General features: G+C 34.5%; 4 protein-coding genes across 8 annotated transcripts; 2 read left to right on the top strand and 2 right to left on the bottom strand.

Annotated features, from left to right (window-relative positions):
- Positions 1 to 18,275: 18,275 nt before the first annotated feature.
- On the bottom strand, positions 18,276 to 27,581 carry LOC140983113 (conserved oligomeric Golgi complex subunit 6-like). 2 transcript variants are annotated; one of them, XR_012176387.1, is made up of 12 exons: positions 27,186 to 27,581; positions 26,698 to 26,750; positions 25,350 to 25,497; positions 25,135 to 25,242; positions 24,883 to 24,950; positions 24,317 to 24,440; positions 24,089 to 24,235; positions 23,272 to 23,535; positions 22,907 to 23,194; positions 22,306 to 22,452; positions 21,401 to 22,096; positions 18,276 to 18,366 (listed from the first exon to the last, which is right to left on the bottom strand). XR_012176387.1 is itself a non-coding variant. In XM_073450027.1 (11 exons), the coding sequence occupies exons 1-11, from the start codon at positions 27,405 to 27,407 to the stop codon at positions 21,569 to 21,571; spliced, it is 2,097 nt and encodes a 698-aa protein (XP_073306128.1). In that variant the 5' UTR covers positions 27,408 to 27,581; the 3' UTR covers positions 21,388 to 21,568. The 2 variants fall into 2 exon arrangements, 1 of the variants encoding a protein (XP_073306128.1); XM_073450027.1 differs by lacking the exon at positions 18,276 to 18,366 and having other exon boundaries at positions 21,388 to 22,096.
- A 1,645-nt stretch (positions 27,582 to 29,226) lies between these two features.
- On the top strand, positions 29,227 to 34,279 carry LOC140983465 (F-box protein SKIP31-like). Of its 2 annotated transcripts, none has more exons than XM_073450528.1 (10): positions 29,227 to 29,354; positions 29,481 to 29,567; positions 30,637 to 31,032; positions 31,142 to 31,215; positions 31,665 to 31,737; positions 31,989 to 32,099; positions 32,656 to 32,830; positions 32,965 to 33,083; positions 33,565 to 33,625; positions 33,988 to 34,279. In XM_073450528.1, exons 1-10 carry the CDS (start codon positions 29,346 to 29,348, stop codon positions 34,056 to 34,058), a joined length of 1,176 nt encoding a protein of 391 aa, XP_073306629.1. In that variant the 5' UTR covers positions 29,227 to 29,345; the 3' UTR covers positions 34,059 to 34,279. The 2 variants fall into 2 exon arrangements, with proteins under 2 accessions (XP_073306629.1, XP_073306630.1); XM_073450529.1 differs by having other exon boundaries at positions 29,256 to 29,418.
- Positions 34,280 to 36,663: 2,384 nt separating this feature from the next.
- On the top strand, positions 36,664 to 37,882 carry LOC140983378 (uncharacterized). 2 transcript variants are annotated; one of them, XM_073450416.1, is made up of 2 exons: positions 36,664 to 36,940; positions 37,417 to 37,882. In XM_073450416.1, the coding sequence occupies exons 1-2, from the start codon at positions 36,664 to 36,666 to the stop codon at positions 37,659 to 37,661; spliced, it is 522 nt and encodes a 173-aa protein (XP_073306517.1). In that variant the 3' UTR covers positions 37,662 to 37,882. The 2 variants fall into 2 exon arrangements, with proteins under 2 accessions (XP_073306517.1, XP_073306516.1); XM_073450415.1 differs by having other exon boundaries at positions 36,664 to 36,955.
- Positions 37,883 to 43,150: 5,268 nt separating this feature from the next.
- On the bottom strand, positions 43,151 to 50,890 carry LOC140982828 (arabinosyltransferase XEG113-like). 2 transcript variants are annotated; one of them, XM_073449573.1, is made up of 13 exons: positions 50,447 to 50,890; positions 48,641 to 48,919; positions 48,354 to 48,559; positions 47,552 to 47,657; positions 47,030 to 47,283; positions 46,718 to 46,853; positions 46,085 to 46,179; positions 45,947 to 46,000; positions 44,611 to 44,724; positions 43,992 to 44,090; positions 43,789 to 43,908; positions 43,553 to 43,639; positions 43,151 to 43,469 (listed from the first exon to the last, which is right to left on the bottom strand). In XM_073449573.1, the coding sequence occupies exons 1-13, from the start codon at positions 50,622 to 50,624 to the stop codon at positions 43,302 to 43,304; spliced, it is 1,896 nt and encodes a 631-aa protein (XP_073305674.1). In that variant the 5' UTR covers positions 50,625 to 50,890; the 3' UTR covers positions 43,151 to 43,301. The 2 variants fall into 2 exon arrangements, with proteins under 2 accessions (XP_073305674.1, XP_073305675.1); XM_073449574.1 differs by having other exon boundaries at positions 48,641 to 48,912; positions 50,447 to 50,564.
- Positions 50,891 to 72,089: the final 21,199 nt, after the last annotated feature.

Below are 72,089 nucleotides of genomic sequence, written 5' to 3'. Positions count from 1 at the left end.
ACATGATGGATTGATTCTGGTTCTACAATCCATGTTACAAATACCTTGCGGGTTATGCAAAACCTAAGAAAACCTCTAGGAAATGATCGGAGCATTTATTCAGGAAATAAGATGTCTTCGCATGTAGCCTATTGAGACTTACTATTTAGTGTTGAATAATGATTTTATTTTAAAGTTGGAAAATACCATTTATGTTCTTAGTTTTTCTCGGAATTTAATTTCAGTTTCAAATCTTGTACTTCTTGGTTATTCTTTTCAGTTTTTGGACAAATCGATAATTTATTTTATAAACAAATCTTGTTGAAAATTGTACAACGATTGATGGTATTTTCTCCATTTCTATATAAAATAATAATAATAACATCATTAGGCATGTTAGATGATGTATTAAAATATGTGTTATAAATTATGATTCTTCTATATTGTGGCATCATAGATTGAGACACATCTTCATAGAGAGAATTAAAAGATTAGTGAATGATTGAGTACTTAATACTTTATATTTTAGTAATTTTAAGACTTACGTAGACTTCATTAAGTGAAAATATACCAATAAGTCTAAAAAAAGTGACAAGAGGAGTACCATAATATTAGAAATCATACATTCAAATATTGGTTGTTTGGACATGGAGATGCAGAGTCCGAAATAATCCATCTCCTTCATTGATTATTATTCATGATACATGTTTATCTACTTGCGTCATAACAAAAACGAAGCACTTGAAGCCGTTAAGGTTTTCAATGCTGAAGTGAATAAGCAACGTGAAAAACAAATTAAGATCATGAGAACCGATAGAGGTAGAGAATAAAACGGTAGATACACTGAGAATGGACAAGCACCAAGTCCGTTTGCGAAGTTTCACCAAGAGCATGAGATTGTTGCCCAATATACTATGTCCGGTTCTCCAGACCAAAATGACGTAGCTAAGAGGAGAAACCGAACATTAGTAAACATAGTGTGGAACATGTTTAGTAGCTCCAAAATTCCTAAATAATTGTGGACTAAATATCTTACGACATATGTGTATATATTAAACCAAGCTCCAACCAAGGCTGTCCCAAAGACGCCATTTGAATTTTTTTAAAGGTTGGAAACCGAGTTTGCAACATATACACGTTTGAGTTTATCCTTCAGAAATAAGATTTTATAATCAACATGAAAAGAAACTGGACCCAAGAATTGTTAGTGGATATTTCATCGGATATGCCGAAAAATTCAAAGGGTAAAAATTCTATTATCCATCTCACAACACTATAATTGGGAAGAAATGAAAAATTTCTTGAGAATGACTTGACTAGTGGGAGTAATCATTTCAATGACATATTTTTTTCACACCCCTCGGGCCAAACAGGTGTTAGACAACCGTTACCGAAGTTTCACAAATCACTGATGAAAATGCAGTAGATCAAGTTGTTAATGAGGAACAACATGAAATTGTTGATTAACCAAACAATCTAAGGAGATCTACTAGAATAAGAATATCAGCGATTTCTAGTGAATATATTGTGTATTTACAAGAATCGAACTTTAACACTGGAGCCAAAAATGAGCCTGAAACGTTTGTACAAGCCATTTGTTATAATGAATCAAACTATGGTTTAATATTATGAAAGAAGAGATTAATTTTATGGAATTTAATGGTGTTTGAGATCTTGTTCAGTTGTCTGATTATGTAAAAGCCATTGGACGTAAATGGATCTTCAAAACAAATAAAGACTCATAAGCAACATTGAAATATATAAACCAAGACTCGTCGTTAAAGAATTCACTTAGCAGGAAGGAATCAGCTATAAGGAGACTTTTTCTCCTGTATCTAAGTAAGATTCTGTTTATATCATTAGCATTAGTTGCACATTTTGACTTAGAATTACAACAAATGAATGTATTTCTTAAAATGTTTCCCTCGGGCTTTCAGATTATCTTTCTTTCCACTGCTGCTACCGCCACTATCAAATCTGAGAGGGGGTTGCTGGAACTGAGCTGGAGGTTGTTGCTGTCTCTGTGTCTGAGCAACATACGAAGTTCTTCGCTGTTTGATCAAGCATGCTTCAGCTCCCTTTGCTCTGTTCAAGGAATCAACAAAATTATTTGGTCGTCCCGTATTCACTAGTGTAAAAATATCATAATTCAATTCATTGATGAACTGATAAGCCCTATGAATGTTTGTTTTTGAAAAACCATACGAAACCCAATCAAATATATTTTGATTGTCAAAATAAAATAAAAATTTTAAAACTTCTGCTGCGTTTGTAGAAAACCGAGATTCTACAGTGGTATCAGCGGACGTAGCTCTTGTTATAAATCCCTACGAACGTTCTTCGATTTCTGAATCAGGTCCACGACCGGATTATTTGTTCCTCTTCTAATTTGCACTAGAAAATTAGAAGATGTTTTGCGTAGAGATAGAACACGAAAGAAATCGACTCAGTACTATAAGCCGAATTTTTCTTGAAAATGAAAAGGGATTTTGAGAGCGTCTTTTGAAATTGAGAAGAAGCCGAAAAATTGAAATTCACTTCTCAACTTTTCGGATGCCACTCAGTTAATAAAAAAAATCCTTATTATTATTTCTAATCATTACTTTACTTAATTAATCAAATTAATTAAGTTAATTAATGATTCCATAAAATTGCATCCCATTACAGCTTCATCATTCTCGGCCACATGAGGAGCAAAACGGAGCAAGGTAGAGAATTTGGCCACATATTCTTCAATGTTCAGATGACCCTGTTTCAAGTTAGCAAACTCTGCACCCTTGTCCTTTCGGTACGATACTGGGAAAAATCGTTGATAAAATTCAGCTTTGAAGATCTTCCACGTAATCATCGTACCTCGCTGTTCCAAAGCTCTCTTTGTTGTGAGCCACCAACTCTTCGCAACCTCGTGTAACTGGTGCCCAATCAGCTTAACTCTCCGCTCATCTGTATAATCAAGCGAATCAAACAACATCTCAATATCATCAAGCCAGCTCTCGCAGTCGATAGAACTCTCAGTGCCTTTCAAAGTCGGCGGTTTGAATGACTGAAATCTCTTCAACAGTGTTTCCATAGGTGTCGCTGTAACATCCATCGGATTATTTGACGTACTACCCTGTTCTGGGGCTCTTCGAGGAGGCATATCTGATTATCAAAATGATTAGTACTCCAAGATAACAATCTATCTCAGTCCTCCTCTGATCATACCGCTGATCAAGAATCGGTTCTGATTCATTCTCCAATAGTACACGTTTCCAATCAAATCATATAATCAGGTAAACATGTATTTTCTAAAGCAATAAAACATTCTTTCATACTAACACATAAAGTATGCAAATCAACATTACTATATATCGTATGCTAGCACTCTAGAAGCAAGAAAAAAGACTCAATCTACCCCGCTCACTCGCTTCTATTCCAGTCTAAGGGACCTACAGCTCTGATACCACGTGTTGTGGGGACCCGGACGCTAACTCATTCTTTTCAATCATCATGGGATTAAGTGGATCAATTATATAATCTAGGTCGAAAATTTTTTTAAAAAGGAGAGCACAGCATACACAAGTGTTGAAAAAGCTACAACACATTATATTCTAATTTAATTAATACAAGATCAAGTGCAATATCTAAAACAAGATCCAACGATACAAGTTTGTTCCAACTAAAGTCATACAACTAGTGTTTATTAGTTACAACTACATTTCTAGTAGTAAACAACCAGTTTTTCTTCCAATCAAGCCCGGATCACCAATCTAAGTTCACTCGTTCAAGCTCTTCTCGACCCTGATCCCGTCCCACCTGTTGTCATGTACACATACAAACACAACAACAGCCGGATAATTCCGGTGAGAAACATATTTCCCAGTATAAACAGTGTATACATGCATTACATATAATCATATACAAAGATATAACATTTACAAAGCATCGTAATCTACAAAAACATAAATCAATAACAATCTGTAAGTCAAAATCTTTAACTCTTACTCTTTGAATCGACTATTATCTATTCTAGGGATCTCGGTTTGAATAAGAACGTAACAATTCTCTCACCTACTCTCCCATTCAAGGTGGCGGTACGTTCCTATTCCCAGACTTTGGTCCACTATATCGAGTCTCTACAATAGGAGTCGATCTTCTCCTAAGCGCATCGATATAAACCAAACGTCCAGTGACTTGGTACCTCTGCCAAAGACTCTTTTACGCTATCTATCTCTTGTTCTATGCTTTTCTATAAATCAATAGAATAAACACATTAATTCAAAGAATGCAAATATGTCAAACAATAAAAAGTAAGTATGTGATTTTGGGAAACTCAAGGTACATCTCACTCGAGTTATCAATCTTGGTTTAACATTGATTTATACATTTCTGTTCTCGGATGGCCGGATCTTGCACAATCAAATTTCTAAGATGTAAAGAAGTTTGAAGCTCTCTACCATGGAGCTCTCTCGGTTCTTGCTGCTAAAGTCTGAAGTAAATGGAGAAGGGTTACATGGTTAAATGCATGGCAAGACATGTGTCAACTTCTTATTTTTTTTAATTCTGCACTGCTCGCGCATATGCGCATCTAACACCAGCGCATATGCGCGAGACTCTCTGTCTCGGCACATAAGGTTTTCACCAGCTCGCGCATATGCGCGCCCTGTCCGCGCGCATATGCGCGAGGTCTTCTGCCTCGGCAATGGTTACTCGCACATATGCGCGCCTCCTCTCCGCGCATATGCGCGAGGCCTTCTGTCGTCACACATAATTCCATGCCTTCTCTTGTCTCCCTCGGCCTTTTACTTCCATAATCACGTCAAGTCGTCAATTAATTAATCTCGATTTATAATGATAAAATTTCAGGCCTTACAGTAGATATCTTGCAAGTCAACTGTTGGCTAGGGAATTTATTGACTCAAGTGAAATAAACAATCTTTATTTTAATATAATTCATTATTTCATGGTTTGTTATTTCTTTATCTGTATACCCATGTGAAAAACATAGATAAAGACCTTGATTGTACTTTAATATAAATGAATCGTAATTCGATGTTGAAACTCATTTGTAAACACTGTATGATCTAAATTCGTTCCTAATCGATTCAGCCGCCTAAAATATGGATAAAGGTCGCTTGAGCTCGAGACTAGCATCTGTGATGTTGTGTACCACGTTTCTTGGTAAGGGCATAGAGATGTCCAAACATGCAGATGGGTAGTCATATGATGATTATACCGAACAACCCTATCTCGGACTTTCCAAGTGGTTAGCATTCATCGAGAGGATAAGTCCATGGAACCATCAGCCCTGTATTTAATAGTAAATACCCACTTCCATGCAACTGGTACCTTTTCCTTGGGTTCATGAACAATTTCCCAAGTTCCATTTGTTTCAAGTGCCTTCATCTATTCTAGGAGAGCTTTTTTCCATTTGGGATCAGTCCGAGCTTCCTGTACTGTAGTTGGGACTTGAGTACCTGTTAGATTTGGGATGAGTGCCTTAACAGAAGCTGATAGATGTCTGTATGCCACATACCTGGCCACTAAATGTTTTGTACGCGACCTGGTCCCCTTTCGTAATGCAATAGGCACATCAATGTCCCGAGGAGTATTATTATGCAGCACATCTATATCATCACGAGGCTCGGAATCCGAGTTGGAGAAGTGGCTGTCGAGGAGCACTGGTTCTATTTCATTGTTTAAATGTTTCTTTCATGAGAAATGCTTGGGATACGGCTGTACTAAGTCTCCCCCTGCCATGGACTGTCCGAAAGTATGGAAGTGAGGAATTTTAGGCTGACAAAGAGGCTGACTTGTAATGTGAGTACTAGGTTCCAAGACTTTTTTTTTTTTTTTCAGAATGTTAATAACAAGGGGGAAGATCCCAGTTGTATTCTCAGGTTCTGGGAAGAACCAAGCTCGGAAGAGGTCTCCCCCCTTTATCATGAGAAATCGAAGACTGCTTTGGGTAAAAAGGCTTGGATTAGAAGAAGGTGACATCCCTAGATTTAAAGGTTTTTTTTTTGTCAATAGAATAAACATATACCTTTTCTGAGTTGAAAAGTAACCCCAAAAAATACATTTATGTGATCGAGGATCCAATCTACCACGATTTTGATCATGAACATGATCAAACGCAGAGCAACCGAATATTTTAAGCTCTAAGTTCAAGGATAACATGTTAGTCGGAAAAAATCGATGAAGGCGTTCAGAGGAGATTGGAAATTGAGGACACAGACATCCGATTTATCAAGTAGCATGAGTGAAGATTGCATTGCATCCCCCAAGGAACTCTTGGGAAATTGGAAGTAAACGAGAGAGAGCTTGCTACTTCTAAAACATGTCGATTTTTTTCGTTCGGAAATCCCATTTTGTTGTGGTGAATTACGAGCTTTCATGATGAATGAGGCCATTATCTTTTAAAAAATCATGAGGGAGGTTAAAGAATTATGTGCATTATCAATACATAATATTGGCATTGAATTGTGTTTATTTCAGTTACGAAACACTTGCCCAACTTCTGATTTTTCTTTTAAAAAATAAACCCAACAATCGAGAGTGTGATAATCAATAAATGTGACAAATCAACGATTATTACCACTGCCAACCATCTTCCCCCCTGAAAAATGCAAATGGATGGTGTAAAATAAACTAAACACTCCAAATCCCTTGTGGTTGCATCTCCTTCCGGTCGCTTTCTTGAACTTGTTGGGAACCCAATTTGTTGGTTTCCCATGGATTTTCTAGCAAGTATGCCTTCTGGATTGCGGTGTTCTCTGGGCCAGGTAACGCATCAGGAAGCATGACCCTTTTTCGACTTTCCTCCCTTCACACTTCTTCAAAGACTTCAACTATGGAGGGCAGTGGTTTCAAACCAAGAATTCGGCCAGAGACTTCATCCATAAGGCCTGCTAAAAATTTGTAAACATGTCCCTTAGCAAGCATCTTGCGATACAGAATTCCATCTTCCTCATCTGGATCCTTCCATTCACAAATTGTGAATAAATCTAATTCTTGCCAGAGGCTCTTGAGGGTACTGAAATATTGCGTAACTGTATTATACCCTTGCTTCAGGTTTCGTGTTTGATTATGGAGTTCAACTCATAGTACAACCTTATCCTACTATGGTCATTGAATTAAATTAATGTTTTGTTGCCTTTTGGGATCTGTTACGTGACTCTCATAGATCGACGCATGGGGTACTGATGGAGAAATTCTGCTCTCAATGCATTCAGAAACTGAATTGTCTGACATCCAGTGAAAAACGCTCCAAATTTCGAATAGGTGACTGATCTATTCGTTCTTTTGTCTTAAGTTCTCGTGTTTTGGTCCAACTGTTGTCTCTATTCTTGATTTCCTGTCATTTTTTTTATAGAAATTTATTGTGTATTTCTTTGTCTGACGTCTTTTCTCTGACAAGATAAGGTACGAATGAGGGACCCCATATATTGAAATCTGGATATCTCAATCTGAAGGAGCTAGATACCTCCTTTTATACAAATATAGAACTCACATTGATTTTGCATCTGGTTTCAGAAAATGCTATGCTTATTCCAGTATCTGATAGTGCATCTCATGGAAAGGGAACGGAACTTTCCTGAGCTCCTGTGGAAACGAAATGCGGGGAGTGGTTTTTAAAGGTGGTACCATGGATTGGCGGTAGAATTATTTCCATGGAGCATCTTCCATCAGGTAATCTAATGCCTATAATCTCTGTATTTCTTAAGCATCTTCATGGTAGGCTTCTGGTTTTATTTGAATTCGACTTCCCGAGTCTTTTATATTTTATTTTGCATTTCTATTTGGTTTTGTGACAGGAGGAATTCAGTGGCTTCACAGTCGAGTTGAAATTAACGGGTATGAAGAATATACTGGATTGGAGTACAGATCTTCTGGTTGCTCTGAAGAGTATTCTGTCATTATGTACGAGAAAACTTCATTTTATGTCATGTCATTTTAACAAGTATCAGTGTCACTTTTTTGTAAGAATGGGATGAAATGTGATGTGACAATGAACAGATTCTAAACCATCATACGAAATGCAATTCCTCTCCAGTACACACAGATCAATGCAACCCAGTCGAAATATCGATTTTCTTGAATTCATAAGTTCATAAGTATTGACATAAACAAATCCAGTTACAACTAAATATGAAGAACAGTATATTTTGCTGACATGGGCTTAAACTCGATATTAACATGATGTTGTATATTGTGAAAAATTATGTTAATTAATGCCAAAAGAAGTCATGGTTTACCTGTCATACACTGATATTCTTGCTACACAGAGAGGGACTTGAGCAGGCCGGAGAATCAAAGAAGCTGAACTTAGAAGGTGATATTGGAGGTGGACGGACTGATTCTCCAACGACATTTATTTCTTGAAAGACAAACCAAAATTTTTTGGAATCAATTCTGCCATTGTTGCTCGGTATGTTGGTGCTGGTTCTGGAGGATTTTCGAGGTTGGACATTCAAGCTTCCAGTTCTGTGAGATCTTGATGGTAATTTTTGTTCTTTGGACAAAATTGACTATAGAAATCTGCTTTCTTAATGAACATGGAGCCTAATTTAATATGAACATGCGCAATTTTTTTCACGTGTCAACTAAGTAATCGCTAATTTAGCTGGCATAGGAGTGCATGTATGGGTCGAGTTAGAGCAATCTTATGTTCTGATCGAATCTATTACTTATCTGATTGCTCGAAATCGAGTTTGTTCCATGCGTTTGTAGGGATTATTGAGCTTGAGCAACAGAAGCTCGACATTAGTAGGGAAAATAGAAGTCCACTAAACTGATTGGTCTCTAAAAATTAACCGTCAATGCATGGTGAACGGGCACTCAAGCTCGGAGCTTGAGCTTGACTTGAAGAATAGCTTGAGTAGCTCGAGTTCCATTTGAGCTTAGTTTTGGCCAAGCCCGAGACGAGTTTCAATAAAACCACTCAGAAGATCTCTTTCGCTCTAGCGAGCGTATGGCTTATGTTTAATTTCTACCTTAATGTTTTACATTATCAAGATGTAAAGATACATGAGAGATATTTTCTTGTTCTCCTCAACCATGATGAAAAAGCATTGTCTTTTCGATGCATAATTCATCTTTAAACGTTTATAAGTAGCATGTTTTTCTGTTTTCAGGCTTGTGTGCTTGCAAGTGCATTCGACATTCAATTTGCCATACCCCCACCGAATCATACGTTTCATTCACTGCCATTGATGGGTCGAACCATGAAATTTGACCAGATGCCGGTGAACAGTTCTTTGAAGGCGATTTCCGGCCAGATGGTGAGATCTATCTGGTCTCTTAGATTTCCACCATTCTGATAAAAGACATCATCCGCGGGCCCTAAAAATAAAGGTAGATCATGTTAGTGTTTTTCTCAAAAATCATGTTTTTATGCATCGATAAACATGATAAACTAATATGCAAAAGCAAATTGAGTATTACTTCTAGCAACTGAATGATTTTTAAATATTAAGTTTTCCTCTGATTAAAGCCTTCTAAACACTACAACTCTCTCCGTAGATTGTATATTTTTGTTCTTATGAGGTGTGTGTTCAGGACCTCAATCGCTAGTATTTATAGATATCTCATACCATCAATGAGTGATTGTGGAAGATCGAGAGTAAAAAAGAATAGGCGTATATGTTTCTCAAATTTCTAAAATTGTGACGGCATATGCACGGTTTGTCAAAAGATATAGGCTATGGTCGTTGTCGCTGCCGACACAATTGATTTCCCCTTCTTTTATTATGGTACGAGTCACAATTTGATTTGTCGAAATTTGAAGTATTTCTTACATTCTGCCTCTTGGCCCATACACATCTTTTTCATCATATGATAAAACAAAATGCATGAATCATGACAATAAGTTCTCTAAAAACGAGTATTATCTTCCATGTATCATAATACATTATGTATCAATGTTTTTCATTTGTTCCCACTCTTGACCATTCTTTGGGCATTGGCTCAAATTGAACTTATCTCATTTCACAATAGGAGCTATACTTCTTTCATCACATATCTCTCTAAAATCTTGTTGATATAGGTTTCTTGAGACAAATCTAGAATACCTCGAATTCAGTCTCTATTATCTTAATACCAATGACATAAGATGCATCACTCATATCCTTCATATCAAAGTTTTACAGAGTAATTGTTTCACCTCATATAACAAGCTCTTGTCATTGGTTGCAAGTAATCATCCACATATAGAATAAGGAAACAAATCTTACTTTCATTGACCTTCTGATATATGCATTGATCCATGATATTCTCTACGAATCCGAATAAAGATATTACATCTTGAAATTTCAAATACCATTGACGAGAAGCTTGTTTCAGTCTATATATTGATTTCTTAAGCTTACATACCAATATTGACGTAGAGGAGAATTCTTCATTTTGTTTTATGTAAACCTTATCCTTTAGAACTTTATTGAAAAAACCATTTCCTGCCGTACTAGGAATAGATTAATTTCGAACTCAACCTCGTGGTTCGGGACTATCCCTGGAAGTTCTTCTGGAAAAACATCCGGGAACTCAAGTACTATCGAGATGTCTTCTAGCATCAGTTCGACTTCTCCCTGCACTTCGCTGACCATTGCTAGGTAGATATATTCTCCGGATTTCATGGCCTTCCATGCTTGGGAAGCGGAAAGGAGTGACTTCCGTTCCTTGGATTTACCATGATACACGATCTCTAGCTCCAGTGGCTCCAGACAGACTGGTTCGGGTCAGACTTATACAGGGGTCTATTGCAGAACATGTGGAGGAAGACATCCAACAGAGCAATGCCAAGGAGTTCTTGGTAATTGCAACATCTGTTGACAGCCGGGACACGTTGCCAGAGTTTGTCCACAACGAGGTTCTCAAAGATCCCAGGGAGCAGAATCATCTGGATCAGTGGCTCAGGCTGATAGACGATCATTTGCGGTTCACTCTTTCCAGCCACCATCTACCCAGTCACAGCCGAGGCCAGGAGGAAGCCAGACTGTTAGCCAACCTCCGAGACAGCAGGCCAGAGTGTTTGCATTGACTGAGGAACAAGCCCAGGAAGCACCTGATGATGTGGTTGAAGGTAACTGTTCTCTTTGTGGTTATCATGCTTATGTGTTAATAGATACTGGTGCATCCCATACATTTATCTCTGAACGATTTGCATTGATGCATGCTTTGCCTGTTGAGTCTTTATCTGCTGTAGTATCTATCTCTTCTCCTTTGGGGAGAGGTCTTATATCAGTGAACTCTGTTAGACATTGTATGCTGCAGTATGATGGTAATGAGATAGAGTTAGATTGTATTGTACTTGGTTTGTCTGATTTCGACTGCATTATTGGTATCGATATGCTGACCAAGTACAGAGCTATCGTAGATTGTTTCCAGAAAATTGTAAGATTCAGACCAGAGATGGCTGATGAATTGAAATTTTATGGTAAGGGTTCTAGAGCTCGAATTCTTTTAGTTTCTGCTGTGTCTATGACTCGATTATTACAGAAAAAAGCAGAGGGATTCCTGGTGTATTCAGTAGATGTACTGAAGGGCTCGACTTCATTGGCAGATTTGCCAGTGGTATGTGAGTTTGCTGACGTCTTTCCAGATGAAATTCCAGGTTTACCTCCAGTCCGAGAAATAGATTTCAACATTGACCTAATACCAGGTACAGTACTTATTTCTAAACCTCCATACAGAATGGCATCAAATGAACTAAAAGAATTGAAATATCAATTAGAAGATTTACTAGCCAAGGGTTACATCAGACCGAGTGTTTCTCCTTGGGGCGCTCCAGTACTGTTTGCCAGAAAGAAAGACGGTTCAATGAGACTCTGCATTGATTATCGGCAATTGAATAAGCGACGGTAAAGAATAAATACCCTTTGCCTCATATTGATTATTTATTTGATCAGTTGCAGGGTTCTTCTGTTTATTCCAAGATCGATCTGAGATCTGGATATCATCAGTTGAGAGTCAAAGATTCTGATATATCGAAAATAGCTTTCAGAACCAGGTATGACCACTATGAGTTTATCGTCATGCCGTTTGAGCTAACGAATGCTCCAGCTGTATTTATGGGTTTGATGAACCGTATATTTCAGAAATATCTGGATGATTTTGTGATTATCTTTATTGATGATATTCTGATTTATTCAAAGAATCTGACTGATCATGCTGAGCATCTGAGAACTTTATTGAGAACTCTGAGAACTGAGAAATTGTATGCAAAGCTATCAAAATGTGAGTTTTGGCTGAAACAAATTGTATTTCTGGGACACATTGTATCGAGAGATGGTATTTCTGTTGATCCTAGCAAAGTTGAGGCTGTGATCCATTGGCCTACACCGACATCAGTGCCAGAGATACGCAGTTTTATGGGTTTAGCGGGCTATTATCGTCGATTCATCAAAGATTTCTCCAGTATTGCTAAGCCGATTACTTAGCTAACCCAGAAGAATGCTCTTTTTGTTTGGTCAGAGGCGTGTGAATCCAGTTTTCTGGAGTTGAAAAAGAGATTAACTAGTGCTTCGGTTTTGACTATTCCATCAGGTACTGGTGATTTTGTTGTTTATTGTGATGCTTCTCATAGGGGATTATGTTGTGTGTTGATGCAGCGAGGACATGTGATTGCTTATGCCTCGAGACAATTAAAGTCACATTAGACTCGCTACCCGATTCATGATCTTGAATTGGCTGTCATCGTGTTTGCATTGAAGATCTGGCGACACTATCTATATGGTGAGAAATTTGAGATTTATTCTGATCACAAGAGCTTGAAATATTTATTTTCACAGTCAGAACTGAATATGAGACAACGAAGATGGCTTGATTTGCTGAAAGATTTTGATTGTGAAATCAAATATTATCCGGGGAAATCAAATGCTGCAGCTGATGCACTAAGTCGAAAAGTATGTTCTTTATCCTTATCGACGATTGGTGTTTCGAATTTGATTGAAGATTGCTGTCTTTCTGGTTTAGTATCTGAGACAGATTATAAACCGCTGAGACTTTATGCTATTCAAGTTGAACCAGAGCTGATTGTAAGCATGAAAGAAGCACAGAAAGTTGATCAGAATATTCAGAATTCGATTTTGATGGTCAGATCAGGGTATCAATCAGAGTATCAGGTTCGTGATAATATGTTATATGTGAATCATCATCTTGTTTTTGCCCGATGTTTCAGAGTTGAGACAATAGATTTTGACAGAAGCACACTGTAGTCGTTTTAGTATTCATCCTGGTGACAGAAAGATGTACAATGATCTGAAGAAACAGTTTTGGTGGAAACAGATGAAATCAGATATTGCAGAATTTGTGTCCAAATGTTTGAATTAACAGGTGAAGGCAGAAAGGAAGAAATCAGGAGGTCTACTGCATAGCTTATCTGTTCCAGAATAGAAATAGGATCATATTTCCATGGATTTTGTGACAAAGCTACCACGGTCCTCCCGAGGTTGTGATGCGATTTGGGTCGTTATTGACAGATTGACCAAATCAGCGTGTTTTATTCCTTATCGAATGACGTACAAACATGATCAGATGACAGAGATTTATGTCAGAGAAGTGGTGAGATTGCATGGTGTGCCAAAGTCCATTGTATCATATCGTGATCCTCGATTTACTTCACACTTTTGGCATAGTTTGCAACAAGCTCTAGGTACGAAATTACATCTGAGTACTGCATATCATCCTCAGACAGACGGACAATCAGAAAGAACTATCCAGACATTAGAGGATATGCGTAGAGCTGTAGTGCTAGACTTTGGCACTAGTTGGCAAGATTCATTACCACTTTGTGAGTTCTCCTACAACAACAACTATCAGACGAGTATAGAGATGGCTCCGTTTGAAGCGTTGTACGGTAAGTAATGCAGATCTCCTCTTTATTGGGACGATATCTCCGAGGTACCTGAGATTGGGCCTGACATGATTCGAATGACCGAGAAAGTAAAGCTGATTCAGCAGAGAATGACGACAGCTCAGGATAGACAAGCCAAATATGCAAATGTGAGACGTCGACCGTTAGAATTTGAGCAATGAGACAGAGTATTTCTGAAAATTTCTCCTTTCAGAGGCGTTGTCAGATTTGGCAAAAGAGGAAAGTTGTCTCCACGTTATATCGGTCCGTATGAGATTCTTGAAAAGATCGGTAATCGTGCATATCGACTTGCTCTTCCTCCGTCTCTATCTGGAATACATGATGTCTTTCATGTATCCATGTTACGGAAATATCTTCATGATGTTTCTCATGTTCTTCAGCCTTATGAGGCCGAACTCGATGAAACTCTGAGTTATTTTGAAAAGCCACTTCAGATTCTAGATCGTAAAGAAAAACAGCTCAGAACGAAGACTATTCCGCTTGTGAAAGTTCAGTGGAGTCTTCATGGCATCGAAGAAGCTACTTGGGAGACTGAAGTAAATATGAGATAGAAATTTCCAGAGTTTTTTCAATGATGTGAGTTCTTATTTAGCTTCTGTTATGTCTTTGTATCTTATATGATTTGATTGCCTGTGATTTCGGGGACGAAATCGTGTCTTAGAGGGGGAGAATTGTAAGGCCTGAAATTTTATCATTATAAATCGAGATTAATTAATTGACGACTTGACATGATTATGGAATTAAAAGGCCGAGGGAGACACGAGAAGGCATGGAATTATGTGTGAGAACAGAAGGCCTTGTGCATATGCGCGGAGAGGCGCATATGCCCGAGTAGCCATTGCCGAGGCAGAAGACCTCGCGCATATGCGCGAGGACGGGGCGCGCATATGCGCGAGCTGGTGAAAACCTTATGTGCCGAGACAGAGAGTCTCGCGCATATGCGCCGGTGTTGGACGCGCATATGCGCGAGCAGTGCAGAATAAAAAAAAAAAAAAAAAAAAAAAAAAGTTGACACATGTCTTACCATGCATTTAACCATGTAACCCTTCTCCATTTACTTCATACTTTAGTAGCAAGAACCGAGATAGCTCCATGGTAGAGAGCTTCAAACTTCTTTACATCTTAGAAAGTTGATTGTGCAAGATCCGGCCATCCGATTTTCGATCCGAGTTTAGTTCCGTGCTCCTCTCGTCAAAGGCTTCGAAAAGATGTAAGTTTTGTTAATTTTCAGCATGGTTTGAAATTCAGATGTTGGAGGAATCATGATATGATTGGTATTATGTGTTCTTGAGCTTATGGTCATCGTAGAATTGAAACCGGATTGAAGAACGGATCATGTATGATATTGTTATCATTTTTCCAGATTATGGTTGCATGAGTTTGTGCAGATTTTGGAGTATGGTTTATGATTATTGATGTTAAGAATTGTCTAGTGTTGTTGAGTTGCCGAGTATCTCGAGATTGCGCCGTTGTGCCATTGAGATTTAGCTAAATTGAGTATTAATCATACCATGTCTTGCTTTGAGTTGTATATTGATATTGTACATCTCAAAAATGTTATTCCAGATCGGTATCGACGGTGTTGAACTTGAAAACTCAACATTGAAATCGATAGAAGAACGAGCGAGGGTTCTAAGCAGTTATACGTTGAAGAACGGAAGGTTATCAAGTAAGAGTGAACTTGATTTCATCTAACCGAACACCGAGAACATAAATGTATAAATCAATGTTAAACCGGGATTGATAACTCGAGTGAGATGTACCTTGAGTTTCCCAAAATCACATACTTACTTGTTATTGTTTGACATATTTGCATTCTTTGAATGAAGGTGTTTATTCTACTGATTTATAGAAAAGCATAGAACAAGAGATAGATATCGTAAAAGAGTCTTTGGCAGAGGTGTCAAGTCACTGGACGTTTGGTTTATATCGATGCGCTTAGGAGAAGGTCGACTCCTATTGTAGAGACTCGATATAGTGGACCAAAGTCTAGGAATAGGAACGTACCGCCACCTCGAATGGGAGAGTAGGTGGGAGACTTGTTACGTTCTTATTCAAACCGAGATCCCTAGAATAGATAAGAGTCAATTTAAAGAGTAAGAGTTAAAGAGTTTGACTTACATATTGGTATTGATTTATGTTTTTGTAGATTACGATGCTTTGTATATGATTATATGTAATGCATGTATACACTGTTTATACTGGGAAATATGTTTCTTACCTGAGTTATCCGGCTGTTGTTGTATTTGTATGTGTACATGACAACAGGTGGGATGAGATCAGGGTCGAGAAGAGCTTGAACGAGTGAACTTAGAGTGGTGATCCGGGCTTGATTGGAAGAAAAACTGGTTGTTTACTACTAGAAATGTAGTTGTGACTAATAAACACTAGTTGTATGACTTTAGTTGGAACAAACTTGTATCGTTGGATCTTGTTGTAGATATTGCACTTGATCTTGTATTAATTAAATTAGAATATAATGTGTGAAAGCTTTTTCAACACTTGTGTATGCTGTGCTCGCCTTTTAAAAAAAATTCGACCTAGATTATATAATTGATCCACTTAATCCCAATGATGATTGAAAAGAATGAGTTAGCGTCCGGGTCCTCACATCTACTCTAACATAAACGATATAAAACAAGATTGATTGCAAAAAGATATACACAAACCTATGTGGTGGATTATCAAGAAACCTTTGCACCAGTTGCCAAGAACAATACGGTAAGAGTGTTGTTGTTCTTAGCAGCAAATCTAGATTGGCCACTGTATCAATTCGATCTGAAGAATGCGATTTTAAATGGGGATCTTGAGGAGGAGGAGGTATACATGGAATTGCCACCAGGTTTCGATGAGGAAAAGAAGAAAAGTAAGGTGTGTAAATTGAAAAAGTCATTGTATGGATGAAAACAATCTCCACAAGCCTGGTTTGACTTGCTGTTCGTGATGAATTAGTGTTGCGTACTGGTTCTATCCATACCACTGTTAGTCTCCTTTCTAAGTGGTACTCTTCTCGGGCTCTAATAAAGCCTATTCTTTTCTATGCACCCCAGTTCCATCACCTCCTTTGTTGTGTATCCCTTGCCAATGCATGCCTTCATTTTGTGGCTTTGTGCAAAAGAAAAGCTTCTCACTAGAGACCGTCTCTCTTTCCTTGCTGACAAGAATTGTGCTCTGGGCACTTGAAGTCTATTGATTCTCTCTTCTTCGAGTGTCATTTTTCTAAACAGATTTGGATCAAGATTAAGGATTGGCTTCACATCCATTATTCTATGTCTATCATTCAAGCGTGCCCACAACAAGTACTCTTCTCCTATTAATATAGCTTGTTTGCTCGCCTTCTCATCACCGTTTGTGCTATTTGGAAAGCCAGGAATGCTATGATACTTGATAGTGAAGTCCTCTCAGTGGATGCTTTATTTTTCAAGATCAAAGTGAAATATATATCCGGAAGGCAAAAACAATATCCCACAATATAAATGTATTATTTTAATTTTCAAATCAGTTATATAATTTATTTATCTTTGGTATTTAATTCATTATAAAAATTATTTAATATAAATGAGATAAAATTAAACTATTTTATTAATTACTTAAATTTATTTATTTATTTATTTAATTTTTATTTTTAATTCATAAAGATAAATTTAATAAAGAATTATTTTCATTAAACTTATTTGAATTATTTATTTTATTAGATTAAATTAAATTCTAATTACTTGTTCCTAAGAATAAATTTTTTTTATTAAAATTTAAGTGTAAGATTTTCTTCTATTTAATTAATTTAAAAATAAATAATTTATAGAATTAAAAATTTTATTGTAAATAAAATAATATGAAATATTTTAAGAATACTTTTTTGGCAAAAACTTGTATGAGACGGTCTCACGGGTCGTATTTTATGAGACGGATCTCTTATTTGGGTCATCCATGAAAAAATATTTATTTTTATGCTAAGAGTATTATTTTTTTATTGTGAATATCGGTAGGATTGACTCGTCTCACAAATAAAGATTCGTGAGACCGTCTCACAAGAGACCTACTCACTCTTTATAGAGTTGCGTTTAGAATCGATGGGTCGAAGAATTTTGAACTAAAAACTGGTGCAGTTAGAGATAACATTAGAATATGTTTTTCAAACGTGTTACACTGTTTCTCCACCGAAACATAAAATTTTCAATTGGATAATACGTAATATTTGTACAGATAATATTTTTAAATAATTTAACAGTAATTTTGAAGGCATAAATTTTTGAAAAATTAAAGACAAAAACTTGTGTGAGACAGTCTCACGGGTCGTATTTGTGAGACGGATCTCTTATTTGGGTCATCCATGAAAAAGTATTACTTTTTATGCTAATAGTATTACTTTTTATTATGAATATGGGTAGGGTTGACCCGTCTAACAGATTAAGATCCGTGAGACGGTCTCACATGAGACCTACTCAAAATTAAAAACCCAAAATAATTTTATTACCATAATGTCAGATAAGGGAGGGACAACGGCCACCATAAAGCCATGAGCCAACATAGAGGTTCTCATGCACACAAACAACTCATGCCTCCGGTCACATCTATCAATTCATTTTAAAATTTTATTAAATGAATACGTATCATTCCTCTAAGTACATTAAAAAAAAAACAATAAGTTATTGAAAAATACCTCAATCAATATTTGAATTAAAATTCAGTATATAATCATAATTTTTTAAGAAATAGTACCTGACAATGCTAAAATTGTAGTTTCAACTCCTTACAAACTCAAATTTACATTGTTGTCCTTTTATTATTTAAGTAAATATATTATTTTATCCATAAAAATTACACATGTCTTCTCCATTTAAAATATTATTTTTAAAAAATATTGTTTCTCAATTATCATGGAATAAGCGTAAATACTTATTTTGACATACAAAATACCTATTATGAGGTTTCAGATATTTGATTTCGCTCTTTCAATACTTGAAATATATAAGAAAATACTATATTTTCGAGTAATCACCACAAATTAAGTCATTATTGGTCTTTTCATGAAAAATACATTAGGGTGACTTATTCATGTCATTTTATTTTTTCAAAAAAATAAACATAATTCATCACTAATCATAAAATAAGATCAATTATTTTTTTCGACATACATATTACCTATTTTGAAGTTTCAGATGCTAGATTTGACTCTTTAAATACTCCAAATGTGTAAGAAAATATTGGTTCTTCGAGAAATCACTATAAATTAAGTAATTGTTGATCTTTCCATTGAAATTATGTTAAGACGACTTATTCATATCATCTAATTTTTGAAAAAACACAGCTTCTCACTCATCATGAAATTAGAAAAAGTATTTATTTTGGCCGATAAAATACATATTTTGGCGTTCCAAATCTTTGATTTGGCTATTTGAATACTTCAAATGTGTAAGAAAATACTTGAGTTTTAAGTAATATTAAATTACTTTTGATGGTGTCATTTGTGAAGTTAAAATGTGATACCTAAATTGATAGAAATAGTATATAATTAGATTCTACAAATACATGATATTACTATGTAAGTACTCATATATAATTATTTGAGGATGTCAAAATATAGTTTGAAGTTAATATTGAGTGGCACTGGTGATGACATTCGTAAAGTAAAAATGTGATACATAAATTAATATATATAAGACATAATTCGAGTCCACAAATACTTGATTTTACAATTTAAATACTCATATTCGATTATTTGAAGATGTAAAAATATATAGTTTGAAATTAATATTAAGTGGCATTTGATGATGAGATTTGTGAATAAAAAATGTGGTACCTAAATTAGTACAAATAGTACCTAATTCGATCTCACTTGTACTTGATTTTACCCTTTTAAGACTCAATTTTGATTATTTTGGGATATAAAAAAATATAATTTCAAGTAATATTGAGTGACTTTTGATTTGTCATTTGTGAAGTTAAAATGTGATACCTAAATTGATATAAAAATATCTAATTCGATCTAGAAATTCTTGATTTTACTACCTAAATACTAAAATTCAATTAATTTTTATGTCAAAATATATAGTTTGAAGATAATATTGAGTGACATTTGATGATGACATTCGTAAAGTAAAAATATGATACTTAATTTTATAATAATAGTACCTAATTCGGCTCCATGAATTATCGAGTGGCATTTGGTAATGACACCAACAAAAGCTATTAACTTCAAACTATATTCTTTTTACATTCGTGAAGTAAAAATGTGATACGTAAAAATGTTACATATTACTTATTTGATAATAACAAATATGAATTATAAATGTGATACCTGAAAATGTGAGATTCAAAATGTTTAATTTGACATCCTCAAATAATCGGATATGAGTATTTATGGGGTAAAATCAACTATTTGTAACTCGAATTAGGTTTTCATTGTACCAATTTATGTATCACATTTTTACTTCACGAATGACACCATAGAAAATATTAAATTCAAACTATATTTTTTGAGATCATCAAATAATAAAATTTGAATTTTGAAATGGTAAAATCAAGTATTTCTGGACTCGAGTTAGGTATTATTTATATTAATTTAAGTATCATATTTTTACTTCCTGAATATCATCATCAAAGACCACTCAATATTACCTTTAAACTATATATTTTGACATAAAAAATTAATTAAATTTTAGTATTTAGGAAGTAAAATCAAGTATTGGTAGACTCAAATTAGATACTATTTATATCAATTTAGGTATCACATTTTAACTTCACAAATAACACATCAAAAATCACTCAATATTACTTAAAACTATATTTTTTGATACCCAAAATAATAAAAATTGAGTCTTAAAAGGTAAAATAAAGTACATGTGAGATCGAATTAGATACTATTTGTACCAATTTAGGTACCACATTTTTAATTCACAAATCTCATCATTAAATGTCAATCAATATTAACTTCAAACTATATGTTTTGACATCCTTAAGTAATCGAATTTGAGTATTTAATGGGTAAAATCAAGTATTTGTGGACTCGAATTTGTCTTATTTGTCTTAATTTAGGTATCACATTTTTCCTCAAGAATGTCATCATCAGTGCCACTCAATATTAACTAGATGATAAACGATACACACATTTTTCCTCAAGAATGTCATCATCAGTGCCACTCAATAATGATGACATGAATAAGTCATCATGATGTATTTTATTGGAAAGATAAAAAAATGACTGAATTTGTGATGATTACTCGAAAATATAGTATTTTCTTATATATTTGGAATATTGAATGAGCGAAATCAAGTATCTGAAACCACATAATTGATAATTTGTATGTCAAAATAAATATTTACGTTTATTCCGAGATAATTGAGAAACAATATTTTTAAAAAATTATATTTTAGATGGAAAAGACATGCATAATTTTTGTGTATAAAATAATATATTTATTTAAATAATAAAGAACAAAAATGTAAATTTGAGTTTGTAGGGAGTTAAAATTACAATTGTAGTATTGTCAAGTACTAGTTCTTAAAAAATTGTGGGTATGTCCTGAATTTTAATTCAAATATTGACAGATGTATTTTTCACAAATTTACTCAAAAAAATACATGAAATTCATCTATAAAATGTAAACTATCACATTAAAAGCAGAAAATACACCTGTCACACATGGACAGGTACCTTCTGTGAAAAACTGAATCCAGGAAAACTAAATCCAGGTTCGTATTCTTTTCACATATCACAACTTGAACCAATCCACAGTTTCAGATCCCCAAAATGGTCCTTATCTGATCAGGAGAATGCCTGACCAATGACTTAGGTTCCGCATATCCGTTCCTCGGATACATGATGGCCTTATATATAAGTTCATAAGCGTCGGCAAGAGTTCTAGCCAAACGAACACAAGCTTCTGATCGAAGACTAGGAACATTCATTTGCTCGAACTCAGGGAGAGAACTTTCGCTTCCCAAAACGAGCCCGAAGAAAGATTTCAAACACTCGGAAAGAACAGTGGAGGACATGGCTTCAGTCTCAGACATTGGAGTCTTCGAAACTGATTCGTCAGAGATGTCGTTGTTGGTCAATGAGTCCCGGAAGTAAGACATTTTGTGCGACAAGTTGCATCTTCGAAGAATGGAATCTACTTCCTTTTCAACGAGATCGTGCATGTGGGTTTCTATCATTGATCCAAGCTTTTTTATGTATTCAGATGCAGCTTCGTGCCCTAACAATGGTTGTCTGATAGAACACAAGCAGTTGATCAAAAATATTTTGGAAGGTACTTCACGGATCTGGCAGCAAACACAGCCAGTAAGTCAAAGATGTTACAGAAGACGAACTTAAAACTACCAGAGATTTTTTAATTCGAGCAAAAAAGGCTTTCAATTGGAAATTCTTCATTTAAATGGGGGAGACTACCAAGCCCTTTCCTTTCTAGTTCTGCCCCCTATTTTCAAATATAAAATCCAATGGAGAAATTTAAAAAAAGAAAAGAAAAAACCTGAGATAAAGGGGTTGAACTGCTGTTATCCAAAATAGCATCTATAGATGATCTGCGGAGCTGAGCAGGATCTGAACTTCCTCTACTTCTCCTTGACGACTGAATAACTCCTTTGGATTTATGCGCCTCTGCCGCTTGTTCACACATCTGAACACCAGGGGCCAGAATTCAAATTGGACAAAAGATTAAAGAAAACCAAATTCACAAATTTTATCACTGAATGGAGTATTAAAAAAAAAAAAAAGCTTAGCAGAACACTTCACATATTGGAAAAATGTAATGCTGCTGGAGCAAGATCTTACGATAAACAACACTCTTGCACTAAACCATATTGCAAGGGAGTAGTTAATCTTTGTGAAAAAAAAGGTCAAAGTGGAATGTTGTACGATTTAAAAAATATGAGTTATCATTCCAACCGTCTAGCTTATGGGTGTCTAGCAATCCAATCTATGTAATAAAATACCAGAGTCATGCTTATTCATATAAAAATGTGGTGCATAATTGGGATAATAAGTTTTTATAATTGCCAGGACCACTTTTGCATCAGGCATTGGGTATCCTATGCCATCATAATAATGTCATTACTCTAAATATAACACACCTGAATTATTGGGTCCAACAAAGCAGAAATGACCGGTTCAAATGTAGGCTTCTTTCCTGACGAATAAACCATGACACCACTGTCATGTGTTTCAATTATTTCAAGAAGCACCGACACTCCTTCCCTTACAGCTGGAGGCGGAGAAAGATCGACAGCAACAAGTGGAGGATATCGTAGGAGTTTCTCTCCCCGAGTTTTTAGTATGTCAAAAAAGGTCTTTTGAGCAGCATCCCTGAGAGCCCAGAGTGTATTACAGAGTGCTGTTTCTCTTCCTAGCAAATCTGATATCTGTACAAAGATAACCAGCCGACACAAATTATATAAGTAAAAAGGACAAATTGAATGTTCATATCTGTAAAACTTACAGTGTGGCCGTAAAACTCCAAAGTATTACTGAGTTTGTATGAAATAATAAGGTTAGGCTGAGATTGCAAAACTTGTTCGACTCTCGCTTTAAACGGTCGACAAACTCCTTCAAATATCCTGTCTAAAACAAATGTCAAGTCCGACTCTGCCTTTCCAGTATCATTCCCAGATATTTTGGAGAATCGTTGAGCTGTTGGTCCAGTGTCTGTCACAAAATCTGGATCAAGCAACGCAAGGACAAGTTCTCTTTCAGATGCCAATGCCTGACATATCACCAAAGAAATTGTCAACATCATCAAATTACATTCGCCGTAGGAGGTCATACATTATCTGGTATACAGAGCACACGCCGGGCGTGCACAAAATACAAATAAAATCCATTAAATAAATTGCTCACTTTTTAAACTTTCATGTTTATATAAAGCTTGTTAATGCAATCCTACAAATTAAAAACTTAACAAAAAATCTAGATTACTAATTTAGATTTTCTTTAGGCTTTATATTCCATCATAAACTAATCATATAATACACAATTATATCTTACGCGTTCACCTTTGAAGGTTTTGAAATTGTCCATTTTAAAATCTCATCTATGCTTGAAATTTGGGGTACCCATTGTGAACCACAGTCATTTTCTATCAAAAAACATGGATCAAGATATTGCATAAAAAAACAAAGCAAGAACACTATAAGGACATTTCAGGAATTATACATACAGTAGCCAAATTTTTATTAGTATTAATATTTCTCACTTAATGTATGGTAAAAGATGAAAGTAGCCAAAAAATATAAAAAAAAAGGGGAAAAATAATCTACCTGATGCAACCATCCCAGCATGTCACCTACGTATCTTAAAGGGTCGTGAGCATGAACTTCTATTGGTCTTGGTAGACCACCAGGCCCTCCACGTGTGAGGGCACTAATAAATCTTCTGAACAATGCATTATGTCTCATATTTGCTACCTATAATCCAGGAATACTTTATGAGAAAAGCAAATGAAGCTCAACATGTTTCTCTAGTTTCTAGCTAGTAAGCATGAATACCTCTTCCGCACAATATTTGAATAGAACAGGTCTTTCTTTCAGGCATCCAACTGCAGTTTTTAGGAGGTCGCTGACTTCAGGATTGTCAACATCCCCAAGACTCTTACACTCTGCTTGAACCCATCTAGGAGAAATACATTAGCAGGCAACCTTGAGTGATTGATATTTGATCATAACAATAAAGAAACAATTTTTTACATGACAAACAGATGAGGGTGTCGTCAGAATAGTGCATGAAAGGGCTTAGAAACCTAATAATCAATAGTTATAATAATGCCACATATTACTCTAAAAAAAGATTGAATCCTAGAGCCTCAAACTGATGGTAAGTGTATTATGTCCAATGAGTTTGCTGAACATGAAAACCAAACTGTTTCTGCAGGTACAAGAAACATGTACAACACACCAAAATTAAGATATCAAGTTGCAACAAATAGAGAAACTGTTATCACGGCACCAAGCCTATCCTAAATATGCTATTGAGTGACCTATACTATACCCGATGTGTGACTGCCGTGGCTAGTAAATTTCTAGCTCAAATCTATAAATATGTCAAAACAAATTACCTGCACAGACGTTCATAAGCTCCTTCTTGATAAACAGCCATCATATCCATAAGCTCCAAACCAGCTCGCTGCAAATAATGTTATGTGAATTCAAAACACTATAGTACCAAGGGTATGCTTGAGCAAAAGTATGGCAACTTCAGCTAGATACATTACTTTCATCAGGATAAGATTAAAAAACAAGGCTTTAAAGAAAAGAAATGGAGAAGAGTGTAACACAAAGGACAAATAGAGATGCGCTCGAGAGAGGACCTGATGATGTGTCCTCAGCAACAATTTACAGTTGGCATGAATTTCTTGAACATGAGCAAGTGCCTTGAAAAAGTTTTCATTAAGGTCTTCCTCCCTCAAGGCGTTAATCTGAAAAAATGACCAGAAACAAATAATAACTAGATGATAAACGATACACACACTTAACCAAATAGTTGAGGGCCAGGCAAATTCAACTTTTGGAAATCAACCAGTACCTCATCATTGGAGAGCTGATAATCACGAAGAAAGCATAATGCAATCTCCTGCCTCTGTGTAGTGGTTTCAAGCTCCTGTTTAAGCCTCTCTGTTGTACTGATGATATCACCTGTGGTAGCATTACAATTACTCAAAGCCTTCGCAATCCTACAGCACAAAATCATGATACCATGATCATTTTTTTCAGCACAGGATGTTTCTTCTCTTAATAAAATCTTATTTTTCTTGATATCAGAGTAAGTATAGTTGGCATTCGAAGGAGCACAAATGTGCGAAATAGAAGGGTATAAAGGAGGTATCAATTTCAATTTTCTTCACTGAGGAATATTAACGGAAAAATGACTTTCTAAATAAAAGAACTTCGCTAGGCACATAAAAGACAAGGCACAGCCTCATAATGGTCTAAGTAGCGCAAACGATTAGGAACATAGAAAAAATGGTGTGGTTTTCTTAGCGTCGATAAATGCCCTAGATATTCAACCTTTTGCTAGTCAATAAGAATTTTACCATGCGTGTTTTCTTCTGATAACCTATCACGTTAAATTTTCCTAATATTGCCTTGAACACAAGGTTCCACCGGAAGTTCTCAAGAAAACATGAGATTGGGTTCAATCAATGATCACAGAGGAGTTTAACATTATGTTTAGTGCACGAAAAAGAAATTGCCCTGTGCTAACTACAATTAACATAATAATCAAAAGGGATATTAAGAGTGTGACATTAAAGTATTTAACACAAATTTAAGAGAAAATGCCAAAACAACCACTCAAGCAATGCTACACGAGGAGGGAGACCTATAAAGAATGAAAAAGGCTTAATATGAGTTGAAATGCTGCTTGAAAAAAATTCCCAACAGATTCCTGTGAAAAAATATAAAAACCTTGAGAAATGGTGAGTACATGGTAACAGATATAATAGGCTTGATGGATGAGCGAACTCTTAGTAACATAAAGGCAGGATTGTGAACAGAAATAGCATATGTTGCACCAAACTAACTACATTTTGCATTTGCAATCAACTGAAAACATCTTCACCGTTGCTATTAGTCGTCGCTTATGAACCTACTTAGATTGATTTACTGGAAAACCATTTTCATTATAACTACCCACCTTCTTTTAACAACAGAACCATTTAATGGAAAGAGCTTAAAATGACCTAATCATTATGCACATGTTGCACATAGATAGACAAAACTATAAATAAGTGTAAATAATTTTCATGCCATTAAATTTTATGATAAACCAAAAGGATGATGATAGGCCAAAACAACTGAAAGGTACAAGTAGAATATTAAGCAAAAGCGGAAAAAGAAGTATAATTAAAGGAAAATCAGGAGAGCTTGCATACTTATCACAACATTCAGCCAGAGCATTAACCTCTTCTTCCACCTGATCCAAGGCCTATAAAAACCATCAACCACACTAACATTATCCCACATGTTACTTATTTGACAGCATTAGCATCAAACAAATAATAAAACCATAAAAAGTAACTGCGCACTGAATACATCATTGTGAATAAACTGGTTAACAGGAATGAATTTGAAACAATTCGTAAACAAGGTATATAATTACACACAGTGTAAGAGCTGAGTGTCCTACCAGTAGAATTAAGCATGCCTATTAGTCAGATTCACAGTTAAATCCAATGATGGACAAACATAGATCAATTTATAAAGTAAAAAATCGAAGCTTTCCAAATTCCCAGTCCCTCGATCAAAACTATCTGGAAATCACTACAAGACCAAATTATTTATATCTCACAATTTCCCGTAGAAAATGAAAATATTAGTAGCTGTACCCTGCACGTTTGACTTAACCGATGTACTCGTATACCTGTTGAGCTGTAGCAGAGGCGGCGATAAACTCCTCGTTGATAGAGAGGCCGCGTTTCTCAACGGTAAATCTGAGGTTCCGACGAGCGTGAGGTGCATTGTCCGAGTAAAAAGTGGATAGAGTGTGGAGAGAAGCGAGTAGATCGGGAGTGTCGGTTCGAGTCTCCAGCACCTTCTTCAGCTTCCGCGACAGCCCCGGAGCCAGCGCATTGGCAGTCCCCATTTTTCTCAGACGGAAAAATGTCTCTCCCCCAACAGATGCGCGATCGCTTGAGCGCACGAAATTTCGTGAAAATTACGCTTGAATGGCGTCGCCTTCTTCTCCTCTGTTTTGCTCAGCTCCGTGAGATTTGAGAATAGCGCCGATTTTCAACGGTAAGAGAGAAATGGGAGTTGATGCGCCGTCTACAGCAAATAAATTCCCGTATACGGAATAATATTGGGCCGTGTTGGATGGACCATGAGTCCAGTAACATCTTTATGCTGTTGGTTATGACTTTGAGCCAATTATAAGCCCCGACACCCCCTCGTCCAAATATGAATTTTTAAAAACAATTGATTCTTTTTTGAAGTAATTAATAGTTTGTAACACTTTTATTCTTAAATTTAAATATTTAAATCCATGAAATATAATTATCATGTATTTAGGTGATGTTATGTTATTATGTATTTAAATTAAAATATTTATTATGTATTTTAAATTTGTATTTAATTATTTTTTAAATAATAATGTTCCATGGTAAAAAATCATATATCTAAAAAATTATATTTTAAAAAAATATATTTTCGGGTTGGTTGGTGGGTCGATTTAATCTGGTTGGTTCGAGTTTGGGTTCCGATTTTGGTTCGAGTCGGGAAATTGTATTTTTTTTTTACAATAACCATGCTTCAACCTAACACATCCGAATTGACATTCTTAGAATTGAATTATTTTTATTTGAAAAAGTATATGACACGATGATTAAAAATGATTCCATGTTTTAATGAATTGAAATTCATTACAATGATTTAAAAATTACTACTTGATATTTGAAATGCATTGTTCTTTGAATTAATCCAAACAAATCAATTAATTTGTTATTATCAATCTGAAATCCCAACTTCAAATCTATCAATCTAAATACAATCTTAATTCTTATGAGAAAATATTTAGGGGTGATCAATTTTTTTTATTAATCGTCTAAATCGTTTGTAATGAATTGGATCACATCGATTTTTCTCATTTTTCTAAAATTTGTGATTAAAAATAATAATCATAAATCACATTATATATATTTATGGATTAAAAACCACATCAAACCATCCCGTCTAAAAATTTGTCATAACATTTGGTCTAAGATTATAATAATACATAAACGATACAATCAATTTAAAAAGTTGTTATGCACTTTCAAAATTATTCCTCCTAAAAAAAACCATGTTTTTCTTAAATATTCTTCATAATCTTAAAAGGAAGAAATTATGAGCAACAATACAACATCTAACATCAAATAAATAATTTTGGATGATAAAAAAAATTTTAATACTATTTTATAATGATAAACAATTTATTATATATATGTTGAATCATGTAAGATTTTGTTTATTGCAATTATTGTTTGGATAGTAATTTACAATGATGTTTTAAAATTAGATTTGAATATTTGATTTTTGTTGTTGATCATTCACAAAAAAAAGGGTAAACTGATCGAAGCTGACCGAAACCGTTCTACATGTAAAACCGCGATTTTTTAAGAATATTTACCAATCATATATGACAATTCGATTTACATTATTTTAAGAAAATCGAACCCTAATCATCCTTAGAAAATATTTATTTTAAGTCTCAAAAAATTTCATGTGTTTATGAACGAAGAAAAGAATAGGATCTTTTACTATAATTACTTAAATGATCAATCAAATTAATTTTTTAAAGAACCGATATTTAATAAGAAATTGAAGTTTGTAAAAATATATAATTTTGAAATTTATATATTTCAGAACATATAGAGTCAAACGTCAGCCCACATTTCTGGGCCCGAATAGATTTTTTTAAAACACGACCCATCGACCCGAGAGTCGCTCACGATCCACATTCTACGAAAAACCGACCCGAAATCAAGCGGATCCCACCGAGTCTCGCATCTCCTTCTGTGGCTTCACTCCACAATAAAATAAATCGATGGTCCAGGTTCGCCGCAGCTTCCATCTTTAGATCTCCGGCGGCTTTGCTCCTTATCCCCACCGCCTCATCTGTATGTACACACGATTTCTGTGTGTATCATTTTCGATTATTATTAAATTTGATTTTTTGTAGAATTTTTGTGCAATGGCTTCTGACGATGAAGACGAAGGCCTTGCTCGGTTTCTCGAATCCGAAGTCCTCTCCGAGATCTCCGACCAGGTATAGATGTTATCGTCCGTTTGGTTTTTTACGTTTCGAGTTTTACGTAATTGATGTTGAATTGCAGATCTGTACGAATTATGCACGAAAATCTCTAGAGATATACGTGCATAATATTGATCAATAAGAAATTTCTGGCCTTGCAAAAACGAAAAAAAGCTGTTTTTGGTGATGGAAGCTTATTTTATTATATATATATATATATTTATAGGTGAGCGGTGTACTCAATTTTTTATTATCTATTCTGCGTGATAATAGTGAAAAATATCATATTCAATAGATAAATAGAAGTGATCTCAGGAACTTTTGCGTCGGATGACTAAGTTGTATGGAGTGAAATTTATCATTTTAAGGAAATTAAAAGCCAAAAATTTGATCTGCAACACATGTAATTGTGTTTTCAACTGGTGTCAAATGTTGGTTGCGTCTATCTGCATGTCATCACCTAAATTATATACTTTGCTATGCGGATATGTTGGATTATTATTGCAAGAGTCTCAGAAGGTAATGTTGCTCCTGTTTGGAGTCAAAAGTATCAAGTTTATTTGTGGATGGTCTAAAAGATATAATGGTTTGCTTGCTGAAAAAGTATGCTTGAAAATTTTAGATTATAAAACTATTATTTATTGACCTCTTATTTGAGAAAAGGGAGATTCCAGTGAAGGTATAATATGTTGGTCTTATAATTTATATTTTCTTATATTGTTTTGGATGCTAGCCTTGATCATCACATCCCCGCAACCTGCCCACATGTTTATGCTTTGGATATGTAATTTCAGGTGTATGTTCCTTTATACGGCTTACACGGGAGGAGATGCATTAGATAATAAAACTATCGCTTATCCATGTCTCATGTGTTCAACCTCTTAGAAAAATTTGGTTTCCAACAGAAACTTTCTACTTAAGCAATGCCTTTGTAATTATATAGTGAACTTTTGGGGTCTGTAGGTTAGATATTAGAATCTTAATAGGAAGGAAGTTAGGAACTTACAGCTTGTGTGTGACATTAACACGTTTACATGTACGTGTGATAGATCGTGAATGAGGTTTCTTGGACGGTGTAATGCAGGAGGGGTCCATAGAAGAGGCATATGGGAGGGAGAAAAAAGAAAGAGATGGGAAGAGATTGCGTGCTGAGGAGGAAGGGGAGCTAAGTGAACAAGAAGAGAAGGAAGAGCGAGAAGAAAAGAGAATTAAAATCGAGGAAGGTGAAATCAGTGATGTACAACTGTCAAGGGCTTTAAGATCATCATCTTCATCATCGCTGCCAACCTCTGAGCTAGAAGCTGAAGCGCATTCTGCACTGTCACCTTCAAAGAAAAGTTCCACTGTAGCGGACAGCATTAACAATAATGGGATACACGGTAGGGATAGCAGAGAGTTGCCTTGGAGAATTGTTACCGGAATTTTCAGTAACATCCCTCCCGAATTGTTGTACAACATCCTCAAGTTTCTCTCCTCTGAGGTATGAAGATGCATAAATTATTTTCAATTTTTGTCCAGGATGAATCTGTATTGTTTCTGAACTTGTTATTTGTCTTGCTGTTGAATCTTTTCTGATTATTGAACTGCAGGATCTTGTTTCGTGTTCATTGGTGTGTAGATTCTTTAATTTTGCTGCTTCCGATGAATCCTTGTGGCGTCGCCTGTAAGTACTTTTACCTGTGCTTCCCCTTTATCATCATATTTACCCAACTCCAAACCTAAAACCGTAAGCAGACCACAGAGCCCAATCTGGCTTGATGAAACATCATATATTTATGCAGATGTTTGCGCTTGTGCATGGTTCTTTATCGTTTTTCTCCGTGCCATTTAGTATCAAATTGTGGTGCTTTTGTCGTATCTAGTAAATTTGAAATACTCCTGTAATAGGAATTATGCTTGATTGGAAGTTTTTTTAGATTTTTTTAATGAACTATTTGATACAAAATGAAATGGATCAATTTTTTTTAGTAATAAACACACTTACTCTTTCTCTCATGTGTCAGTGATTTTGGCTTGCATGTAGTCCATTAGTGCTAGCAATATAAATCAATAGCTTTGAATTATTTTATGTATCTTTTGTAGAAGAATAGTGATTATAAGTAATTTGTGTAGATATTGTCTGCGATGGAGTCTACTGTCTCCAAAAAAACTCCGAGAGTGTGCATGGAAGAAGCTTTACATTCAGGTGAGTTTGGTTTTAACTTTTAAGTGTTATTTTTCATTTACTGTCGATATACTTCACAACGAAATGATTGAATGTCTAAATGTTGCCATTGATTTAGAGTTTTACATTTGAGCAGCTGCCGTGCATTCGTCATCCTTAAAGAGCTAGTCTCATGTTAAATCTGTGATTCTTAGTTTTTTAATTTTCTGATGGGAATGATCTTTTTACAATATTACTTTTGTGATATCAAACTATTTTTATTTGATTAACAGCGTGATGAAGAAGATATGGTTGAGTTTGTGAGGAATTGCCCTAATGAATTTAAAGAATATTACATCCAAATGCAGGTGGCTAAGAGAAGCCAAGCACCAAATCTTTCTCAGGTAAATAAAATTACAATTGAATGAGCTTGAATGTTAAATTTACCCCTAGCTCTTTTATACCATTTTTTTTAATTTATTGGCATCTTAGTTAAAGTGTGTCAGTACATAAAAAGTCGAACTGGTAGCTGTTTCTTGATTTTGATGTGCAGTGAGTTGATTCTTCTTGCCTTTGGCAATAGAAAGGAAGAGAGCCTCTCTGAATTATGAATTGTGTTTCCTATATTGAACGCCCACAAGGATTTTATGTCAATTTATTTATCTTTTATATAACGATAGTGTATTTGATGAATCCTTAAGCTGTATTACTTTAACAATGTTGCTTTCTTTGCACCTATTTTCCTCGCCTACCTCAGTTTGTTGTATACCACAATCTCTGAAAAGATGCTGAATAGCCAAATAGTTTTACTGAGGTTGTCCAAATCTGTTTTTTTACACCATTACTTTTCACGACCTTAGGTAAGAGGGCGATTATTGGGAGTCGCGAATAGTGTCTACCCCTTTTCACTGGAAGCAAAATAGGCTTCGCCCTAACTCTTGTCTAATATTTGTTGTAAAGGTGAATGATGATCGTATTATTCTAGACAAGACTCTTGCTGATCAAATCTCATCGTGGAAGAGCAGCAGAGGTCTGTCTGATACTGTGGAAGTCAATCATGCATGCTCTGGAGAAAGTTGCACTTATTATCATATTGGGGATGTATTTGTTTGTGAGAAGACTGGAAATGTTCATGGTAAGAGACTATCTTTTCTTGAAATGTTGGGTGGAGATTGAAGGGACGATAAATTTAATTGAATGGGTTTGTTAAACAAAAAGCAAACTTCTTGATTCTCAAGTCTCAACCATGGTTTCCATGTGTTTATGTAGTTTGTGATGATACGTGCAAAGAAGTTGTTATGGATCCCATGAATGAACTGTTGGTCTGCACCATCTCTGGGCGTTGTTTTGATCGTTTACTGTCACCATCCGAAATGGAATATGATGCTGTAAGACACTTTTCTTCTACGACTTGTACTTTTTAGCTATTTTTCATAGTTTGCTGTTTAAACATTCACATTATTTAGCCATTTCCTGCTATTTTCATATGTACACAAAACATTTTTTCCACTCTGTTCTTCAATTACATCTCGTAAAAAGGCATCTCAGAATTTATTTGTCCTAATATTTAGGTATAATTAAATTGTAGAAACCAAAAGCTAAAATTAGTGACATTTCAAGAGATCAATTTGTTTTCAAAATGGTGTAGGGTAGTTATAAGATTAGGTTTCAATTGGCCTTGAGCATCTCGGAATAAAATTCTGACTTTTCGCAAGCTGGAATTTTGTGAACATGATGGAGTATATTTTGGATACAGAAATATTTGCATTTAAAACAAAAGTTTATTTTACTTGTCTTTTATTGATTTTTCCTCCCACTTTAAACATACTAATCCAAATAATCGATTTTTTCCATGTTCTGAAAATTCAGGATCAGCAACAAGGTGGTGTTGCGGATGAAGCCGAACCATTCATGGGATCTGGTCGTTTTGGTAAGAACAGTTTGTTATTTATGTCACAAAATTCTAGGCAGTTTTTGTTTATCTTTCCGGGAAATATTTTCATTTCCTGGAGACATTAATAAACATATGATGCTATGTTATTAAATTTTCTCAAAAATGCATTTTCAATCACGTTTATATTCTCTAGTACAATCATTATTTTGTATATTCACACATCATCTCATTACTGGCCCAGTTATCCCATGTTAATTTAAAAAAAAAAGAATCGAAAATTCCCAGAAGTATTTTGAGAAATTCTGGAAACATTGTTGATCAAGTGTGTCCTATATATCGTAAGATCTCTCTCGACTCCGTTTCTTTGTATTGATATCTGTGGTGTTGAACTGTCTCAGCTCGAGCTTATCTACTTGGATACAATTGCGACGACGAAAAAGAACTGGAAGCCGCATTGAGGTTTTGCTGATCTACTTTTGCCTGTACTGTGGCATGTCCATATTATTAGGTAATCTGAATAATGGCACTAAAATGTTCCAGTTTGAGTCTATATTTTGGGTTTCTTGAATGTATGAATATCCGAACCATCGAAGCTTTAATTTGAAACTCGTCTCAGTGAGACGAGATTCATTTAGTCTATCAAAATCGATTCGGAACTAAAACTTGTATGATGATATAGTAGTAGTTTGATCCATAATATGTGTTGAACCACGGAGTTTTCGCAACTATTTATGTTGTGTTCCTGTAAGTGGTGATGAAATTTGCTACAAGATTTTCATAACTAACGGTAATGTGAAGGGTGTTCGATTATATTTTGGTTTTGTTTTAGATAAAAATTCGAATCAAACCATATTTTATTTTATTGATTTTACAAAATTCTAAACCAAAACAAGCCATGAATAATTTATAACCAAATGAAATCAATTCATGCATTTTAGTTTGATCTGGTTTGGGTGATTAATTTTAATTTTGATATTAATACATGAGATATTGAAATTTAAGAGTTCATAAAATTTATATAAAACTATGTGGTTGTGAACCTGTGATTATGATTATAGATTAAATCCTTCCATAAATAAAGTTTCAATGTCATTATGCTATTTACAAATTTACCAATATATCGGTTTGATGTGATTTATTTTTATCTAAAATTTGAAGCAAATTAAATAAATTTTTTTATAGTTTGATTGTTATTAAAATCAATCGAAACCGAAATTTTGAAAATCGATCCAAACAATGTTGTTTGGTTTGATTTGATTTGATTTAGTTTTATAGTTCCAAAAAATAGTAAGATATAACCTATTGTCTTAGAATAAATAAAGCATCATTCATTTTTTATAATAAACAAAACCGGAATACAAAATAATAATTGCATAGGAGACTGACGGTGATGCAGATGTATTTTAAGGATATAAATGGAAATTGGTAAATTAAAATATTTCCAAAAAATACATAGGAAATATCGTCTCGTCTCACATATAAAAAAAAAAAAAGTTCTTAAATTTGCGACTCAATTATATCAAACGTTTTTTCATTTAAAGAAACATTTTACATTCTCATAAAAAATAAATCATACTGAAATTAATCTTCTTAAAACACATTTTTTTGTTGTTGTTTATTAGTTAAGAGTGAATGTGATTGGATAAGTTCTCTTACCAAAAATAAAGTAAAATTTTTTTACGATGGTTAAAAAGTTGAAAATCGAATATTAGAAAAACACGGTTTCTAGCTTCAGATCCAACTTTCCTAATGAATTCTTTTGTTTAAAGAAAATCTAGATTTTATTATTTTATTTTAATTAATAAAAGTATTTCTAATTCATGTAATAATTTTTAGATTTTAAAATTTCGTTTGGACAAATACTTATAAAAAATTTTTATAAAATTTTTTTGAAAATTTTTTTAAGAACAAATATGTTTTAATTTTGATTTCTATTATTATTTTCATATTTAAAAACATCAAAAACTATATCTTCATTGTTCTTTAAAATATATATTTGGATAATAATTTTTTAAAAATATTTTTCAAAAATGTTATATAATATAAATTTTTTTTATCTAAATAGATATTTTAAATTTTTTCACTTATAAAATATTAAAATATTTTTAAAATACTTGTACAGAATTTATTTCTTCTATAAGTAAATTTCTATGAAGCCAATTTTTTTTTACTTTTTGACTAATCTACACAGAGAAATTAAGAGATTTGACAAAATGGTGGGACCCATTAAAAAGTTGCACGCGTTTAAGCAACGCGTAGAATCCGAATATCTTTTGCTATCCAGTTCACGAGAAACTATATGTTATTATTAATTCGTGCATATCCACTTCCCATTTATGTTTGATTGAATCATTCAAGATTTTTTCAGGACTTTCTTCGAGGTGAACCACACCTCTCCCTCCTTCTTTCTCTTGTTACGCACTCCCTCTGTTTGTATATGTTTTGTTTGAGTGGATGATCTGGATTCTATTCTGTTTTTGGTAGTGCTGATATTGTTTCCAAGATTGATGTTTTACGTGGTAATATGGTTAATTTACTGGGTTTTCGTTTATAAAGTTTTTTTCTTTCTTTCTTGTTTATGATCATGAAGAACAGCTGGATCCGAATGTTCCCTGTATTGCCGTGTGTTTGTGGATGTTAAGCGTGCATTTGGATGCAGAAATTTGATCGGAGGAAAGAATTTGAGCTTTATAGACATTAACATAAGAGTTTTAAATGATAAGAGTGTGAATTTTTATAAAATTCATGAACATGTGGATCCGAATGTTGGTCCACAGTGCCCTGGATCTCTTTCTTGGACTATTGTTTGGGATTGGTGATTTTGATTTCTTTATAAAGAATTTGGATAACCTGTAGTAAGTTCTTTGGATCTTGTTGTTCTTCATTGGTGTTTTTTCTATGTGTTTAAATGCCTTGAATTGTTGGAGGAAATAAAAAGAACAAATACTCTCCTATGTCTTTGATGTTGAGTTAATTTAACCATGTTCTTGAACTTGTAACATCCAATGTTTTATTGATGTATGTATACATTCTGATCTTGCAGGTCACGTAGCTTGATCTAGATTAATTGAAAAATGGGAGGTGGTAAGGACAAGGATCGACATGATGAAACTGATAAGGGGCTTTTATCGAATCTGGCTCATGCTGTAGCCGGTGGACATAATCCATCGGGACACCATCCTCCACAAGGTTATCCACCCCAAGGCTATCCTCCACAAGGAGGCTATCCGCCATCCGGTTATCCACCCCACGGAGGATATCCACCATCAGGCTATCCGCCTCAAGGAGGATATCCACCACAAGGGTATCCCCCAGGAGGTTATCCTGGTTCGTCTGCCCCTCATCACTCAGGTGGTCACCACTCAGGTGTGTTGCCGACTATAGATTTATTTGTTCATGTCCTTGATACTCTATATGGTGAAGTAACTCTGTAGTTTTTATTATCTCAAAGTATGTGGTCCAATTATAATAGTGAAAGCATTTGCACAACAATGAAGTAAAGTAAAAATATATCCTAATCTTAATAACGTACGTCAAACCTGATTTAAAATATATAATAATCTAACATCTTTCAAATCATGGAACAAGAGTGCATTAGCATAAGTTTGTCAAGCCCTCTCTATACAAAGTGAATGCCGCTCATTAAGTTCTTTCTCTGTGAAGTTAATTAATGACTGTAGATTAATAACTAAACAATAATCACGAGAAGCAGTTGCCAAAAAAAGAGAAAAAGGACAACTCTTGTCAAAAGATGCGCGAGATTTTTCTATTCAAGTTCTTATTTAACATGTTGAATTGCTTTTAAATGTGATCTTTTATGTCTCCAGGTTCTGGTGGGATGGGAGGAATGCTGGCTGGTGGCGCAGCAGCAGCAGCCGCCGCCTATGGAGTTTCACATCTGGCACATGGAGGCCACTCTGGCCACGGTGGTGGTGGTGGTCACTTTGGCTATGGAAACGCTATGCATGGCGGAAAGTTCAAGCATGGAAAGCATGGAAAATTTGGGAAGCATGGGAAATTCGGCAAGCACAAGGGAAAACACTCTGGAGGGAAATTCAAGAAATGGAAGTAATCTGTTTACTCCAAAGTTATCGCGGGTTATTGCGAATATACAATGTTATGAATAAAATGCGACATTATTTGCTTGTCTTTGGGGGGTGAAAACATGATGGATTTTTAGTGTGTGATTTATGGATGAATTAAAGAGCTGTATCCCGTTTTACATTGATGCTTTATTGTGGATAAACAAGAGTTGTGGCTTATTTGATCCTTCACTGGGAATGTTCTTTTGAATTTCGTTTGACATATACCCAAGATAAAACAACATAATTCTGCTGCAATATATCATTTGAGAAAGTCACAAGGAAATAAATAATACTGCTATCTGAGTACATATATTCAAGTATTCCTAAACAATTTATTCATTTTCTAGAACGTGAAATCATTACCAACTGTGCAAATAGAAGGAGTGTGAGCTATCTTGATCTTAGATATGAATTCTGTTTAATAATATTAATTAATTAATTTAAGGACAAATTTCAAATAAATCTCCAAACTCTAGTTTCATTTAGAATTTACTCTCGTGTTCATTAAAAGTTAGTTTAACTCCCTACTATATTTAAGATTTTGCAAAATTATCCTTGAACCCTTATTTGGGTACGTAACGTTGTTATACTTATCGAGTCTGCCCAAATACATAGGACCACGCAAGGTTTCCAGCCTAATAAGTTAGCTGTTTTACCTCTTTGGCCGGAATGTTGTTGAGTTGTATCCACCAAGTTTTACAGACTGCTCCTCACAGCCTAACCACGCAGTCACAACATATAGTTCCTGACGTAGATATCTTCGACAACACTAAGCACAATCCTATATCATTTCATATCTCATGGTGTATAAGAAGTTTAATTTTGAAAGTGAGAGGGGTAGTAAGCCTTTGTTCTTTTATTCAAACATACAACATATTATTATATAGTAACATCCTGTAGATGAGGAGAAAATTTTTTAGCTACTTATAATAGCTGGAATTACAATACACATAAACTGAAAATATTACAAATTTTATTTGAAAGAAAAGTGAAGAGGTTGAATGATACTTTCATCTTCTTTCGGTCATGACATATATATAAGTCTCGGTGGCTTTGAAAGTCGGACTTCAAATTTGTGAATTTCTTTTTCAGTTGTGGCCGACAACATTTTTTAGTTGGTGTACCACTAGTTAGTAGTACTAATGGAGTGGTTGGATTGCATGTCTTCTTTACCTTTGTCGAGGAATCTTTTGTTTTTGTATAGTCCTAGGAAAAACGTGGCTTGTGTGGATCTTCACCGCTTGGACTTGTCTCCATATTTTGTTTTCGGTTAGATCTTAGCCGAAAATCTTTCCCCAATTCCGGCTCTTTCTGGTTTGGGTATTCTGGACAGATTCTTTCTGACCATCTTCCCACATGAGCCATATTGTAAAATTTCCGACGAGTTTCTTTACTCCCCAGCAGCTTGCTGTTCCACAAAAGATTTTTTTTCTTTTCAAATATTTTTCTGCAAAGCTTGTAGTTTTTCTTGTCATGGTATTTAACAGAAAAGATTCATTTACAGAATTTTGATAAAACTTAAATGAAAACTTGACTTTGTCCATCTATGTTAGATAGACACATAAGCCTCATGCTCGTTTAGTGGAGATGTCGTCTTTAGTAATTGATAAAAACAAGAGGTGTTTCATTATCCGGAAGATCCTTGATGAACTTCTGAATGTTTATGTCTGGTCTTCTCAACTTGATGAAGTGAAAGGCTTCATGAGAGCATATCTCGGCTGATTTTGGTGTTGTACTAAAAATGTAAAGATTCAGAATATCTCCTCTTGACAAATAATAATTATTTGATCATGTTTCATAAACAACTTCCTGAATCTATTTTGGTTGTGTTGAGATTTCCAGGAAGCAGTGTGATGTAATATAAACTGATGCAAGAGCCCCAAATTCATACCATATTTTTACCTTCTTAGGGAATGAATTTGGTTTCATCAATATCTTATGATACTTTTCTGCTACATCAACTCGAATTGTGATTGGGTTGATGTCTATTATTGTTTTCAATTTCTCTCAGTACTGTTAATATACCTGAAATAGAGAAACTATAAGCTCGTTAGTACAAACATTAGATTTTCCCTTGTCATTTTGAGATCTAAGGTTGATCTCTCCTTCTTCAATCTCCGGGGTGAATGGTTGAATTGAAGCCTCGAGATAAGGATCTGGAGCTTCAATTTCTACTTTGATCGACTCATCTAAAGATGATCCCGACTTAGCACTTGTTCTATGGGTATTTGAATATCCTGCTCCAGGTATATAGCCATGTACTCGAAAATTATCGATTTTGGAAACCAGTGGCTATTCAATAACCTGGAGGACCGACTTTTGCAATACATAATATAGCTGAGTATAAGCTTGTAAACAACTTGTTATTCAATCAGAAACAATGATTTTATCAAGTTGTTGTAGCTTATCCGCAACTTCTGTATTTAGGTCAAGCTTATTGAACTCGAGGCACTGCATTTCAAGGTGTTCCCTCAAATGCCTATACATTTTCATGATGACATCGATATTAGCGATGTACATCTCTTTTTTAATAAATATGCAAGAATATTTTAATGAAATTTAATAATAACAACATCAAAAATATAATTTTGACACAAAGCTTGACATCTCAATATCTAGTCTTATTGGGTTTAGATTCGATTCTATCTCAATAACCTCCACGGTTGCTGCGAAATTGGATTAACAAGTGACTGTAAAATACCTCTCTTAGTCTCTGGATTATTACTTTGTGATCACATGGTGTTTTGAACATTAATTTTTTAGTTTCATTTTCTTGTGTATAATATTTGAATATTTGCAAGAAATTATTTCCTAGCAGAATGTCTACTCCTGTATTATGAAAATAAATTGATGGTGTTTTCACCTTGTACCAAGGTGTTTTCGATTAATATTTATGTCATCTTAATCCTTTTACGTAAAATTAAGATTCTTTTGGAGAAATCTCATCTAGCCATATGGGATAGTTCTTCTCCCAATTCTTTTGGAAACACTCATATTTTTGTTGTATAGATTTCCGTTCCAGAATCAATATAAGCAGCAAAATATTCTGCTTTATTATGTTAATATCCCTACTGGGATGTATATCGAGAATGAGCCCGTGATCATTGGATTTTCCATGTTCTATCATCTACCATGAATTTCATTCCATTCTTTAGATGTTTCAAAGGTTTGTCTTCTTCGAGAAACTATAGCCCAATAACCAATTGATCTGGTTCTTTTTCAGAGATTCCTTTGATATGAACTCCCAGTTCACAAATATTGATAATTCCTTAGGAAGTTTCTGTCAAAGGTTGTTCCAAATAGTATATAGTATAAGAAGAAAATTGATTTCTTTGTCTTATAATATCAAATACTATTTCGATTTCTCTCCACCCATCCAGACATCTAAGCTTTTTTATTGTCGAAAATTTTTTTAGTACATGTTGGGCTTCCTCTACATGTGTTTTTTTCCAACCTATGACTTATTATTATATCTCCTTGAAAAGACAGTTTTCTTGATTCCAGTCTAAGTTTTTTATTCTTTTGTGTAATCATTTTGTCTTTGATCTGAATATATGTTTCCTGTATTAAATGAAACTTGATTCTTTCTGGAGAAACTGTCTGATCAACTTTTCCAAATATTTCTGGTATTTCAATAAACTCATTTCTAATAAATAATTCTGAGTGATGTGTATTAAATAAAGCACATGAAATTTGATAGGTGATAGAATATGGTCTATTACAATATTTCATCATCCTCTTTTCTTTGATATTTTGATGTAATGTTAAAGATCGGCTGAAATATCAATCTATCAGCTTGTAGGCAATTTTTTGGTAAATTATTCATACAATTTTTCCTGTGCATAGATTTCATGAGATTGTTCCCAATATTTAATCTCGAAGATTACTCATTCGTTTATCGCATATAACAATGTCAATAGGTGGATCTATTCTTTCTTTAAAAATAGCTTTTATCATAATCTGGATTGCTCCGATATGAAACTATGACATGGTTTGTGCGACTTCTATTTTTAGTATTAGCAATTTCTCCTTGATTTCTTTAGAAGGACTTAATTGTATCTACATCCTATTTCCTCTAAGTTTTTATTGGGATTGTCATTTTCTTTCCGGAAACTTTATAGATTAGATGATGTTTTTTTATTTCTTAGGCTAAAATTTCCTAAGAATTTTTCTACATGTCTTGCAGATGGCCTTGATATATTTGTAGGATATGATTTTCTCTCATGAACTTTTGAACTAATTTATGAGATATTGTTACCTGGTTAAAAAAATCACACAAGTCATCATGTGTTTCGTGTCAAAACATATCGTTTTCGGTCAGATTATGATTATGTTCCATCTTATTATTCATGACTCAATATTTCTTTTTCTTCATATATACACTCATCTGAAACAATATCTTCAAACTAATATACTTGAACTAAATCTTGATAATAAACCATTTTTTTAACATCTAAAGTTGGTTCAAAGCATTTTATCTCATTTCTATCATTTTTTGGACAGTCGGTAGAAATATGATATATTGTTCCACATATCTAGCAATTACAATCTTTAAAACTTTAATTAGCACTGGTTTGAATTCTCCCAGGCTATCGAGAGTGAGCCGAGCCTATCTCCAAGAGTACCAATTTGGATGACTAAATCAATTCACAAACAATAGTTGGAAATACTCATCAGCCACCTCTTGTGGCCTACGATGAGATGTTTAACTGGCTCTCCGAACTTCACTTTTGAGTTCCAATGGTCGATCGGAATATGTTTCAATTTGTGATAGTGAAGGTTACGAATCGATTTCGATGAACTGATATGCTTTTTCGAGAGGTAAAGAACTGGGGTTTTGCCTTTTGTTTTCTATTTTTTCTCTTGTTTCTAATTTTAACTTGTTGAAAGCCACCGTGTACCCTATTACTTTTTTAATCTTATTTTCTCTTTGGGGAATATTGTTCACATTCGATCTTGATTGATAAGCAACATGAATTCAAGTTTTTACATTCCTGCCCCGATTTATTGTTCTAAAATCTCTTAAAAATCAGTGAAACAATGTTAAATCATAAATTAGATCATATTATTTATTTATCAGAAACACCTTTTCAAGTTGTTTCCACAATTCGACGGTCTTCGTTTTCAATAAATCTGGTAATGTATTGTTCATCTTTGGGAATATTAAAGAGGTTATTTCAATTTTTTGTTCCTCCTAAAATCATAAAATTAGACTTAAAAAATCACAAAGTAATGATCTGAACTGGGAACAACAAAAAATTTCTTTGATATCGAAATATCCTTACTTCTCTTATTCTGAAGCCTATGCTTTTCAATGTTACCATTTTCGTCATACTATTGTGTACAATATTTATCAAATGAACAAGATGCTAAGTCAAGATTAATACGGTGGATCTTATATTTACAAGAATTTGATATTATAATTAAAGATAAAAAGTGGAAAGAAAATGTCGTAGTCGATCATTTATCTAGAATAATGAGTGAAATATATAAATAAATGACATGGGTTAAACATCAACCCGAAGGTTTGTCTCGACCCGGCTATCGAGTTTGCTTTCTGGACACTCACCTTTCTCCTCTGTTTCAGATATATGATATATAGCATGTACAAACTCTTAAACGAAGCCTCAGAAGGGTGGGTGATCATCTGCTGAAGTCTGGGGAGGTATGGGTTTCCAACCCGGTTTTTCGTCCCAATACACGTCGTAATATATATGACCTGGATGGTGATCTTGTACGCAACACCAGATACCCGTGTATCGTTTTACACGCTTCCTAAATTTTTCCTCCCTTGTCTGGTCACCGAAATATATATACACGTTATATATCTATCCAAATAATGGTCAAAAGTGATATTAATGAGAAACAGAAAACATGCCTTATCAGTGAAACCAAAGAAGGCATCTTGCATTGATGAGAATTGGATGACTTTGACATCCTTGAAGGATGAGAATACCGTCTTGAACTGTTCAGTAAGAACAAATTTATGAGATTACAAAGAACTTTAATGTTTCTCCTATGAATTTTCCGGCTTTAGTTTCGTTTTTATGGCTCAGCCATAGAATGTGGGGGGATATAAACAAGGTTAAGAATCAATGTCCGAATTCAACTTACAGTTTCCTCTGTGCTCTGCTTAGGAAACTTGAGAATTCCGGTTTGACTAGTTCTGTTGGAAACTTCACAATCATTGGATCTTTGTTGACAAAGGTGCACATCGAGCCAAGATTCTCTCACCTGAAATAAGAGAGGGGCGTTTTACTTGAGCAGAGAACAAAATAGAAGTTAGAACATGTTCTGTCTAGGAACACAATGTGGACCTGATTCGGTAGAGACGGATTTTCGAGGAACGAATATTCCCTGATATCAATATTAGCTCCAAATTCCTCCTCTGGAAGGTCCTTTAGCATCACGTTAACCTGCATATGAACATTCATGAAGACGGCATCATAGAAACTATCCAGGCACTCGAATTTGCTAAGTTCGAATATTTTGTCAATTCCTTTCGTTGAGTATTACAAAGTTATCAGTGTTGTCGCTTGAATAATTTCGTTAAAAAATTATTTTTAACATTGTATATCGGGTATACAAAGATAGTGGCTACATAATAGGTTTTGTACTTAATAGTTAATACAGTAGCGCAGATTAAGCAATAGATAATTAGAATGAAAATTTAAGCGTTCAAAAAAAATATATTGTCAAGATAAAATTCAGCGAAAAAGGATGCCGGAGAATGACAATACTGAATTTGTAAAAAATAATCTTCAAAATAAAATCCATAACTCAACCTACATTCCTATGCTTTTTGTCCATGTTACTTTTATTTTGAGAGAGCTTTGAACAATTACATTATGCGTTTTGTCAAGATTCATATGTATGTCTTCATAAACATATTAATGTAAGCAGGGGTGGAAACATCAGATGTGATAATATCAATACCTCGAATATGTGATCCAAAGGACATAAAAATGGTTGCCTAGTCAAAGATCCCTGCAATATCCCTGGATGTCCAAACCACAGCCTATCCAACCTGCACCACAGGGGAGGCATCACCTAAATCACAAATCAAGACAACGATCATGTGATATACGCGATAGCACCATGTGTTTATAAACTAGATAAATTCTACAAAGCAAAAGAAAAAAAATCAAGTTTGGTACACAAGATTACATGTCCTTTTCTAGAGTACCCATAGGAAACAGGAGAGATTTTGGTATCATGCCAACCAAAAAGTGGACCGATAAAAATTCTGACGCTGTATAAATACATACATTTCATAACCAATGGCAGATTCTAATATCAGAAAACCAAGTTATGTGGCCACAAGTCGGAATTTATCAAGTTTCAAGTTCAGTAACATACAATACAATTGGTTTTTTAAGATCTTGAACAGTAAAGTTATATCCACATAGTCTCCAGAACAGAAAGAATACCAGGTTGGTGGGGCTTAAATTCATAATACACAAATCATAATGGCTTTGAGAGCAATTAGTTCAAACTCCGAAAGAAATCACAAATTCAAGTATCTAATTCACAACCCAGCAGAGTGTACGATCACCTCCCAAAAACAAAAAGAAATTGGAACTTTAGGTGTAATTATCTAATATTGCAAGTTTCACCCTTTAAAATCCATAAAGTCTCCCACCTTGCTAATACCCGCTTCCAATCTCATCTGGCCCCCCCTCTTTTAATTTTGTAGATCGTCTTTCATCACAACTAGCAACTGCCTCATTTTACATCTCAGAGAAATCACCTTCGGTGAACTAGAAGGATGCCCACCTATAGATAATGATGTATATAAACGAAAGAGTACAATAGATTAAGGAGCACATGGACGATGAGCTAAATCAAAGATGTGGATTGTCTTGGAATACAAAGAATTAACTGTAACATTAATTACCTTGGTGCAACACCTATTTGGCTTGATGACTATATTTAGACAAAGTATTCGCAATGCAGCAAGACCAGATAGAGGTTTTACTATATTTTGCTAACTCTTCACTCTACAGAACTTATGAGACCAATGATGGGGGCATGAAATGGCTAACAGCTGTTGCAGGAAGTGTTGAGGATAGCTAACGTACAAAAATGAAAATTCACGGGAGAAAATAAAGTATCATGTCACAGTTTGTGGTTCAAATAAAGGAGAAAGTAACAATGATCAGCTAAATTACTGAACAAAATTTTCAAGATTATTCCATCCACATATAGTAAATATTTTCCAAACTAGGCGTATGCCAGATTTATGACGTTCAAAGTTTCTAGCAGTTCTCACCAGTGTGCGACCCAACAATGATGCAATGGCTAGTGCAGTCCTTATCTGTTTGATCTGAAGATTATCTGTTGGTTATTAGTGAAGTACATGGGGTTGGTTCACAATCATACACAAATAAAAAAATCCACATGCACATACTTGGTAATTAACGAGAGCAAAGTGTGTCTCAATGCTATGCTCTCCATCTAACATCAAGCTCTTTGGAATACTGGGTTTAAATGACAGGAATCCTCCTGCATTGGATTGTTGAAAACGATGCACAACATGAGTATTTATGGAAGTACTCAGAAACAGGGAAATTAAATGGAAACTAAAGAAAATTTAACCTAGTCTCAGAAACAGGGAAATTAAATGGAAACTAAAGAAAATTTAACCTAGTTCACAGTACAGTTCGAAGAGACATTTTCCCTTTTAAGAAATCCAATATCATACATACACATCAAGTTCTTCGAATGAGAAAGCCTACGCTTGCAAGCAGAAGATACATTAAATGGGTTTTTAAAGTTGAACAAACTCAATGCATAAAAATTCTCGTTTACAAGAAACGCGCATGCTACAACCTAAATAAGCAAGCATGGATAGGCCAGTAGGCTAAAAAGTAGGTAGCTAGTTCTAAGGCTCTATTCAATAGCAACTTCGTTTCACTAACTATTTTTTTTCACATACAAGCTACTTGTTAGGAAGCTGACCAGAAAGTAAACATTTATTATACTTTTTTTGGATACCGTGAAATTGTTCGAAGTTGAAGTAGCGAGCCGAAAAAATAAGAACCTGGTTTGTCATAGTATTCTGGCGGATCATAGAAGAACATGGCTTCACGTAAACGATGTCGCTTCCCCTCAGTACCAGCATACTGGAATGTGGTATGCACGGCATATGGCTCCAATCTCAGTTGCTGATACATGGCCTGCCAAGAAGCATAACAATTTATTAAACCTCAATGTATGATGCACCTATGCATTCAGCTTTATAAAATCAGGTTAAGACAAAATAAAATTGTTTATCCAATTGGACTCTTAAAATTTTTATTTTATTTACATCTGCAATCAAAAGGGTGGGGGATGTCAAAAAATATAAAAAAACCTGGACAAAGTAGGTATGCCCGCTGCAAAAGATGCTTGATGGCAAGAGACCCAGCTTAAGATTTCCATCGTAAGCATATGCAAGTCCACTATCTTCATCTACAGATGGCCCTAGCTGCCTCCGAACAAGTTCATTGAACCCGTTCTGATCCCATATTTTTTCATCTGCTATAAGTAATTCTTTCCATTCTTTTGCTAATTTCTTTGAAGAGTCAGTTGGTCTCCAGTGAAAAATTCCTATGTTATATGCAGAACCTGCAGTAAAAAACAAAAAAGATAAATGAGAAATCATGAAATAGTAGATCAAGTATTAGCATTCAAATTATTCCTGAAAAAGAGACTGGATAAAGATGTGAACGATGAAATTTGTTCGATAAATATTTTTTCATGCTAAACAAATTTCTCCCATTCTAAAACTCTAAAACCATAGCTTACTCTATCACAATCAATTCCCAGGAAAAAGGACAATAAAGGAAAAAAAAAAAAAGAGCTAAAATATATTATTTGTCCATGGAATTTGTACCTTGTCTCCAGTCATCCAACCTGTCATCAATAACCGTAGGTGCAACTAAATCGGTGGAAGTTAGAACGTCTGCTTCAGGGAAACGTGCAAGATAGGGAAGAGGATTCTGTTCACAATAAAGTGCATGTACATTAAGCCATAGAGAGAATATTACTCAGTATACAAGGATCGGAACTAACATTAAGACTTGAAATAGCAAATAGATTAAGTAAGCATGCAGATGGAGCATGGAAAATCAAATAGGAACATGCCCACAGATATACAAGCATACACGTGCATACTAACATTAGATTATATTAAAGACTGTACAGTTATTCTTGTTGAAATTAGGCCCAACTTGGTTGTTTATTTGGGACGTTAATTTGTCACTTTATAACAGTGGTCAGAAAGAAGCTTATCCATTATATGTACTTTTAAAATTTTATTCATTTGTATTGTTTTTAAATATAAATATATGTATGTATGTATATGTATGTGTGTGTGCGCTGAGAAAAATTAAATAATATAGGGTTGTAATCAAAATAACCAACTAGTGCTCGCATCCAAATTTCTACTTCTGAACCCCAAACGAGGAGAAATTCAATTCAATAGAATATTTAAAAGATATATTTTATTTTAAGCTCACAATGATCCCTTTTTAACAGTAACAGAATATATAAAATCTTTGGGTAAGATCTAAAAGCAATGAAAAGACTAACGCATACGCCCTCATCTAAGAACTGTCAGAAATTATGAAGCGGCACAAGGAGCAACACGTGAAAGAGCTTATAGAATAAGGCAAGTGCTTGATCGTGAAGGTTACCTTTAACCAGACCATGTCAGTGTCGCACATCAGTAACTCAACACCATAAGGTAAAATAGAATCAATCAGAATAACCTTCTCTCTTCCCATCTTATGAAATGTTGTTGAACCCCATCCAACATCTATCGTGCTCATGTGACTACCCATGTCGAAAACCGGAACACCCTTCCAATAAAGAGCTTCCAACAACTTCGTGTCCATTGCACCTGAGTACATGAAGTTACTTATCTTAGACTACGAAATAATTAACATGGCAAAATATTCTTCAATGCCGGAAGAAAACTTACCAACAAGGAAGTTGTCGACTTCAAGATCTGACAGGTGTTTAACCCAAGTCATAATAAAATCCATGAATGCAAAGTTGCCAAAGGTCACCACTATAACGTTATCCTTTGCTCTTAGTTGAACCAGTTCCTTTGTTAACTGAAAGGTATTCAGAAGTGGCATTTTCGATCCAGGAGGAGGGGCCTTCCAAATGGGATTCAGAGGTTTTCTTGGTGTTTCATTGGCCGTCGTTTCTCGTTGAGAAGAATTAACCGTTTGATTAACGAATCTAGAACTAAGTTCTTCAATAACAGGGAGAGAATCAAAGATAAAATAATAAAACAAACGTATTGAGAGAAACTGGCAATCATTACTATGATAGAGATGCTTTCATTGTGCCACAGAAAGGTACAAATGTACACATAAAAAATGCTCAACAGATTGCTATGGTTCTCTTGTTGTATGAGTGCAAGATTAACATGCACACAAAGTCTGTCGGGAAAAACAAAATAGCGGACAGATCAGCATTTACTACAAAACTAATAAATACAGTGCAGCAAAATAGCTGAGAATTTAAAGACAATTGGACCTTTTATAGAAACTCTAACTTCCCAAAAGGTGCTACGGAACCAATTCATGAAGTTGGAATTTCAAGGGATAGAGTGCATATGTTTCTCGATTGGCTTATTAAAGCACACACTTTCACAGCCACCCCTCAATCAAGATTCAACCTTTGACTAAAAGATTGTGGTCTTGACAAATTTCAAACCCTCAACAATCCTCCTAAAAATCACAATAAAGAAAATTCATATCGCCGAAACAAATAATTCGTGGAACAAAAAACACAGTCAAAATCTCACAACATTCATCAGAATCAAGACAGCATACTCCAATATTGATTATCCTGTTTCCCAAAGCTATTACTACTATCAAACTCTATCACCAATACATTCTCCTAGGTAACACTCACATCTATACTATTAATAAAGTGAGAGAGTCATTTAAGAACTGTTTTGGTCAAGCCTTTTCCTATATCCCAAGATTACCCTTCACACATCTCAAATCAACCGAAACCCTCCAAAGGAAGCAACACAATTTTCCAACTTCTCCTTCAAATTATCTGTAAGTCTGTAACCAACAAATTCTCATTGAATAACCGCAATCCTACAACTTCTCATTAAAATAGTCTATTGACCGAAATACTCCACCAAAAACTTAACTCAATAACTGCCTAAAACTCAAATATGTTCATTCGAAAGAAAAAAATTTACGAAAAAAGGCTTATGGGTTTCGTGTTAAATCATGAAAGAGGTTAGAATTCCAACTTCGATTTACTGCAACTTGCTGTTTGGTGCGTTAATAGAAAATGTCCATAAAGTATTTGTTTCAATTCTGAGTTGAATTGCTCTGCTTCTGGTTTTTCAATTTTTTTTTTTATTCACGGTGGTAATTGTTTCTATGAAAAAACTTGCATTACTTTATTATGTTTGTTAAGCTCAATTTATAAAGTATTTGTTTACAATTCGAGTTTGCATTGCTCTATGTTGGCTTCATATTTTTTCTTTTTATTTACACTAGGGATTTATTCTATGAAATATTACTCATTGTTAATTTCAAAGAACCTTGAAATCTTATGATAATTTCAAAGAACCTAGGTTAACACTCACATAGTCACATATATTTATGTGTGTAAGTATGTATTTGTGTATGCAAGGAAATGTCTAAGAGCTACACCACCATCCAAGTACAAGCATGAAAGCAGAAAATACTAAAACCCAATAAAATTGTCCACTTTTCAATAACCAACCTTGCAAAGAAAAAAGTCATACCTACGTTACGGTATGCAGTTGAACTGGACAACCACGAAGAGGAGAAAGACCCTGAACTGGAGAAGACTGCCGAAAACACATAGAAGGATGAAACTAAAATTCCGATAACCACAGTGGCGTAAATAGTCAGAAACAATGGCTTGGAGTGCGCCACCTCCTTCAATGGGTTCCAAGCCATTCTCAATTTCCACAATCAATTTTCTCTGACACTCAACAAGATTGAAGAAACATAGAAGAAATTAAATCCAAGGCTCGATCACTCTCTTCAGAATTTCCAAAAAAAAAACCCAATTCAATGGGTTTTTCCTATTTATGATCCGGGTTCTGAGTTTTGTTACAATTGAAATCTTGATTCAAATTCATATAATAAAACAAAAAACAAGTCTGAGCACGATGACTTTCTGTTGGAGAAAATTAGCTAAATGCTTGCTTGGCCATGTTAGTACTTCCTGGATGGGCCTAACTTCTTATTAATTAATTAAAACAAAGTTGACCATTTTTAATTATTGAAACACATTTTATTCACCTAATTATTATTATTATTATATAAAAAATGCCTAAGCTCATTTAGATTTTAACTTGAAAATATAAATATATGTAAGATAATCTCGAGTTTGAAAAATTATAATTTTTTTTCTAGAAAGGTTATATAAAGTGATTGTTTCCAATAAATATTTTTTTTTGGTTTCATAATCACTATGATAAACAAATTTTTAAGATAAAACGATTCGATATTATTTGGAGAAAAAATCTCTTGTGAGACGGTCTCACGAATCTTTATCTGTGAGACGGGTCAACCCTATCGATATTCACAATAAAAAGTAATACTCTTAACATTAAAAGTAATACGTTTTCATAAATGATCCAAATAAGAAATCCGTCTCACAAAATACGACCCACGAGACCGTCTCACACAAGTTTTTTCTTTATTTGGAAGCAATTATCAGTTAACAAAACTCCTAGAATATCGTCTCACGGAATTCTATGAGGCGAGTCTCTAATTCAACTCAATACACGAAAAGTATTATTTTATATCAAAATATTATTTTTCAATGTAAGCATAGATAGAGATACATGAGACCGTGAAAAACTAATTATCAAATTGTGATTATTTAATGGTAACTAATCATTCACCCATAACGAGTGTTTTTTAAATGAATTGTGTAATTGGTGGTGAATTGTACAATTCATATCTTCCAACTACAAATTATTTTTGATAAAGTATGTCCAAAATTACAATATAATTTTAATATCCACAAGTTTTCGACAAAATAATAAAAATGGTATATTTAATTTCACAATATCAAACTACTAGATGTATATCATGTTAATTTTTTGAGTTTATATATTTCCAATCTGATAATATATCTTAGGGGGTGTATTCATTCTATACTTTTAAAGATTTTTAATGACTTTTTTTAAAAGGTGGACTTTTGTGGAGTTGATGGATTTTGATTGACTTTTATAGAATCTCATAGAATTGTAAAATATATTTCATAGACTCTTATAGACTTTTTTTCAAGATTTTTGTAGATTTTTGTAAACTTTTCCATTGAATTATATGAATTTTGTAATTTATAATTGTGGTTTATTTTTTTATTAATTTCTTTTAAATAATTATTGGACATGTATAACCTCTTCAATTTTAAATTTTTTTAATTTATGAAAATGTAAATGAATTTTACTTACTTAAATGTTAAATAAATTTAATTTGTGAAAAACGACAAATGAACTATCTATTTTATTAAAATCAAATTTTCAATTCTTTATGTCAATTCAACATATTAATGAACAATATTTTTATAAGTTCATAATAAAATTTTATTAAATGAACAATCAAAATAATAAGTAGACTTTTATATATATATAAAATATAATTATTATTGACAATTTGATCAGCATCGCTCCACATTCAATTGGCTATGGTATCCCTCCATGCATTAGCTTTTACTCGTTTTTGTTCTTGAGTATCAAATAACTGATCAAAGTTGTCATCTTCATAAACTTGTGCAGATGAAGACAGTTGAGCTTCATTATCTGATTCAATCTTAGAATCTACCTTCTCAAGGTTGTAAGAGAGCTTATGCATAATATCTTGGTCAGGATTCTTTGATGTGCTCGATTTTGTTTCAAACTCTATCCTATCTCGTTTTACTAGGCTGGTGGAACTTCTGAACTAATTGGTTGAGAAGGTAATGGAGAAATAAAGTCCTCATAAAGTGGACACTGATATGAAGACTCTTGTCTTTCACTTTAAATGAATTCACCACTATCGTAATCAAAAATGTAATAATCTATTAAGCTAGTACTTTTATTTTGTTCAGTCTCAAATGTTCTCGCATTAGTGTCATCTCCTAATCCAATTGAACACTTTCCGGTGGCTGTTCCATTCCCAAATATAATTATCAAATCTTCATAATCTTCAAAAGTGCTTGTCCGATAATGTTCATGTTTAGGATTAGACTGTCAAAGAACAAAAAGCAACAAGTGTTAAAAATAATTATAATTTTAATTGAAAAATGTAAATTTTATTATTCTAATTTGAGATTCTCACCTTAAAATATTCATCCCATACTTTATCATTAGCCGTAAATTTCTTTGTCTCAGGATCCCATCCAAACCCAGAACTATGACGTGTAAGCTTATAATAATTATTGTATCGTTGTTTGAACCATTTCAAACGACTTTGATATTGTGCGAAAGTTTTTTCACACCCAAATTTTCAGTTAAGAGTAGGAAGTATATTTTTTCCACTGTTCTTTTGTTCAGCATCCCATTTTTATCACGCCATCCTCTCATGGCAACATCGACCATGAGTTTTAATAATTCATTGCTCTCTTCAGTTGTCCACAAATTATATTTTGTTTGTGAATCGCTCATTTATAATTTCTTAAAAAAAAGTAGAAGTTAAATATCTCAATAATTATATTAAAATATAAACATGGAGTTCTTAAATTTTGTCAAACATGTTAGAACATTAAAAATACATCAGCCTACACGTGTAAAAATGCATCAAACCTTCATAGTATATATATTGAAACAAAAGGATTTCAAGTATGTTATATTGGCCTTAAATTGTCTATCAAAAGGTCAGCTCTCAACATAAATTCTAAGATGTACAAAAGTCAACAGTTCAACTGATAATGTCTAACTAAATGGAATTAAAAATAATTAAAATTGATTTTTTTTTAAAACAAAAAACTAGTAATATATTTGAAATTTGAAATTATGTAAGTGCCAAAAATATAAGATGTTTTTAACTGATCAGCAATTAAGTGTCACTTCATTAGCAAGCACAAATATGACATAATTAGTAGACAACATATCAAAATTGTAATATATATATATTACAATTTGATACGGTTAGTTTCGTTTCCTTTTTGTAAACTCGATCTGTTAATTTTATTTTTTTTAATGGAAATTTGATTGTTTTTAAATATTTTTATGAAAATTTTGACAAAAAAATTTGATAATTTCAGAATAACCAAACCCACTTAATATCAGGCCCACCAAAACTTATTTTATGGTTAAATTTTAGTCCATGGGCACTAGCCTGAGACTGGGGTACCCATTAAGCCCGTTATCTATAACATATACTATCATATTAAAAATATGGTCGTCATATTAACTATTTAGAAGACACCAAAATATTTAATTTCATAATTAATCTTCTTATCATATTAAAACCTCCTCAAGTCACTCTATATTTTATATAGAAAAAAATATAAACAAAACTTCTCTTTTAAGTCGAACAACTCTTCTAAATTGAAATAATTTCGTGTTAATTGTTTTGTATTATTTGATCAATTAAAAATAATAATAACAAATCTAACACTTGTGCATCTTTTACTAGTATTAATAAAACAAGTGGATTGAATGAAAACCACTTTTGGTACAGTTTTTTTTAAAAAAAAATCCAAAATAACATTTCAAATATTTAAATCTAAATATTTAATTTTGTAAAATGTGCTTAAATTTTCGTATTATATATATAAAAAAACATCTAACTAAATCTCATGTGATTTAATTTTGTACAATATTGTAATTAATTCGAAAATTTCAAAACAAAACATGTGCAAATATATTATATTACACGCACAAAAAATGTGCTCGGTCGCTACTCGCTAGTATATATCACCCGAGCTTTACGTGTATCTATTTATCGCACAGCCTTTTATAAGAATGTGCACGTACAATTGGTATGTGATTCCCAAATGCAATAGGAAATTTCGATAAATTTTTAAAGAGATTCACACACAANATATATATTTGTTCATTCAATTGTTTCCAATCACTAAAGTGACACACATATAATAGATATATAATTTTGATATATTTCATCTTATACAATAGACCGAAGTTGGTAGAACAGTCAATACAAATCGATCCCATCGAGTTGGTCCAACCCGCCAACCAAATTAAGGTGGGAAAATACCAACTCATTTAAATGCAAACCCCCACGGGCCAGCCGACACGGATCACAGGCCTAGACAGTCAACTCATAACAAGTCGGGTTGGCCCGCAAGTTCAGAATTTTTTAAATATATATATATATATATAAAATATGTATAATTAATCGAACTCAACCATGTCATAAATAAAACTTATGGGTGGCCCGCAAGCTGGTTGTCTAACCCGCAACTCATTTGAGTTGGGATGAGTCGAGAAATTTTCAACCCACCAGGAGGTGGGTTTTTGTCAGGTTGGTTCGTTTGACAGCTTAACGATTGGTAGACAACAAATTAAAATTGCAAATATATTAGCGAACGATTCATATGCATCGTGCACGTGAAATAATGATCACAACATGTGTGAAATTTGGTCGTTCAAAGTTTAGGTTGATTCAAAATCAATACACAGAACAAATAAAGTTCAATTTAATAACTAATGTATCATAATACAACTTTTATATAAATAAGTAAACAGATACAAATTTTCAACTCAATGATATAAGCCGTAGATAGATAGCCTGTTCCCTTTCTGTAGCAAATAATTTTCTATCCACATGAACAGGAAAAAAAAATTGAGCATGAAGAGTAAGCCAACAATTGCAGACATAAAAACACGATAGATAAAAAAAAAATCTGATAAAAAATTGAATACTTTTTAAGAATGCACCAATAAAAATTCATACCCAAAAAGACACAATTGTGATCAAAACAATGAATTCAACAACATAAAATATAAATTTCCCTTCAATAAAAAAAGACGTAATTTTATTTTATTTAAAAGCAAATTGGGATCTAAATTTTAAGCCAACATTTCTGGGGAAAAAAAACTTCAAGAGAAAACAAATGTAAAGATTTGAAATCCATAACCAAACACTTGTTGAGTTCTGATACTCACTAAAAATTTAAGGTCCGATTTCAGCAAGTGACACCCCGTCTAAATTCTAATTCGGTCACAATATACATTTACGAAACAATCTAATGTTATTCATGGAATATATATTTAATACATGAAACTTTTAAAAATTTAACCACTATTATAAATTAATAATGATTTTCCTACAGCAAACGTTTTGATCATTGAGAGCAAAATATAATTACATACTCTACTATTAATTTATTTTGATGTCTTGGACCCCGAACTAATGACTCTGACACGCAAGAAAAAACTAACATTCCAATTAATCTTCGAACAGAAAAATCTAATCACCAAACATTCCCATGAAAATGGTTGGTTGAATAAATAATTTTCAACCATTCTCGTGAACCGATGGCTCATAAACTGGATATAATCATATGAAATAAACCGAATGGTGGAAGAACATGTTGTTAGAAAAATTGCTAACAACAATAGCGTAGAAACGAACTTGTAGAGATAAAGCAATAACCGAAACAAATGTGATGTTTACAGTATGACTATCGTGTAAAAGAAAGTAAAACCAAACCGAGGCCTGTAGCATGTACAGTTTCCTTAAAACAGATTCGTCCCCTCCTGTATGTGCTTCGAGGATCGTCTTGGACGTCTGTTTCCCAGGATACGACGGAACAACCAGCAGTGACTTAGCACGAGACACTACTACGACGAACTGAAAACGTACCTTTACTTTATCACCGAGATTTTACGAGAGGCCAAATGGAAAGATAACAATATGTAATGTAAGAGAGAGCTTGAAAGAGAAAAAATTTCATGTACTTGAAATGAGGAAATGAACCCACTATTTATAAGCCCCAAAATGCACACCAAGAGTCATGGAAGATTAATTAACTCAATTAATCTTCCCATTAACTCAAGAATATGAAGAGTCAAAACTCTTCAATTAACTCAAGAATGTGGAGAGCCAAAAGACACTCCCACATTCATGAGACACAATTTTTTATTCAACCTTTAAATTTTTATTAAAATTTCCAACAATCCCCCACATGAATGAAAATTGATACAAATCTTGGTGACAAAGTTCTACAGTTGAATCCTGCATAGGATAGGTAGGTGTTACCCTTTGAACCTTCCCTCATGAAATATATTTGCTTTACTAGCTGACCAGTAGATATGATGTCCTTGAACTGTTCTGCCGTTTATGTAAATTAAGATATACTTCACACAAGATTCTCCCTGATACTATTCAGTTCTCATGATTGTGTTCGTTTTGGCCATGAACACACGCCTGGTTCTGCAAGAGGGTCTAGAATTGAGCCCTGCAATTCCTTCGAAGCGGCCCTACTTCTCTCTCACATAGGTGATTCTATATTGTTTCTTATCAGAATCATTAAAAGCCGTAAACTTATCCTCAACATTCACTGTTTTATAATAGGAACGGACTAGGGATAACCCCCACAGTGATCTACCAAATCAGTGTGATTAGGTTTTCCCATTGAACCTAGTTCTTGGGATCTCCAGTCGGCGTAGGTTGGGTTTTCCTTCACATCAATTTATTCTATAGGCTTGAGCCCCATTCCCCTTGACATTTTCGCAACTAACTCTCTGTTTAACCCTTTTGTTAGCGGATCCGCTATATTATCCTTTGACTTTACATAGTCAACAGATATAACTTCAGTTGAGAGTAGTTGTCTAATGGTATTATGTCTACGACGTATATGCCTAGACTTACCATTATACATATTATTTTGTGCCCTTCCAATTGCAGATTGGCTATCACAATGTATGCATATAGCCGGCACAGGTTTTTCCCATCCTATAACATCTTCTAAAAAGTGACGCAGCCATTCAGCCTCTTCACCACACTTGTCAAGAGCTATAAACTCAGATTCCATCGTGGATCTGGCTATTACAGTTTGTTTAGAAGATTTTCACGCAGTTGCTGCACCTCCTAAAGTGAATACAAATCCACTTGTAGATTTTGAGTCTTTCATATCAGATATCCAATTTGCATCACTGTGTCCTTCAATAACAGCAGGATGTCTGATATAGTGCAGCCCATGATCGCGAGTGTACCTTAAGTATCTTAGCAATCTGATAATTGCTTTCCAGTATTCAACTCCTGGATTACTCGTGAATCTACTCAATTTGCTTACTGCATAAGCTATGTCTGGTCTTGTACAACTCATTAAGTACATCAGACTTCCAATGACTCGAGAGTATTCTAATTGAGACATAGTCTCACCTCGATTCTTTGATAGATGCTGACTGGTGTCTATCGAGGTTCTAGCCAATGCAGAGTCATCATTATTGAATTTCTCAAGTATTTTGTCAACATAATGTGACTGACTTAGGACTAGCCCTTCTGATGTTCTATGAATTTTAATTCCAAGGATTACGTCGGCTAAGCCCAAATCTTTCATGTCAAATCTTGAGTTCAATAACCTCTTTGTGGATTTAATCATCTTATCATTACTACCAATGATAAATATGTCATCCACGTAAAGACATAAAATGACATATCCAACTTCAGTGTTCTTTATGTATACACATTTGTCACATTCACTGAATTTAAATCCACTTTCTATCATGGCTTTATCAAATTTTTCGTGCCATTGCTTTGGTGCTTGTTTTAAGCCATACATAGACTTCACCAATTTACATACCTTATTTTCTTGCCCAATTGCAGAAAATCCCTCAGGTTGTTCCATGTAAATTTCCTATTCTAAATCTCCATTTAGAAAAGCTGTCTTTACGTCCATTTGGTGTACTTCAAGATTCCGTAATGCGGCAATCGCAAGTATCACACGAATAGAGGTTATTCTCGATACAGGAGAATATGTGTCAAAGTAATCAAGCCCTTCACGTTGATGGTAACCTTTAATTACCAATCTAGCTTTATACTTATCTATGGTTCCATCTGATTTCATTTTCCTTTTGAAAACCCATTTACAGCCTAGCGGTTTGCTTCTCGGAGGAAGATTTACTAATTCCCACGTATGGTTTTGTAAAATGGATTCCATTTCGGAATTGATAGCCTCTTTCCATCGAGGTCCCTCAGATGAACTTATTGCTTCCTTGAAGCTTTGAGGTTCACTTTCCATCATGCAAGTGATGAAATCCGGACCAAAGGATTTCTCAGTCCTAGCTCTCTTGCTACGTCTAGGTTCAATGTCTTGATCAAGCTCTTGTTCTTCATCAATTGTCTCATATAATCTTTTGGATGAACCCGACTCTTCCTTAGATTTGTATGGAAACATGTGTTCAAAGAACGAAGCATTTCTTGATTCCATTATCGTATTCTTGTGAATATCAGGTATTTGAGATTCATGTACAAGAAAACGATACGCACTACTGTTTTGAGCATATCCAATGAAAATGCAATCCACAGTTTTTGGTCCTATCTTTACTTTCTTTGGTGTGGGTACTGCTACCTTGGCAAGACACCCCCACACTCGCAAGTATTGGTAGGAAGGACTTCTACCTTTCCATAACTCATATGGACTTTTATCTTGCTTCTTTCGGGGCACCTTATTTAAAAGGTAATTTGCTGTTAAAACAGCTTCTCCCCACATGTTCTGTGGTAAACCAGAACTTAATAACAACGCATTCATCATTTCTTTCAGGGTGCGATTCTTTCTCTCTGCAATGCCATTTTGCTGAGGAGAATAAGGTGCAGTTCTTTCGTGTTTGATACCATGTTGAGCACAAAACTCAGCAAATGGTGATTCATATTCACCTCCACGATCACTTCTTAGCACCTTAATTTTATTGCTAAGTTGATTTTCAACTTCACTCTTATATTGGACAAATTTGTCAATAGCTTCATCCTTACTTTTGAGGAGATACACATAACAAAATTTTGTGCTATCGTCAACAAAAGTAATGAAATATTTATTTCCACCACGAGTTTGTACACCTTTTAAATCACATACATCACTGTGAATTATATCAAGTGGTTCACTATTTCTTTCAATAGTTCGAAAAGATGATCTCTTTAGTTTTGCCTCAACACGGGTTTCACATTTGTGTTGTTTATCAATTTGGAATGCAGGAATGCTTTTCATGTTAATTAGTCTACGAATTGTATCATAATTAACGTGTCCAAGTCTACCATGCCATAAACAAGAAGACTCAAGCAAGTAAGCAAATGCATTAACTTTATTCATCACAGGCTTACTAGCCATCACATTGAGTTTGAATAAACCATTACAAACATACCATTTGCCAACAAACATTACACTTTTCGACAAAACCACCTTATCTGACTCGAATACAATGCGGAAACCATGCTTGTTAAGAAGCGACCCTGACACCAAGTTCTTGCGGATGTCAGGCACAAACAGCACATTGTTCAAAGTCAGTTCTTCTCCAGATGTCATCTTTAGGATAACTTTCCCTTCACCCTTGATCTCCGAAGTGGCGGAATTTCCCATGAATAGTTTTTCCCCATTCATAGATTCCTCAAGAGTAGTAAACATCTCCTTGTCGGAGCAAACATGGCGAGTGGCACCAGTGTCGATCCACCACTCCCTTGGATTAGAACCCACCAGATTAACCTCTGATATTACAGCACAGAGATTCATGTTCGAAACCTCATGAGCAATTTTCTCTACCACATTCGCATCTCGGTTTCTCTTCGGCTTCTTACACTCAGATGCCTTGTGACCCATACCATCCCAATTGTAGCATTTTCCGAAGAACTTTTTCTTCGAAATGCCTCCCTTTGGTCCCATGCTCGACAACATTTGCCTTAGCAACAACAGGAGAAAACAATCGTCTTTCCGAGCTCTTATTGTCTTCCTCGATACGAAGTCGAACAATGAGTTCTTCAACATTCATCTCCTTTCGCTTGTGCTTCAAGTAATTTTTGAAATCCTTCCAAGCTGGTGGTAGCTTCTCAACAATAGCAGCCACTTGGAATGATTCTCTCAAAGTCATCCCCTCACCGTGAATCTCGTGAAGAATCACTTGTAGTTCTTGAACTTGGCTGATAACCGGCTTTGAATCCACCATTTTAAAGTCCAAAAAGCGACCAACAAGAAATTTCTTGGCCCCGGCATCCTCGATTTTGTAATTTCTGTCAAGAGATTCCCACAGCTCTTTAGCCGTTTTCTTTTCGCAGAACACGTTGTAGAGCGAATCTGCCAATCCGTTTAGTACATAGTTTCGGCATAAGAAATCAGAATGATTCCATGCCTCAACCGCACTAATAGATTCAACATCTCCCTCACCCTCGTTGAGTTTAGGAGCCTCCTCAGTAAGGAATCTTGCCAGGTTCAGCATCGTCAAGTAAAACAGCATTTTCTGCTGCCACCTTTTGAAGTCCACACCAGTGAACTTCTCAGGTTTTTCACCGTGACTGGCTGGAACAGCAACCGCAGCAGCACGTGGGGTACCATGAGGGACAACTTGAGGAGGGACAACATGATCAGTTTCCCTTTGCACACTGGTTTCAGTAGCCATATCTGAAACAACAAGTAATGAGTAATCTGTTTTAAGTTTGTTAGAAAAATTGCTAACAATAATAGCGTAGAAACAAACTTGTAGAGATAAAGCAATAACCGAAACAAATGTGATGTTTACAGTATGACTATCGTGTAAAAGAAAGTAAAACCAAACCGAGGCCTGTAACATGTACAGTTTCCTTAAAACAGATTCGTCCCCTCCTGTATGTGCTTCGAGGATCGTCTTGGACGTCTGTTTCCCAGGATACAACGGAACAACCAGCAGTGACTTAGCACGAGACACTACTACGGCGAACTGAAAACGTACCTTTACTTTATCACCGGTATTTTACGAGGGACCAAATGGAAAGATAACAATATGTAATGCAAGAGAGAGCTTGAAAGAGAGAAAATTTCATGTACTTGAAATGAGGAAATGAACCCACTATTTATAAGCCCCAAAATGCACACCTAGAGTCATGGAAGATTAATTAACTCAATTAATCTTCCTATTACCGTAAGAATATGAAGAGTCAAAACTCTTCAATTAACTCAAGAATGTGGGGATCCAAAAGACACTCCCACATTCATGAGACACAATTTTTTATTCAACCTTTAAATTTTTATTAAAATTTCCAACACATGTCAACTTTTTTTTTCCCGACAGTCAACCCATCTACAGCAGCACAGTCCTGTCTGAAAAATTCTTGAAGTTCTAATAACCTTTGTATGCTAATTTTCGGCTTGTTGGATTTAGAATAAACTTAGAGCACCAAAATTTTATGGGTTAATTTTCTATATTGAACTCTGTTAAAAAAATTCAGAGCTCAATTTTCCATGTTAAATGAACTCTTCATGACATTTACATAATACAAATAATTTTTTAAATCTCTCTATATTTTCCCTACCAATTACAATTACATTGTTTATGATAGGATTGGTTGAAATGTTTAGAAGTTGGTTGAATAAATATTTGACAAAATTTATTAATTTTAAAGTAATTTAGTCGGGTTGGAAACTGAATTATATACTCCCGATTATCAATGTCAGTTGACTAATAAATAAGTACGGAAATAAGTCAAAACGGACGCATTAGAAGAAATCAAATAACGGCTTGGTTAGGTAAACTGAAAATGGAAAATACACAAGTTTGTTTCTGGATGTTTGGAGAACTCAAGGCTCACATTAGAATGCTTTAGATAGTACAAGTAATTTGCAAAATCCTATTTCAGTTTGGACTTAAACATTGTCGTACTGAAACTCCTAGTATATCTCAACTGAATGAATTACAATATACAAACTACTATCAAATACAATGAAGTAATTAATGTACTGTTATATCCTAGCACTTAATGAACCTCAATAATCGGATACAATTATTTATAAAATGTGATCGACTGATTTTAGCTCAGATATTCGAAAGTTTGATTGCTTGAATCTCTATGGAAAATCGTAGTAGTTTACTAAAATGAAGTCATTCTCTATTTATAGTACCTGAATCCAACGGTCTCGAGTTTCAAAAAGATCCGCTCAACAAGGAGGTGTCTGTTGCCTTGTCTTTTGTTCACGTCAACATTTTCTGATAATCGTACAATGTTGCAGTCAGTTTTGTACCGAAAAACTTACCCAGACATCAGTTTAGCTTTTCTAAACATAAATTGATGTCCTGAATCATGAAAACTGATACACTGATAAAAGATATTTTAGTTTGGGCCGGAGTCACCTCTGTTTGATTTGGAATTCAGTTTAACTTAATTAAGTTTCGTCTTAATTATTTGTTAACACTAAAACATAGTTATGTTCAACAGTTTCGTCATTTTAGTATAATATTTTTATTTTTATCTTATCCTTATTTGAAATAACTTGAATATATATTTCACATGCATGGCTATGGTGGTACGTGTAAAATCTAGTAAAACTTGGAAACTTTCCGTAAGTAAAGGCTAAAGCTCTTCTTAGCCTAAAGTCCAGGCTATCCCCATCTCCTTATAGAGTACACATGTACGAACTACTAATTTTATATTGCATTAAAATATTTTTAAAAGAAAGGACCTACAATGTTGGAACTAAACTTTTTGACTTTTTTATTCTCTTGAATTAAGTGGGTCAACAAAGCAAAGCTCCCTTTCGGTGTGTACGACTGTATGAGTACCTGAGGTCGGTGCGTGTTTGGTTACGTTCATTAGTTTGATTCTTCTTATCGATATTTTTTTTGATGAGTTTGTCATATTTGATTTATCTGATATAATTTATATGACTAACATGATTTGCAGGATATTGCGTTAATTTTATGATTTACCAAGTTCGCACAAAAAACATAGTAGCTCCTGGTTCTCACGCCATCAGGGGGGAAAAAAAGAAGTTTAATTTGTTGTCATGGAATATCATTAATCCAACCGTATTCATTGATATACGCAACGTATTTGACATCTAAAAATTATCGTATTTTCAATGATAAAATGAGAGAAAAAAATACTAACAAAAAGTCGTCTATGCATTAAAAACGAAAAGCTTAAGTCGAAATAAAGGTTAGAAACAAATTGAATTTAATACTAGCTAGTTAGCTATATTTTAACAAATTAGTAAAATGTGAGGAAAATATACATTTTCATACCGTGAGCATCTACCGTAAACACATATCTAAAGTTACGTTTATCTATTAGATGTATAAGACGTTATCTCACAAGTATATCAAAACTTTATATATATAATTTCGTGTGTGTGTCTGGATTCTGGATTATTCATAAGTACTCTACAGTCAAAATACATATTTGGTGATCAGAGTAGATGAATCTTTGATCAGTTAACGAGTTTAAACTCTACATAAATTCATAATCTCTGATTCATTAAATAATAATATCTTTCAGTACAAACTTAGGATAAATAAATAAATAATTTCCATATATTTTTTTAAAAGACCTCACAACAGCTTTTACCATAATGCTAGCTGGTGTTCCTTTAAAAAAATAATAATAAAAATAGATTAAATATCCAATTTACCCATCTATACTACTTTATTAAGTGTAAGAACATGATAATAACTACCTAGAGAGGACACCAAATTTTTTTTTCCAATTTTACTTTTATATGATATTAATATTACACTTTTGTTTTTTGTTTTTAATTTCAACACACACTTTTTTTATTTATTTTTATTTCAACAATTCAAATATCAATTTAGTCTCTCAATAATTTGTCAAATTTCACTTTAGTCCATCGATAATAATAAAAAATATTGTACACACATGCATCGCGTGTGCATATTAACTAGTTTAAATAAAGTTTTAGGCCCACCCCTATAAAGACACATAATTTCATAAGATTCCAAATATAATTAAATTGTAAGATCAAATATCACTCACTTTAAATATTATAATAATAATAATAATAATAATAATAATAATATAACCTAGGACTCTAAAAATTATTACAAGAAATTCTTTCTGATACTCAGGGAAAATTTAGGGTCCGATTCAAGTAAATGTCACTAGTCCAGACGCAAGTTCCGAAATTGTCTTGAGTCTGAAATCACGAATAAGATCGTTAGAAGGGTGCCAGGAGAGTGTCTCGGCGTAGCCCCTCCGAGATTCAAGTCAGAGAATGAGGATGTAAGTGGAGAGCAGCTAAGGGTGCTGCTGAAAAATAATATAGTGCATGAATAAATCGTACACTCAAACCTGATATTTATAGGGGGTATCTGGGCCCGTGATGAGCCTTCCCACCTTGGTTGAGGATGAGTCAGGAATCCCACATCTGGTTTAAACCTAACTCTAGTGAACTCATCTATGGAGTATCACTTTCCATATTTAAATAAAGAAACAACAGGTGATGTCATCAATGACATTTTAAAAAGTGTAAAATATTGTCTTTGTAATCATTAAATAACACAAAGAAATTTTTTTTTTATTTTTCAAACATTAATTTAGAACAACGAAGCATTGAATTCAAGCGCTATATATTATAAGTTTAGGCATAAAAAGATTAATTTTAATTATCTCTAACAAAACAGTAAGTAATATAATAGGTAAATTGTGGACGATTTCATAAATTTTTATTCGTGAGATAGATCAATCATATTTATAATAATAAGTAAAATTCTCGAATTCAAGTGTCTCATATTTCCGGGAAAAATTTCAAATGGTCTGGCAGCCAATATAATTTTTTTTCAATAATATATTAATGTTAAAAAATGGAACATTTAAATAATCGTGCTTAATACGGTCAATCACATCTTTGAAATTATTTGCTTCTATTTTCCGTCAAAATTAATTAAAGAAATTAATTTAAATAAATTAATAAGCATCACATACTTCTTGTTTGCCTAATTAATTTGATCAAATTCGAGTTAATTTCTAATTAATGGTCAAAATTCAATTAAAAAATTGGAGTTCTTTATATGAATGGAAAAGTCAACTAGGACACTGACAATAAACTTACACGTGTCTTTATTGTAGGTGGTTGCATGGTTCAAGACTTGCCCTACCCATCGATACTCTTTTTTCTTCAATTAAATAGTCAAATATAGGGATACGGGACGAGACAGGATGGGACAGTCTTCCCCATCTTCGTCCCAACCCTTGTTTTTTTGGTTTTTTTTTTCTAATCGGAGATTTTTCATTTAATTTATAAAGTTTTCATCAAGACCCCACATCCGTTACTATCTAATTGATTTGAAAATTATTATCTCGACTTTACGAACATTAAAATTTCATCTTATTATTCACTTTCGCTTCAAATAATCTAGAAATGGTAACAACATAAGTAAGATCAGAGCCGTATCTGTTGGATCTCGGTTTCTACACGTCCAAACGCAGCGGAAGTTTTAAAATTTTTATTTTATTTTGAAAATCAAAATACATTTGATTGGACGTTCGTATGGTTTTTAATAAAAACATTCATAGGATGTTTAGAAAACTATACCTTTGGTGAATTAATCACACGACTCCAACTATTCCGGATTTAGCGGAGATAGCTCTTGATGAAATCCCTACGAACTTTCTTCAGGGACTCCTTTCTTCTAATCAGGTCCACGACTAGATGGTTTGATCCTCTTCTAATTTGCACTAGAAAAAGTAGAAGAGATTTTACGTAGGAGATTGAAATTTGAGAGGCGGCTCAAACTATTTTCCAAGGAGAAGTGGCCGAATTATGGAGTGCTTGGGAGAGGAGATTTCGAAAATCTCTTGTGGTGGTGGCTAGGGTTATGTCATGTTAACTCATATTTATAGTTAACCATGACCTAATTATCATAGTATAATAATTGGGCCCTTTAATTAACATTAATGGGCTTAATTAATTAATTGGGTTAGTCACACTAATTTAATCAATTAATCAAGGTCCATTAACAACTTTAATTATTTAATATGTTGGACTTGTACTCTTACAAGCCCATTAAACATATTACCCACCATATTTAATTTATTAATTAATAAGCTCAACCTTTGAGTTTAATAAATTAAATCATTTATAAATTCAACATTTGAATTTATTATTCAAATTATAAATTCAACTCCTTGAATTTATATCACCTCCAAAATTTAATATCTAATAAACCCAACATTTTGAGTTTAATAAATTAAATTCTCAAATTTTATAAATTCAACTCTTTGAATTTATTCTCTCAAAATTTAATTATCATAAATTCAACTTCTTGAATTTACTATATAATATAAATTCAACTTCTTGAATTTATTCTCTCAACGGGAACAAACGATCCAGTACTTGTGTGACCCTCAATGGTTCAGGGATACAGCTAGCCGTGGGTTCACAACTCTTTGTGATTCAGGACATAATCCTTTATTCGGGCTTACCCTAGTTAGCCCCATTCTTTTCATCAACACCTTGATCAAGAATGTCAGAACTCATTTCTGATTGCACCCATCGGATCATGGTAAGAGCGTCTAGTAGCATCGCCCCATGATCCCCTAGGTATCACTGATAGTGCCTGCAAGAACCAGTCGATTATGATTAACGTACAGTACGGTCCCTTCATCTCATATATCCCGATCGAATCTGCAACCATTGGTTCATCGAGGGTTGCATATTAATTCGATAACTATGTGATAACTATAATAGTGGCATCGCGTGTACTATTGGAGAACTCCTTCTTCAATGTACATCTCATACTCTGGCCAGAGATTCCATGCACTATTATTACATTAGATCACATAGGATATCCACACCCGTAGGTGAGCGGTGAATCCCCGACTACAATGCACTGGCTCCTATATGTGTCGCAACTATACCCAACCTCGCCACCTGATGACTCTCCTGGAGTCGGTAAACGAGTCAAAGCACAGCCCTAGCACATAGAGCCTCAGTGTTGTCCCGGGTCGTAAGGACTAATGGTGTACAATCATAACCACGGACTTATCCTCTCGATGAATGATAACCACTTGGAAAGTCCGAGGGAGGGTTGTTCGGTATAATCATCATATGACTACCCATCTGTATGTTTGGACATCTCTATGCCCTTACCAAGAAACGCAGTACACAACATCACAGATGCTAGTCTCGAGCTCAAGCGACCTTTATCCACGTTTTAGGCGGCTGAATCGACTAGGAACGAATTTAGATCATACAGTGTTTACAAATGAGTTTCAACATCGAATTACGATTCATTTGTATTAAAGTATAATCAAGGTCTTTATCTATGTTTGAAATCATGGGTATACAGATAAAGAAATAACAAACCATGAAATAATGAATTATATTAAAATAAAGATTGTTCTTTACAACTGAGTCAATAAAATCCCTAGTCAACAGTTGACTTGCAGGGCATCTACTCTAACAATCTCCCACTTGCCCTAGAGCCAACTACCCATAAACTTTAATCCCATTGCTTCGCGATGCTTCTCAAACAATGGTCCTGGCAAGGGCTTCGTAAGTGGATCGGCAACGTTATCTGCAGAGGGGACTCTTTGGACTGATATGTCTCCCCTTCCCACAATCTCCCGGATGATGTGGAATTTCCTCAGTACATGTTTGGATCGCTGATGAGACCTTGGTTCCTTTGCTTGCGCAACGGCACCAGTGTTGTCGCAGTACACCGGGACTGGATCAACTCCGTTAGGAATAACGCCCAACTCTTGGACAAAATTCCTCATCCAAACTGCCTCTTTAGCTGCAGCAGATGCAGCAATGTACTCAGCTTCAGTGGTGGAATCCGCAACGGTGTCTTGCTTGGAACTTTTCCAAGATACAGCCGCACCATTAAGCATGAATACAAAACCAGAGGTCGATTTCGAATCATCTACATCACATTGGAAGCTAGAATCAGTGTAGCCTTCCAATTTTAATTCTCCACCCCCATAGACCATGAACAAGTTCTTAGTTCTTCTCAAGTACTTAAGAATATCTTTCACGGCCTTCCAATGCATTGGACCAGGGTTCGCCTGATATCTGCTTGTAACACTCAAAGCGTAAGCAACATCAGGACGTGTCGATATCATACCATACATGATACTACCAATAGCTGACGCATATGGAACACGTGTCATCATCTCTATCTCTTCTTCAGTTTTGGGACACATTGCTTTCGATAGAGTAACACCATGACACATTGGTAAGTATCCTCTCTTGGACTCTTCCATAGAGAATCGCTTAAGAATGGTATCGATATAAGTGGCTTGGGTGAGTCCCAGCATCCTCTTCGATCTATCTCTATAGATCTGTATTCCCAATACATAAGATGCTTCACCCATGTCCTTCATGGAGAATTTACTGGCCAACCATACTTTAGTTGATTGCAGTAATCCTACATCATTCCCAATGAGCAGGATATCATCAACATAAAGTATTAGGAATGTCACTGCACTCCCACTAGCTTTCTTGTACACACATGGTTCCTCGGGATTCTTAGCAAAACCAAACTCTTTGATAGTGCTATCAAATCTGAGGTTCCAACTCCTTGACGCCTGCTTGAGACCATAAATTGATCTTTGAAGTTTGCATACCTTATGTTCACTTCCTACTGATGTGTATCCCTCAGGTTGAGACATATAAATTTCTTCTTTGATGTCTCCATTGAGAAATGCAGTCTTTACATCCATTTGCCATATCTCATAGTCATACCATGCTGCTATGGCTAGTAGTATTCTAATGGACTTAAACATAGCAACTGGTGAAAAAGTTTCCTCATAGTCAACCCCTTGCCTTTGAGTATAACCTTTTGCAACCAGTCTTGCTTTGAAGGTCACTACCTTTCCATCCGCCCCAAGCTTTCTTTTGTAGATCCATTTGCATCCTATGGGAACGATTCCCTCAGGTGGATCCACTAATGTCCATACTTGGTTTGAATACATAGAGTCCATTTCTGACTGCATGGCTTCAAGCCATTTGGTTGAATCAGTATCAGATATTGCTTCTTTGAAATTCATTGGATCACATCCAACACAAGGCTCATCATGGCCTTGTTCATGAAGAAATGTATATCTGGCAGGTGGTTTAATAACCCTATCAGACCTTCTAGGAGCTTGTACTTCAACTACTGGTTCTAGGGGATTAGGTTCAACTTCTAAAGTTGAGGGAGTATCTTGAATTTCTTCAAGTTCTATCATCTTGCCTTTTCTATCTAATAGAAACTCCTTTTCCAAAAAGGTGGTATTTCTTGAAAAACACTTTTGCTTCATTGGGATGATAGAAATAATATCCAATAGAATTCTTTGGATATCCTACAAAATAGCACAAAGTGGATCTATTATCCAATTTATCTCCCACTGTCTGCTTCACGTAAGCAGGACATCCCCATATTCTCATGTAAGAATATTTGGGAGTTTTTCCCATCCATATCTCATATGGTGTTTTATTTACTGCATTAGTATGGACATTATTCAACAACATTGCCGCAGTTTCAAGCGCAAAGCCCCAAAACGATGTAGGCAATTCAGTGAATCTCATCATGGATCGAATCATGTCCATCAGGGTTCGATTTCGACGTTCAGAAACACCATTCAATTGTGGTGTTGCTGGTGGAGTCCATTGTGAGAGAATCTCATTCTCATTTAGATAACCCAAAAAAATATCAGCACTCAAGTATTCTACCCCTCGATCAGATCGAAGTGTCTTAATACTCCTTTCTAGCTGATTTCCTACTTCAGATCTGAATTCTTTGAACTTTTCAAATGTTTCATATTTGTGTTTCAATAAACATACCCATACCTCGAATGGTCATCAGTAAAGGTAATGAAGTAGGATTGCCCAAATATTGTGCTAACATTTAGCGGGCCACAAACGTCTGTATGGATCAAATCCAGTAGACCATGTGCACGTTCCACGTTTCCATCGAATGGAGTCTTGGTCATTTTTCCTTTTAGACAGGACTTACAAGTAGGTAGAGAATTTATGTCTGACAAGTCAAACATGCCTTCTCCCACTAGCTTGTGCATCCTTCTTTGAGAATTATGACCTAGTCTAGCGTGCCATATTTGTGCGGGATTTGGATCATCTAACTTTCTTTTGTTTGTTGTTGAAATCCTGTTTACTTGGACATTCACTTATCATTTTCAGAACATTTCTGACGTATATAATTTCTTATGTCCAGACTTCTTGCAGTGAAATAAATATGTTCTGACTTATCGAGCTTTGTAGGCCCTTTAAGTGTCCTTCAGAGTTTGCCTCTTATTGGGTTTGTTTTTCTTCTGAGGGACAGAACATTTCTTTCCCTTACTTTGTGGTCCATTTTTCGTCTGACGAGAGGCCCATTAGAAAAAACAACATTTTTTTTCTTTTATGGTGATCTCATAAGTCATAAGCGTATTGACTAGCTCTTCAAGGCTATCATCTATCTTATTCAAATTGAAGTTCACCATAACTCCGTCAAATGAGGATGAGAAAGACAACAGATTAATGTCATCAAGTAACTCGTTAGGAATCACATATTCCAGGCCCACCACATTCTCAATAAGCCCAGTCATACGTACACCACGTTCATGGGCCGAAGCCCCATCTTGCATACGTGTAGTCATGAGCTCCTTGAAAGTGGTGTGCATCATTATATGAGTTTCATGCACCATGCAACTCTTGCAAATGCATTCGAATGTCAACAGCATTCAACATTTCCTCAAACTGTCCCTACAGTTCATTTGACATAAAAGCGAGCATGTTACACTTTAGCTTGCATACTATGGTCCTTCCATCTTGCATGCTTTGTCAGTTCAACAGGACTGACATTAGTGTGTATGCATTTTCTCCGAATTCAAAACAATTTGTCAACCAGTCTTGAAAGTTAGGTTCGGTTAGCTCGTTAATAACAAAAATGTATTACGTGACGAAATCGAAAATATACTGATATGGAAATAGAATAATTGTTGCTGATTATTTTAAAATAATTTTAAGATATAAAATATGGATTTTTATTTTATAAATTCCCTCCCACTATTTTGGCATTTCCACCACCCTCTGATGAAAAAAGGAAATCATATTTCCTTAGTAGGCACGTAGAGTCCAATTAGTCAATTATAATCCCGAATAATATCAGCCAATTATAATTTCTAAAAGGTAGAATCCAATTGCATCCCTATGCAACCTCCGCGTGTTTTGCCTCACGTTTAATAAGGACCCAATAATATGACGCCGTTTATTTTCACGTGTCAAACCGACCCATCAATATTGAATTGTAGTAGACGGTCGCCATGAGTTCCCCCAATAATATGAGCCGAAGTCATGGGAGTTCCACTCAATTCACATCATATGTCCGGTGGAAGTCACAGCTTTCCGGCGTCCAGGCCTCCCCAATAATATGAGCCAGACACTGTATGCGGGTAGCGATCAACATGCAACCACGGTTGATGGAAGGCAAGGAAAAATTAAACTCTTTTAATTTTTACTTTTCCTGTTTGATATAAATTTTGAATCATATTCAAAATGAGGGATTT

This window comes from Primulina huaijiensis, chromosome 8 (genome assembly GCF_012295235.1).
Source record: "Primulina huaijiensis isolate GDHJ02 chromosome 8, ASM1229523v2, whole genome shotgun sequence".
Classification (NCBI taxonomy): Eukaryota; Viridiplantae; Streptophyta; class Magnoliopsida; order Lamiales; family Gesneriaceae; genus Primulina; species Primulina huaijiensis.
The sequence above is the reverse complement of the archived record's forward strand: the minus strand, read 5'-3'. Positions and strand labels throughout refer to the sequence as shown.

Bases quoted from the DNA above. Each gene is read 5' to 3' on its own strand.
- LOC140983113 (XM_073450027.1), bottom strand. From the start codon at position 27,407: ATGGGGACTGCCAATGCGCTGGCTCCGGGGCTGTCGCGGAAGCTGAAG. The intron at 24,951-25,134 runs GTCCTCTCTCGA...CATTATTTGCAG, and splicing joins TGCTGAGGACACATCATCAG to CGAGCTGGTTTGGAGCTTAT. The intron at 24,441-24,882 runs GTAATTTGTTTT...TATTTCTCCTAG, and splicing joins GCTTATGAACGTCTGTGCAG to ATGGGTTCAAGCAGAGTGTA.
- LOC140983465 (XM_073450528.1), top strand. The intron at 31,738-31,988 runs GTGAGTTTGGTT...TTTGATTAACAG, and splicing joins GGAAGAAGCTTTACATTCAG to CGTGATGAAGAAGATATGGT. The intron at 32,100-32,655 runs GTAAATAAAATT...TTTGTTGTAAAG, and splicing joins AAGCACCAAATCTTTCTCAG to GTGAATGATGATCGTATTAT.
- LOC140983378 (XM_073450415.1), top strand. From the start codon at position 36,664: ATGGGAGGTGGTAAGGACAAGGATCGACATGATGAAACTGATAAGGGG. The intron at 36,956-37,416 runs GTGTGTTGCCGA...TTATGTCTCCAG, and splicing joins CTCAGGTGGTCACCACTCAG to GTTCTGGTGGGATGGGAGGA.
- LOC140982828 (XM_073449573.1), bottom strand. From the start codon at position 50,624: ATGGCTTGGAACCCATTGAAGGAGGTGGCGCACTCCAAGCCATTGTTT. The intron at 46,180-46,717 runs GTTCTTATTTTT...AATCCAATGCAG, and splicing joins AGAATACTATGACAAACCAG to GAGGATTCCTGTCATTTAAA. The intron at 44,725-45,946 runs GTGAGAACTGCT...TTTGTGATTTAG, and splicing joins CATTGTTGGGTCGCACACTG to GTGATGCCTCCCCTGTGGTG.